At 42.5% G+C, this 72,089-nt stretch overlaps 1 protein-coding gene and 1 non-coding gene across 2 annotated transcripts; both read left to right on the top strand.

The window, feature by feature from the left end:
* The first annotated feature begins 25,321 nt into the window (after nucleotides 1–25,321).
* Nucleotides 25,322–44,382, top strand: LOC118627203 (myosin regulatory light chain interacting protein). The gene is made up of 7 exons (XM_036257444.1): nucleotides 25,322–25,636; nucleotides 26,770–26,960; nucleotides 38,903–39,088; nucleotides 40,291–40,488; nucleotides 40,977–41,141; nucleotides 42,422–42,842; nucleotides 44,177–44,382. Exons 1-7 carry the CDS (start codon nucleotides 25,550–25,552, stop codon nucleotides 44,264–44,266), a joined length of 1,338 nt encoding a protein of 445 aa, XP_036113337.1. The 5' UTR covers nucleotides 25,322–25,549; the 3' UTR covers nucleotides 44,267–44,382.
* A 5,640-nt stretch (nucleotides 44,383–50,022) lies between these two features.
* LOC118627343 lies at nucleotides 50,023–50,125 on the top strand. The gene has a single exon (XR_004959101.1). It is a non-coding gene; the product is annotated as a U6 spliceosomal RNA (small nuclear RNA).
* The last annotated feature ends 21,964 nt before the right edge of the window (nucleotides 50,126–72,089 follow it).

Raw genomic sequence — 72,089 nt, 5'->3', positions numbered from 1 at the left:
TTGACTCTTTATTCATATGCCTGTGAAACCGAACCATTTTTAAAATTTATAGTTGTATCATTTACACACGATACACACATTCCTGCAGCTCTTCGTGTATGCCAGGTACTTCGCTGAGTACTGAGGACTTAAAAAGGAAAAGCCAAAAAATAAAGATATTATACTAACGGCTCTCAGGAGAAGCCCTCTCAGAGATACATTTCATCTAGATTTTGCTTCTTTGCAGTCCCTTCAGAAACAGATTCCAAAAATGTATAGAATCCAAGCAATGTGTGAGGTTCTAACTATATTTTCTTTTCATGCCAGGCTACTTTAAAAATATGCAAACTATGTTGATATGTGGAAACAAGGTTAACATTTTTGCAGCAGGATTCCAATATGCAAAAAAACACACTTTATTTTTCTTTAATTGATCTGATCTTGCTCTTGAGCTCTTAAGTGATTCAGTTTGTCATGAAAAGGTGCAGAAAAGCCCTGGCCAGTTTGGCTCAGCAGTTGGAGCATCAGCCCACGGACTGAAGGGTCTTGGGTTTGATTCCTGGTCAAGGGCGTGTTCCGCGGTTGCAGGCTCGATCCCGCCCTGGTGGGGGTCCTTCGGGGGGCAACCAATCGTTGTGCCTCTCTCACAGCAGTGTTTTTTTCTCTTTCTCTCTTCCTCCCTCCCTCCCAGTCTATCTAAAATTCAATGGAAAATATCCTCAGATGAGGATTTAAAAAAAAAAAAGTGCAGAGAAGAGTGTAGCAGGCCTAGAACTAGTGTCTTTAGAAAGGCCTGCTTGTAGCATTGGCCCTTGGCTGGCATCTGGGAACTGGGATTTGGGGAGTGTTCCTACCATTCCCAGACTGATAAGAATAAATCGTGTGCCTAAACTGTTTATGCAAACAATATGGTTTATGCGGGGCACCTGCTTCCTTTTGAGGAGTCTGGAATGTTGGTGCCTGCTAGACATAGGTACCTATGTGACCAACCTACAATAAAAACCCTGGGCACCGATCTGATGAAGTTTGCTGGCAGACGATGTTGCACCTGGACTGTCACAGCTCACGGCTGGATCCCTAAATGGTGTCCTATGTGACAGCCCAGGGCAAGGACCCTGGGAGCCTGTGTCTGATTTCCTAGACTTGACCCCATGCCCCTTCTCCCTTCGCTGATGGAGCCAGGCAGCCCTCCCTGTGAGCAGCTGAGGTTGTGGGTACGATGATACCCTGAGCTTCAAGAATCCTCCTAGTGAATCCCCAAACCTGGGAGTGGCCTTGGGGGCTCCAACACACACACACACACACATATATACACACACACACACACACACACACAAAGTATTATCTCCTATGCAGTAAGCACTTTTATAGCAGCTGAGGATATAATAGTGAGGAAAACAAAAGTACCTTCCCTAAGGAACTTATGTTTGCTTTAAAGAGAGTGGAGGGAAGACGGGAAGATGAGAAGGAGTCAGGCAATAAAATATAAACAAGGACATTGTACAATGTGCTGTGGAGAATAATAAGGCAGGAAAAAGGGTATTAAATGTTGGGTTTAGAACTTGCCATTTTAAACAGAAAGTCATGAAAGGCATTGAGTTCACTGCTGAAGGGGGTAAGAAAGTGAGTCATGGGAATAAGCAGCAGGTGCAAAGGCCCTGAGGCATAAGAGTGTTCAGTTCAGGAACAGCAAGGGGCCAGTATGGCTCCGCGTATTGAGCAACAAGGAAGAGGGATAGGAAATGGGTCAGAGCATGCAGTGGGGCAGACCTTGTATAGCCATTACCAACCTTCTGGCTTTTATTCTGAGACTGGAAGTCATTAGATGGCTATGTGAAGAGAAATGACTTTAAAAGATTTGTTTTTAAAAGCATAGTGTGGCTGTTTATGGAGAATACACTGTGGTGCAGCAGAAGCAGAAGCAGGAAGGACGATGATGGCCCTAGCCCAGGACTCGGGGATGGAAGAGACATGGGTGTGGGAAAGAGGGCTCAGTGATGCCAGGGCTCTCAGCCTGGGCAGCTGGTGGAGTTGCCATTTGCCGAGGTGGGGAAATGGGGGCAGGCAGTTGTCAGGAGAGTGGGAGTCGGTGGGAATCAGGAATTTTGTTTTTGGTGTGTTATGTTTGAGATGCCTAATAGTCTAATAAAAATATAAAATTATCATTTCCATTTTGCAGACGAGGAAACTAAGGCACAGAGAGGTTAAGTGACTTACTCAAAGTCACACTTGCAAATATAAAAATTAAAATGACTGTTTCGCCCTGGCCGGTTTGGCTCAGCGGTTAGAGCGTCGGCCTGCGGTCCTGAGAGACCCGGGTTCGGTTCCCGCTAAGGGCACGTACCTCGGTTGCAGTTTGTCCCCGGCCCTGGTCGGTTGTGCGGGTGGCAACCGCTCGATGTGTCCCTTCACATCGATATTTCTCTCTCTCTGTTCCTCTCTCTCCCTCCTACTCTACCTGAACAAAAAATGGAAAAATGTCCTCGGGTGAGGATTAAAAAAATAAATAAATAAATAAATAAATAAATAAATAAAATAAAATGACTGTTTCTTGGTGTAATAATAAACACATTTTTTATTTAATTAATTTATTTTTGTTACAGATGTTTCTCCTTTTCCCCCCACTGATATCCCCTCCCCCTCTTCCCCTCCCTGTCCCCAGTTTGTTGTCCATGTCCATTGTTCATGCACACATGCATATAAGTTCTGTGGTTTATCTCTCCCCCACCCCCTCTTCTGGGGATTGTCAGTCTGTACCCCACTTCCCCATCTCTGGGATACCCCATTCCTCAGACTGTTATGCTCATTATATTCCACAAGTAATTACAGTTTAATAATAAATATATTAAAATATTTAAATAATAGTAATATAAAAACAAATATTGTATCATTAATATGCTACAGTTTATCTGCATATGGTTGATGGCTAAGCATTCTCCAAACATTTAATTTTCCCCAGAGAATTATCTCTTGGAAACAGAAGTTCCAAGACTATGCATTGCTACTTGAGACTGTTGTCCAGCCTAGGATTAATAAATGATAACCTAATAATAGCCCTGGCCAGTTTGGCTTAGTGGTTGGAGCACTGGCCCTTGGATCAAAGAGTTGTGAGTTCGATTCTGGTCATGGGCATGTACCTTGGTTACGGTTTGTCCCCAGCCCTGGTCAGGTTGTGCAGGAGGCAACCAGTCGATGTGTCTCTCTCATATAGATGTTTCTCTCTCTCCCTCCCTCCCTCCCTCCTACTCTAGCTTATGATAGATGAAAAAATATCCTAGAGTGAGGATTTTTTAAAAAAGGATAGTACAATAAAGAGAACAGAAGGGGATGTAAAGAGAAGAAAATAGTTCAATATTTTAGGAGGCTCTCACACTATGAGGGTACATATGCACAGGATTATTTATTGCAGCCTTGTTCGTAATTGCAAAATATTAGTGACATCCAAATGCCCTTACAGGGAAGTGGTGAAATAAACTATGGTATGTCCTCACAACAGAAAATTAGGTAGCTGTAAAAATAATAATAAAGATTTTTAGGAGCTGATAAAGTGATTTCCAGGATATATTATTCAGTGAAAAAAAAGCAAAGTGCAGAAAATGATATTCTACAGTATGGTACTTTTGTGATAAAGGAAATATATATATACACACACACGCATGTATACATACGTGCACACACACACATATATGAATCTATTTTTGCAAAAATAAATATCAGAAAGACATGTGGAATGAATAATATTGGTTACTACTGGAATTGGATGGAGGGGATGAGAGAGTAGTATCACTTTTCTGAGTATGTCTTTTCATACAGTTTAGATATTTGAGCCATTAAATGTGTAACATGCGTCCCAAAATAATAACAGTAAAATCAACACGAATAGGGAAAAGCCCTAAGGAGGAAAGCATACAGAAACAAATAAACTGAATGTATTTAAAATTAATAACAAACCACTCTGGGGGGCAAAAGGGGAGGGAGAACCCATCTAAGTGACTGAACACAGTATTTCAATTCTATACTCTCAGATTAAAGACAAAAAGAACTCTAAACACATACAGATTTCTACTTAGTAGGTTTGTTTTTGCAATGGAATTGCTAAACAATTCTGAAACTACTTCAGTGAATTCTAGGATTGAGCCTAGATTGACAGTGAGTGCCAGGTTTCTCACTACCTGAAATGTGGAAAGGAGAAATTAGAGCATGAACCTGTGGTGATGAATTGGAATTGGAGGTATCACTATAAACTCCTGGTTTTCAAAATAGGTAGGTATATAGACATATGGATGCATGGGTGGGTGGGTGGATGGGTGGATGTATGGTTGAATGGATAGATGGATGATGGATTAATAGATGACAGATTTATAGACAGAGATAAGCATGTGTGTGGGTTTGCCATGAATATTCTATGTTGCCTAAACTCTTTTAAGAACAGGAGGATTTATTACCAAAATGCTGGAAAGTAATTGACTAACAGCTCTCAGCTATCAGCTCTCTGTGGAATTTTCTCAGCTGAAGACACTCATCTTGCCCAACTTCATGACCCGTTCTCTGAGTGGCCCATGTTCAATGAGTGATTGATGCTGGGGTATAAAGGCCTGAATCTCTCACCCCAGCTCAGAACCATCCAGCATCAGAGCTCCCATGGGATCAGCTTAGGCCTTTGTGGAGACCACAGTAGAGTCATCTTCTCCCTTTGCCCAGTTCTTCTTCCTTCCCTTGCATTCTACAGGAGTTAAACCCTACATCTTCCTAATAAACTTTCTGCTCACAAACGTCTTTCTGAGGGTTTTATTCTCAGGGAACCCAACCTGCAAAACACACATACACACACACACACACACCCTAGCTCTGTCTGCTAAAAGAGCATAGAAATAGTGGCATGCCAGGAGCAATGAGCATACCTAATGCCCTAATATTAATTTTGAGACATTATTCTCCACTAAAACAAGCAAGGGCTCCTTGGAGGAGTGGCTGATTCCAGGGTTGGAAAACAGAAAATAAAAGAGGAGCCTGTAACATCTTCCATCAGAAAGAGGTGTTTGTTCAGTGAAGGATGGGGCCATGTCAAAAGGATACAGGAAACAGTTCGAAGGGTTCTCACTGGCCAAATCTGGGACAGTTTTAGCATCAAATACATAGTGATAGTAATAAATTCTGTACGATTGAATGAAGTAAGAATCCACTCATCTACACTGTTTTAAGTAAATCAATGAAAAAAATAAACAAATGAATGAATGAGAAGGAAAATCTATTCCCTAAAGTAAGATACCAACAAATAAGTGTGGAAAGAATGATGGAATGAGAAAAAATCAGTATTTGATAAACACTGGCAATGACTGATTCATGCAGAAACCATCAGTGGATGTTAAGAACTATTGGGTGATAGTTTGATGAGGAACAGACTACATAATCTCCTAATATTTATCTACAAGGTACTTATTGATCACAAAGGGGGAAACAATAGCTTTACAGAGGGAATCTGGGTAGACACCATCTTCACCAAGTGACCAATGTTAGCATCACTCATAATGGAACAAATTGGCATCCCGCCTCTAGATACAATGCACTAAGGACACAGCATCATTTTAGTGGTATTCCTGCCCAAATGCATAATCTCAATCTAATCAGAGAAAACATCAGACACACCAAATTGAGACACATTCAAGAAAATAACTAGCCTGTACTTGTCAAAAACATCAAAGTTATAAAAAACAAAGACAGACTAAGGAAATATTCCAGACTGAGGGAGACTAAAGAAATTTGGCAATGTGTGATTCCAGAGTAGACCCTGAATCAGATACTTTTCTTCCTCTAGTTTATCTTATTTTTTGCTATAAAGCACATTATCAGGACAATTGGCAAAGTTTGAATAAGGTCTGTTGATTATATAATAGTATTTATCAATGTTCATTTCCTGATTTTAACAAATTCTGCTGTGGTTATTTAAGAGAATGCCCTTATTCTCATGAAATACACACGGAAATGTTTAAGGATAAGGGGCAATTACATCTGCAATTTACTGTCAAATTGTGTAGAAAAATATTAGACACAGAGAGAGAACAATAAAGAGAGAATAATAAATTATAAAATGTTAACACTTGAAAAATTTGGACGAAGGGATACAGAATAATTTCTGTACATGGATCTCTTTGTACTATTCCTGCAACTTTCTGCATTTCTGATATTTAAAAATAAATAAATAAAAAGCACTGGGGGCAACTTTCAAATATTCTACTTAATTGCCTAAAAAATTGAGAATGTTGGCTATGGAGAAAGCAAGTGTAAGACAAAATGTTTAAAAGTTTGAGGCTGTATATTCACACATTTAAGCAAGCTGAATCAGAAAATAAAATTACCATGCTGGACTAAACTTTCAGTGTTCCATTGCTATACACAGATGCCATTTCAGAATGAATGCCTCATAGGTTATGGTGCAATATCAAAAATATTTTTAGCCCTGGCCAGTTGTCTCAGCGGTTGGAGCATTGGCCTGCGGACCAGAGAGTCCTGGGTTCAGTTCCCACTAGGGGCATGTACCATAAAATATATATATATATATGCTATAATTAGAAAAGTAGAAGATAATTATATACACCCAAATGATTATAATTAAAGTGACTTGCTATAGTTCTGGGATTGTTGATATGTTTCTTCAACATTATTATAAAGATGATTTAATATCTTTACTTGTATATAGTTTGTGTTTAAAGTTTTTTACTTTAATATGACTAAGAAAGTACAGAAATAATTTTAATATACATTCCCACAAAGGCACTGCCCAAATGTGTTAAGATTAGTAATACATTTAATAATTCATTTAAAGAAGAGAAGGAAATACTATTGGGATAAGTATATAGTCATTATTTGAATGTCTCATGGAATTGTTGTAATTAAAACTCAATAGTTTCTTTGTATCAGGTTTATGTTTGTAAATATCTAACTTAGCTATATCTGGAGGCTGCATTAATAGTTTTATTTTTTTAATTAAAAATTACATTGTGCTCTGGCTGGTTTGGCTCAGCAGTTAGAGCACTGGCCTGTGGTCCAGAGAGACCCGGGGTTCAGTTTCCGCTAAGGGCACATACCTCGGTTGCAGTTTGTCCCCGGCCCTGGTTGGGGTCGTGTGAGTGGCAGCCAGTCGATGTGTCTCTCTCACATCAATGTTTCTCTCTCTTCCTCCCTCTTGCTCTATCTGAAGATGAATGCAAAAATGTCCTCGGGTGAGGATAAAATAACAATAATAATAATAATTACATTGACCTGGTATATATGCATTACCTTAAGCAAGGGATTAAGGCTGGCAATAGTCATGTTGACTGATATCTTGTTTCCCCTGATACGATGCAATAAGAATGACATTCACCTCTCTGCATCAGACAAACTCAAATTGAGTACATTCAACAAAATTGTCAAGGTCATGAAAAATGAGGAGAATCTGCAAAACTGTCACAGACTGGGAAGACTAAGTATACATGACAACTAAATGTAATGTGTTATCCTTGAGGGGATCCTGGAAGAGAAAAAGAACATTAGTAAAATTTAAAAAACTAAAAATTTTAAAATGTGTATAGTTTCATTAATAGTAATGCGCCATTGTCAGTTTCTTAGTTTTGACAGATGTACATACCATGGTCACGTAAGATGTTAACATTAGGAGAAACTAGGTGAAGGATATATGGCAATTCCATATGCTTTGTAAATTATTCTAAAATGAAAGGTTTATTTTTAACATGATTCCATTGATATGACTCTATTCAGAAGGTTGCTAAAATATAACTTGCTTTGAAAGTTGAACATTTATTAACTCAAAAGTATTTAAGGTACCACTGCTATTTGTCAAACAGTCCAGAAAGGACTAATTTAACCTACTGAATACATTTTTAAAGAAGGGGAACTCCGCCCTGGCCGGTTTGGCTCAGCGGTTAGAGCGTCAGCCTGCGGTCCTGAGAGACCCGGGTTCGGTTCCCGCTACGGGCACGTACCTCGGTTGCAGTTTGTCCCTGGCCCTGGTCAGTTGTGCGGGTGGCAGCCACTCGATGTGTTCCTTTCGCATCGATGTTTCTCTCTCTCTCTCTGTTCCTCTCTCTCCCTCCCACTCTACCTGAACAAAAAATGGAAAAATGTCCTCGGGTGAGGATAAAAAAAAAAAAAGAAGGGGAACTCGGATTATATTAGCTCAGATGACATCCCATTTTATACTTTTAAGACCAGAGGAGAAAAATCTTTGAAAGCTTTGGTTGAAAGTGGAAAAAACCAGATCATGAGACTACAGGCATAAAAGAACAATCAGTGATGATTCTATTCAAATGAAGAATTTTGAAGAATATTAGCTATTGAAAAGTTGGATTCATGACCTGGAAAATAACCTCTGATTGAGGAGAAAAGGTCATGCTATTAGATTTTTTTTTTAATGCAAAAAGGGAAAAGTAAAAATCACAAAGATAAAATGCTTTGCTTCCTCAAATCTGTATAACTTTAGATTATATGTCCGTTCACCCTTTAGAAAACTTGTATAATGTACAATTTAAGTCACAATCAAGAATGGGAAGACTGAAAAAGGAATTACATCCTTTTATTGAAATGTAAGAAAATAGGAGAAAATTGCGGGGCCTGCATAATTTTGAAGAATTATATAATTTTAAAACTCTGCATTTACTTTTCTTTTTTTCCCCACCAGAGAAAGCCGTTTTTATTGATGAGTTATCTCCAGAAACCAAAAAGACTACGTACCCACTTTCCATCACCCCCTGTCCCTCCAGCACCTCTCATTGCTTTACCTGGGGAAAGAGATGTAAGTGGCATTTGGGTTTTCCAAAGCCCCAGGCTTTCCCCTCCCTGTGTAGCCTTAGAAAATTCAGTAGCAATACTGTTTTGTTTTGTTTTTTCAGCCATGCCTGCTGTGGCTACTTAGTAACAATTGTGGGTGAAGGAGCATGAGGGAAGCAGTTAGATGAATTAGGGATGCACAGGAAACCAGAGATGCAGCCTATCAAAGGTCCCTCTGTCCAGCCTCAGTGGCTTGATCCTTCAGTTGCATTTTTCTTTATGCTGAATAACGCCTTTCTGAGTCAGATCAGGGATTTCCACTGCCAGCCCTGGACCCAGCCCCAGAGCCCTGAGATGAGCTAATCCAAACTTGGGCACGTTCCTGGCCCACAAAGGCTTCAAGTGATCAGTCAGACATATTTTGCCACCAATGTACATCTTGTTTCCCCATACAGTTCAGGGACTCCAATTTCTGGAGCAGTAGTAGGAGATGTGATAGGAATGTCAAACGTATTTGAGATCTTGGATGTACCACCATTTTCCAAACCACCCAGTCCCTTCCTTGTTGGACTCCAGTCGGAACCAATCTGTGTCTGCATTTTTGTTGCTCTCCACATACCGGCATGACTCCTCAGCTCATGCCCAGCGGTGGTCCTGGCGCCAGCCGGCCAGCCCAGCCGCGGGCCAGGTTCCGGAGCTGCTGGGACACACGCAGCCTCTCCCCACATGTCTGCCTCGCCCTCTGCTCTGCATCTCCTCTAAAATCAGCACTGCTAGCTCAAAGAAACCACTTGGCATAAGCCTGTTTGGCTCATAGGTCTTTTGTTGTTGCTGTTTTTTTTAAGTTAAAAGTCTATCTAAACCCAATAATAATGAAACTGTCAACATAATAGGTTAGTGATATTTTAGTAGGTATATAATAATACAAAGTGGCAGATAGAAATAACCTGATATAGAACTACAGTCCAACTTGATCATCTCCACTTATCTAGATTGAGTTATAAGGTCTATTTGTGATTGAAAAGTGCTTTTCAGCTGTTCAGCTACCCCCACGACTATGCTGAATAAATGGCTGTCACCATGGAGGATGGTGTTGCCAGACCGACTTTCCAAGAGCCCAAGGCAGAGGTTATTTAGGACGATGGACCCAGTTTTGTTTTGTTTTTTTAAAAGATAAATCAAGTTCAACAAAATGTAGCCCAGGTTAAATATTTTGTCATACATTCAAAAACATAAAATAAAAAATATAAATTTGAGAACAGTAGAATTAAACTCAAAATGAACTATAATTAGTAATTAGAATTTTGATAACAAAAATGATTTTAATCATTTACCAAGTAAGTTCCGCTAAAGATGAACAAAATAGAGGCCAGTTCCATAGGCAGCAGTAGAAAGTTTTGAAAATGATTTTGCACATAATCCAATTTGATTGCCTCCTTTTGCAATTTGAGGAAAATGAGGCCCAAAGAGTTGTAATAATAGCCAATAATTACTGAAGGCTTGCTGGGTGCCAAGGACCTTGCATAAATTTGTTTACTCCTCACCAAAATCAAACAAGCAAGCACACCCCTCAAAGATTTGGCAATTCAGGCTAAGGGACGCAAGTAATTTCCACCTAATCACATAGAAAGCGGCAGAGTGGGGGATGGGGGGACTCAGGTCCTGACCTACAGGAAAACTGTACATGATCCATGCTTTTATTAAAATGTCATACATTTTTAGTTTAACTAGAATCATTTTAATAATCTAAATTCTATTTATTCAAAACTCCATTTTCTCCGAACTCCAATTTAGGAGGGAAGAGAACAGAGTGAGATGAAAGACGGTTTAATTGCTCACCATTAAAAAGAGGGGCAGGGAGATCCGTGATGCCTAGAGAGAATTGCTCTGCCCTGGAGTAGCCCTTTCTCAAAAAGAAGTAGGTGCTGTCTGCTCACCCCGTCTGGGGTCAGGCTGGTTGCCATGAAACAGTGGGAAGACTTGGGATTTTGGCCTTCACTAGGGAAGAAATTATAGCTTCACTGGTAAATCCTACCAAACATTTAGGGAAGAATTACCAGCAGTTCTGCAGAAACTCTTCCAGAACACACAGGGGAAGGGAACACTTCCCAGCTCATCTTTGAGTCCAGCATTTACTCTGATACCAAATGAACAAAGATATTACAAGAGAACTATAGTCAATATCCTCATGAGCATTGATGCAAAAATCTATTACATAGTATTTTTAAATGAAGTCCAGCAATATCAAAAAGGAAATTCAGTTTGTTTATATATGCTTTAAATTTTTTTTTTAATTTGGTAATTTACTTCAAACATCAAAACAAGTCCTATTCATATCGTGTACAGTGTCATGTAAATTTTTCCTTTGCTGGCCAATGAGGGAGACAGCAGAGCTTCCTTTAACGGCCACTATGATAGTCTCATGGAGAACTGGCAGAAAGGATCCCACATTCTATATGACTCTGAAAAGGGCACACACATGGATTATATCATTGCATAGCATGTTGTCTTTATAATTTTTTTTTTTTTATCCTAACCAGAGGACATTTTTGCAATTTTTGTACAGATAGAGTGGGAGGGAGAGAGAGAGAGAGAGAGAGAGAAACATCGACGTGAAAGGGACACATCGAGTGGCTGCCACCCACACTACCGACCAGGGCCGGGGACAAACTGCAACTGAAGTACGTGCCCTTAGCGGGAACCGAACCTGGGTCTCTCCAGACCGCAGGCCAACACTCTAACCGCTGAGCCAAACCAGCCAGGGCTATAATTTTATACTATTTTATTTCCATTATGTTATGTACTTTAATCCTCCAAATTTTAAGAAACAGAAAATTAAGTATATCACCCATTGTACATTAAGGAAAATATATCTGCTTTATATTTTAATAGTACTTTAATTTATTCATTTAAACCTTATAACAACCCTGTGAGTACAGAAGACAGGTGTTAATCCATTTTACAACAATGAAAATTGAGCCTCAGGTAGGAACTTCGATATGACTTGCAATGTCAGCATTAAAATCCACATGAGAGCACTTTTCTAACCTATCAAGCTGAAGGTTGGTGAAAATCACCAACCACATTTCCATTCTGCCTGTGTGGATGTTACATAAAAGACTTTGAATAAGAACTTACGGCAGAAGGATCTTATAGCCGAGGAGGAATAGGAAATGTTGGTAACAAATGATTAATCTTATAAGCTTTTAGAGAAAGCAACATTTTATTTTTCTCTGGAAATATCTAAGACATTGTTATATTAAATATATATACTTGGTATGTGTGTGTGTGTATATAAAGACACATCTTTGTATATGAAAATTTCTTTGGCGTGATACAGCTTGTTGCTCAAGCTAAACGTGTTTCTTTCTTGTATCTGAAACTACATGTTAGTGTTTTTTTCAAGGTTCTGCTTTAATGTTTGCTCCACCTGTATTAACAAGAGTCAAAGGATTTGCAGGTAATTAGACTGCATGGTGTTTTAAAAAATAAGAACATGGGTTTAATAGAATTTAAAGACTACCAGACCTGCCTACTACTTTCCAGTAACCTACTTAAGTATAAATACTTGCTTAATATTATTTGGGGAAATAACCTGAATAGTTAATTAGTACTTTGAATTGACTGAGTGGGTAGAATAATATTAACATTTATACTTTGGAATACAACTAATGCAGTTTCAGTACTTTCATAGTGAGGGTCATAGCAAAGTCTTATTTCTTTGGTTAGTTTAAAATTTCTCATTAATATTTTAAGGAACTACAACACTTGACTATTTTTGAGGTATTAGTTTTAGATAATGAAAGCAATCGTTAGTCATTAAAGTCAAGTTCTGAAATAAGGAAAATTGTCTCTTTTTTAATATTTCTTTTTGTTTTTTACTCATTAATTTATTTTAGTTACAGATGTTTCTCCTTTTTCCCCCCATTGATACCCTTCTCCCAGTCCCCCCCCCCCCCCGCATTTTTATCTATGTCCACTGGTTATACATACATGCATATAAATTATTTGGTTTATCTCTTCCCTCTCCCCACCACCCTCCTCTGAGGTTTGTCAGTCTGAACCCTACTTCAGACAAGACCCTATGTCTCTGGGTCTATTTGGTTCATCAGCTTATTTTGTTCTTATATTCCACAAATAAGTGAGATCATGTGGTATTTGTCTTTCTCTGGTTGGCTTGTTTCACTTAGCATAATACTCTCCAGGTCCCTCCATGTCATCTCAAATGAAAAGAGATCTTTTCTTCTTATATAGCTGCATAGTATTCCATTGTGTATATGCACCACAGCTTTTTTATCCACTCATCTATTGATAGACACTTGGGCTGTTTCCAGATCTTAGCAATTGTAAATAGTGCTGCTATGAACATAGGGGTACATATATTCTTTCTGATTGGTGTTTCAGGTTTCTTAGGTTGTATATTCCTAAAAGTGGGATCACGGGGTCAAATGGCAGATCAATTTTTAATTTTTTGAGGAAATACCATAGTGTTTTCCACAGTGGCTGCACCAGTCTGCATTCCCACCAGCAGTGTACTAGAGTCCCCTTTTCTCCACACCCTCGCCAACACTTGTTGTTTGATTTGTTGATGGCAGCCATTCTGACAGGTATGAGGTGATACCTCATAGTCATTTTAATTTGCATCTCTCTGATGGTTAGTGATGTTGAGCATTTTTTCATGTTTCCTGACCATTTGTATGTCCTGTTTGGAGATGTGTCTGCCCATTTTTTAATTAGATTCTTTGTCTTCCTTTTGTTGAGTTGTATGACTACTCTTTGTATTTTGGAAATTAACCCCTTATTTGACGTAACTTTGGCAATTATGCTCTCCCATACAGTGGGTTCCTTTTTCATTTTGATGGTTGTTTCTTTTGCTGTGCAGAAGCTTTTGAGTTTGATGTAGTCCCATTTATTCATTTTCTCCTTTGTTTCTGTTGCCTTAGGTGATGTATCAATGAAAATTCTGCTGCGAATGATGTCTGAAATTTTGTTGCCTACATTTTCTTCTAGGATTTTCGTGGATTCACGAGTCACACTTAAGTCTTTTATCCATTTTGAGTTTATTCTTGTGTATGGTGTAAGTTGGTGGTCCAGTTTCATATTTTTACATGTAGCTGTCCAATTTTCCCAACACCATTTATTAAAGAGGTTTTCTTTACTCCATTGAATGCTTTTGCCACCTTTGTCAACTATTAATGGAACATAATGTCTTGGGTCAATTTCTGGGTTCTCTGTTCTGTTCCATTGATCTGTATGCCTATTCCTGTGCCAGTACCAGGTTGTTTTGATTACAGTGGCTTTATGGTATAACCTGATATCTGATATTGTGATCCCACCTACTTTTTTTTTTTTTTTTCCAAGATTGTTGTGGCTATTCGGGGTCTTTTTTGGTTCCATATAAACTTTTGGAGTATTTGTTCTAGTTCTGTGAAATATGTCATTTGGTATTTTAATGGGGATTGCATTGACTCTATAGATTGCTTTGGGTCATATGGACATTTTAATGATTTTTTAAATAAATTCCTGCCTACCAAAACAATCACAGCCAATGCTCTTGTGTATTTCCTTCCAGGTATTTTCATGCATAGATCTGGTATGTATTTTACATTCTAGTAGTATGTTCTTCTGCTTCTTGAGCTTTATTTGGCGGTGAAGTTAAGAGGGAAAGGAGGACCCCAAAGGCACTGCTGGCTCCATCAGCAGCTCTGTCAGCTCTCTATTCTCTTATGTTATTTTTGCTGACTATGGCAGATGCTAAACCCTCGGGAGCTGCTCCTTCTCAGGGGCCTGCAGGAGAATCTTTCTTTCCTCTTGAATAAAATATGGAGACAAAAGCTAGGAGCACCTTAAAAGTAAGAATTAAGGGTTAGAGTGGGCCGAGGTATTAAAACCACCTACACAGGACTTGCCTACTATGTGCCACTTGGTGCTGACATACTTTTGCTACTTAGGTCAATGTGACACTGCATCTTCCATCAACACAACACAGGGAAGGGGAGTGCAAAACAGGAGCAGGAGCAGGAGAGCTGAGAAGCAGCGAAGTGGTATCAGCTGACCAGAGTCTCGTTGTTAGGGAAGGTAGGAAGGCTTTGGAAACCAGTAAACAGGCCAGAGGAAGGAGTAGTCCCAGCAGATGAGGAAAGGTGAGCAGTGAACTCTTTTCACAATTGGATTTTGTTTGATGACACCATCCAGTGAGGGTGTGCGTAGCTTTGAAAAATTTGCAGCATGAAGGTTAGGCCAGTGAGGCATGGCTTACCCCTAACAAAGCTGATTTTCAACTCATCTAATTGGAATTTGATAGGGGGAGAAGAATGTCACAGCGACTAAAGGCACAGGTCTTCGCCTGTCCTCCTTATGACTTCCACGTAAGATTCCAGGTCTGAAGGCCTCTTATATGACAATTGGATTAGAAATCAGCAAAAGTGTGTGAGGGATGTCATGGTGAAGGGCTGGCCTTTTATTTTTATTATTTTTTATTTTTTTATTCTCACCCAAGGACATTTTCCCATTTTTTGTTCAGATAGAGCGGGAGAAAGAAGAGAGAGAGAGAGAGAGAGAGAGAGAGAGAGAGAGAAACATAGACGTGAAAGGGACACATCGAGTGGCCACCACCTGAACCACCCAACCAGGGCTAGGTACATGCCCTTAGCGGGAACTGAACCCAGGTCTCTTGGGACTGCAGGCCAACTCTCTAACCACTGAGCCAAACGTCTGGCTTTTAATAAAACTTCTATACTTCTTTGGAATGTGTGTATTGCTTTGTGCTGTCTTTGCTTTTACTTTTAAAACGATTATTCTCAAATTGAGGGATATTCTACAAGACCTATACTCTTCAAAATATCAATGTCATAAAAGACAAAGAAAGATTGAGGAAGCATTTCAGATCAAAGGAGGGTAAAGAGTGGTAACTGAATGCAACACATAATCCAGACGTTTTCTTTTGCTATAAAAGACATTAATGGAACAGTTGGTGGAATATGAATGAGGTCTGGATATTAGATAATTTCCTGATTATGATCATTGTATATGTAAGGTAATGATACAGAAGAGAAAGAGTTCACCCACCTGGCGCTAACGGAACCAACACAGGTACCAATAATTGCAGTGGGGAAATATTGCCTGTTTCATTATTAATGGGGCCATCTAGGAGAACGGGAAGCTAATGCTCAAAAGCCTGAATTCCTTGATGCTGTGTAGAATACAGATCATATGGAGCAACATCACAAGACAGCATGGGTTAGGAGTTTGAGGTTGTGTGGAGTTGATTGGTTGGAGGTGAGGTAATAAAGCATTTCTTCAGGTCTTGAGGACAGCTCTGAGGTCTGTTTCAGTGTCCCTCTGTCCAGTTTCGTGAGAAAGTAGTCAGGGGGTTGTTCTACCCTAGAGCTCAAGAATTGAAACATAATTTAGGTCATGATGTTGTCCTTAGCCTGTCAGAGGTCCAGAGCTTATGATCATTAGTTAGATCCAGGCCACTGTCTTCTGCTGCCTCGGCGGTTCCCAGGGGAAAGGCTAGATCTCTGAGGAGTGTATATAGAGAGATGATGTCCAGAGCTAGGATTTAAAGCGAAATTTATTCAGATTCTACTAAGGACCTTTGGTTTTGATAACACCCTTATTTTGGGATATTTGTATATTTACTTGGATTCACACTTATCTTGAAGTATTTGGGGTTAAAGGTAGCATCGTTTTTGCAATTTACCCTCAAACAGTTCTGGAGAAGATTATATACATAAAGAGAGAGATCAAGTGTAATCAAATGTTAATATTTGAAGATTTTGGTGTGGAACTGTATAAAAATTCTTTGTCCTATTCTTTCCTGTAAGTCTACAATTATGTTAATTAAAATTTAAATAACAAAAGAGAGCTTTTAAACCTTACAAAGTGTTTAATCTGGTGTTACTAACATTACATAAATATTTCCAGGCACCACTATTCTATACTTAGGAGAGTTTCAGTTACTGATAATATGCATTTTTTTCATGGCACACACTAAAATTGTAATAGCAAAACACAATTTTATATTTTATAATCTAACTTATCTAACTATAAAAATATCACCAGAAGCGACAAATCCCATCGTCATCCACCAGAATTGTCCCCAAAGAGTACTGATTTACACAGCAGGACATCAAATGTGTAAAAAAGGCACAGAACATACGTGAGTGATTTAAAGGAATAACATGATTTTACCACTGTGTATTTAAATATTACTTTTTCTTTTCTAAGTATTTTTGCCTATGAAATAATATTTTGTACCTTGCATTCAAGTACTATCTTCAACTTCCTGTTTTATAAGCAAACTTTTATTTGTTTGTTTGTTTGTTTGTTTGGTAGGTGCCCCTAGTGGGAACCGAACCTGGGACTCTCTGGTCCACAGGCCACCACTCCAAACCGGCCACACCGCTCCACCACTCCACACCGTTGAGCCAAACTGGCCAAGGCACGTTTTCACCACTGGATTGGATTGTTTAAAAATATATATTTGAAGCGTGTTAAAAACAACTACATTCTGAAAGAGTCATTGACTAAGTCAGAGCTAGAAAAGGGAGAGGGAGGACTGTACTGTTCTCAAAGCACCTGTCACAGTCCTGAAATCTAACCCTGTCTCAGGCAATCTGTCTATGAGAAATCAAACTATCTTTTAGTCATGACAAGAACAGTGATATAAACCAAATGTACTTTTATTTTCATGAGTAGATATTTGCCCTAATCTATGGCAATGAAGCTAATTAGCACTTTGTATTATGAGCCTTTCCATCTAAATTAGTTAGACCCCAAGATAAAGGGACTTAGTGTTTGAACATTGTCTTCCTTGCATTTACCATTGGTGGCCAAATTCTGAGCAAAGATTTTAAAACTTTTTTAGTGTGATGGGAGGGGGGAATGAATTTTAACTTTTAGTATTTTGAAGGAAAGTCAGTTCAGATGTAAGTACTTCTAAGAGACAATTTGTCAATTATTCACGTATAAAAGGAGAAACATCTGTAACAAAAATGAATTAACTAAATAAATAAAGAAATGTAAAAAAATGGTCGAAAGTAAACACAGTAATTTCTAAAGTGGATAAAATTCAGGTTCTGATGTCAGTCCTCTGCCTAACCCCCCTACCTTGAAGCTCATCCCCCCCCCCCCCCCCCCCCCCCGCAGCAGCCGCAAGACAACTTCCAGGGCTTGGTCCATGGCACTTTCCTTTTCCAAGACGCTTTCCACACAGCTATTCATTCCCAGCATGCCGTCTGTCTGTCCCTTGTATCTTGCTTCTCTAACTTTTGCCATGAGCCTTCCATGGCCAGTTATCCAAAATCGCCAATGACACGCACCCTTAATCCTCGTACTCCCTGTGCCCCTTCCTTGCTTTATTTTTATGTTTATTTATCTATTTTTTTACTTAGCAGTTATAATTTACTGGCTTATCGTGTTTATGGTCAGTTTCCCTTTCCAAAATGTAAGTTTCATGAGGCAGTTTTGCTCCTTGCTCTATGATAAGTGCCTACTACGTGCCTGGCATGGCATTCACCAGTAAATGAATGAGTAAATGCTAAAGACCAAATAAAGGCTCATAGCAATGAGGAATAATAATAATAGCAATGGCAAATGTATGAACTGTGCACTGACAAAGCAATTAGTTACAACTTTTTGGTTTTCTGGTTTATCTTTACTGTTTTACTCTTGAAGTATGGACAAATGAAAGATTATGTTCAAATTTCACAATAGTGAATGCCACTATGGAAAACAGTATGGAGAATTCTAAAAAAGTTAAAAATAGAACTACCTTATGATCCAGCTACTCCACTTTAGTGTATTTATCCCAAGAACACCAAAATACAAATTTAAAAAGATATATGCACCCCTATGTTTATTGAAGAATTATTTACACTAGCCAAGATATGGAAACAACCCAGGTGTCCATTGATGGATAAATGGATATAGAAGATGTGGTATATATATGAAATGAAATATTACTCAGCCATAAAAAAAAGAATAAAATCCTGCCATTTGTTACAACATGGATGGACCTTGAGGGTATAATGCTAAGTGAAATAAGTCAGAAGGATAAAGACAATACCATATCGTTTTGCTTATATGTGAAATCTAAAAAAAAAAGAAAGAAAGAGAGAAAAATCACAACAGTGAATTCTAAAGCAGACCCTCATCTGACTTGACATTTGCATAATCTGTAAGCATGTGCTAGAGGAGCAGCATGTGCTGCAGAGTTTGACTTTGGCTAATAAGTTGCTCATGGAAAAAATATGAACTAAGCCTCAATTGATGAGTTATTAATAGTTCCTTCCCAAGATCAACAATAGATATATATTTGAACTTATCCGTTATATAGAAAATATATCAGGATGTGAAATGTGAGTTGGAGTATATGAAAACACTGCCCTGGCTGGTTTGGCTCGGCGGTAGAGCATCGGCCTGCGGTCCAGAGAGACCCGGGTTCGGTTCCCGCTAAGGGCGCGTGCCTCGGTTGCTGTTTGTCCCTAGCCTTGGTTGGGTTGTGCGGGTGGCGGCCACTCGATGTGTCCCTTTCGCGTCGATGTTTCTATCTCTCTCTCCCTCCCCACTCTATCTGAACAAAAAAAAGAAAAAGAAAACACTGCCTTCCTGAATGCTGTGGACTGAATTGTGTCCTCCAGAATTCATGTCAAAGCCCTAACCCTCAATGTGATGGTATTTGGACGTGGGACCTTTGGAGGCAATTAGGTTTAGATGAGGTCATGAGGGTGGGGCCCTCATGATGGAATTAGTGCCCTTGCAGAAGAGACCCAGAGAGCTTGCTTCTTTTCTCCCTCATTTTTCTTTAATCCTCACCCAGGGATATTTTTTCATTTATTCTCAGATAGAGTGGGAGGGAGGGGTAGAGAGAGAGAGAAACACCAATGTGAGAGATGTGAGAGAGACACACCGATGGTTGCCTCCCACACAACCCTGACCAGGGCTGGGGACAAACTGCAACCGAGGTACATGCCCTTGACTGGAATCAAACTCACGACTCTTTGGTCTACGGGCTGACTCTCTAACTGCTGAGCCAAACCGGCCAGGGCTCTTTCCTCCCTCTTACCACGTGAGGACACAGGAAGGAAATGACCATCTGCAAGCCAGGAGGAGAGACCTTTCCAGAAACTGACCACGCTGACACCTTGCTCTTGGGCTCGCCAGCTTCCAGAACTGTGAGAGAAAAGATTTCTGTCATGTAAGCCACCCAGCATTTTGTTGCCATAGCTTGAGCAAGCTAAGACACTGAATAAAATTAAAAACCAGATATTCCAAGATGAGAAATAAGAAGTAAACATTCTGTGTAGTGTAGGCAGCTGAACTTCTCAGCTTGTTCCAGAATCATTCCTTGTACTTACTATTATTGTCTCCACACTGGCCCTGGGGCTGGGGGTGGGGTAGGATTGTTTACCTTAAAACTCAGACCCAAGCGGGTCCTGAGGCCATTCCCACCAAAATCTGTACCAAGTTAAGACAGGGCTGGGTAATTTGGACAAGTGTTTGCAAATGACTAAGGGTGAACCAAGGGAAACTACACAAACACTAGGTAGATCAGTGCAAGACCTGGTTTGCTCTCTGGCTTCACAGGACCCGTGTGGGCCTGACTCTCGGTGGACACCAGATTCACACCAGCCACTGAGGACCACGTGCTCAGGCTCCTCTTCTCCTGGAAGTCTGGACCCAGGGAAGGGTAGGATCTCCTGCTTGTGTCAGACTGGGAAATGCCCACAACCCCCAGCTAATCACTGCGGTCTTCCCGCGCTGTGGGAGTTGAAAGGTCTGTTGGACATTTTGGCATGGAAGGAAATATAGGGCTAGGGTCCGAGGTCCAGATCCATCATGGCAAGCAGGGAGAGACCAGGCCGCCCCCTCCCACTGGGCTTCCTCACCAGCTTCTCCCCGGAATTCTGAACCAGGAGACGGAGGAGAAAGCAAACGATAGAGTGCTGGGTACTTACAGCCAGAGAGATAACCAGGAAGAAAGTAGACCTTTGCTGTCAAGTCATTTTCAAATAATCAAAATCTCTGAGAAAACAGCAAGGACAACATATGGAATAACTGAAGGAGAGGTAAGATTTTTCATATCGGGTGACATAAATCTACAATGACAGCGACAATAAATGAGCCGGGCAGAGACTGTGTAAGTGAAGTTTAGTGAGAAGGTGCCTCATTCCAAAGCACTCAGTTTTATCTTCTTCTATCTTGTTTATTAAAAGCTTGTGGTTTTTCCAACATATGTAGCTGATTTCATGTACTTTTGGTATTTCTCTAGCATTTCTAGCAGTTGTTCACTTTCTCCCTGGAAAGCTGGTACTCTTGGCGACTTGAAAAATGCTCACCCCACCACCACCAAGTTCTGTGTGACACCATCCACGCAATACATCACGTCGGCCCCCCTTTCTGTACAGAAGACATGCTCAGACAGTGTGAGGGCCAGGGGCCAGGTGTCCTTACACATCAGCTGGTTAGAACACCGACCAGTTCGGACAGGTTCGTGAGTTTGAGCTTGGAGCAGACTGGATCTGTCTTCTCTTCCATGGCTCCCAATTGCATCCCCAGCATCCACCCCCCCTCATTCAAGATCAGAATGATAGCAGACCCTATTGTGGATGGATCAGCACCTACATATCACCGGATTAGAGAAGCAACCGTAACAACACAGGCCTAATTATTGACCATCTCTGCAAGTAAAAGACAGGTATCAAAGTATTAAACAAAATATTTTTGTTGTTAAACAAAATGTGCCTAGTTGGAAATGATTTCCTAGGTCTGAGCATCTCTCAAGTGAATGATATGTGGCAAGGAAGTAAGCATATCACAAAATCTGATGTTTCGGGGCACATGGGTAGTGAGAAGAAAAACAGAGGAAAGTGCAGTATTTCAGAAAAGAAAAAGAAAAAAAAGACTGCTGAGAAACAGTACTAGTTGGATTTTTTTGTGGTGATCATTCTTTCTGTTTATAATTTTCCTAATATTCATAATACTAGGTATAGATTTAGAACTCACTACCCCGAGTCTCTTGCTGTCTTGATTATGTCTCCAGAAGTGTGTGTGCTGTATTTGTTTATACCATTGTCAAAATTTAGAGCACACTGCATGCAAAGTACAAAAGTAAAACATCAATATGAACTGGAAATGTCTCATAAAATCACAGGTCCGTTTTTCCCTTGTATTTTTCAGTCTTTTCCAAGTAGTCTACCATGAACATGAACTACCCTCACAGATAGAAAATAATCATTTACACTGTCTGCTAATGAAGACAATGCCGTTTTGTATGTTCCAAAGTTCGTAATATGGGTGTTGTCTATTCTTTCTCCATCCCTTCTTTCGCTCTTCAAACAGCCAGTTTTGGAAATGAGACTCCGCTTTGATGGTATGCCAGGGTCCAATTAAACTACTTCTGAATTTCACAAGTCCAGTATTTCAACTGAGAGATTTCAGCTCACTCGACACATTCTAACACACTTGTGCAAAATGAAACATTGCCTATGTGAATAATTAGCTGGAATAATGTATGAAAGCAAACAGACAGTTTTGGGGGCAGTCACTAAGTGTTCTTATAAAGAACCTGAGAGGTAGGTGAAGAGAAGGGCCTTTCCTTTGACCCAGCACAGGGTCTACCGTAGTGGGTGCGGTATTGAGAGAGGAATGAGAGAGGTTAGGTATCCAGCCGGCCAGATCAGACCTAGTGCTCAACCAGAAGAAAAATGTCTCAGCCAGATAACCATCGCATCACCGTCTACGAAAATCATCCAGTGCTCAGTCTGTAGCTCTAGCATTTGAGACAGAGAGAACAGCGGTGGTGCTTGGGTGTGTTTGAGCGGCCAGCACTGCTCTGGCTCAGCCCACTCTACGGCTTAGTTATAATTTCTATTTTTAAAAGTCTCCCTTCATGTAGCTGACCTTTGTACTTTGCTGGTTAATTGTAATGGTATCTGCAAAAGGTGGTAGCTAACCGAGAGGAAAAGAAAGCAGGCACAAGTGAAATGTAGCACCTCTCTGGCTAATTCAGAACTGCTTCTTCAGTCACTCCAGATGCAGTGTAGTTACCACCCCCAGGCTGGGGTGTTCAGAGTCTCTTATTTTGGAGTTTGGCCCAGCTGGGGCTTGAAACTGGCTCCAGACGGTTTAGTAGCATTACCAGATGGTAGGATTCTCTGGGGAGGAATTCTACTTGGGCTTTCTAGTTCCTAACCAGGTCTTGGAGCACACTGCTTTCTTGCCCAGTCATCAGCGAACTCAGCTTTCTCATTCCTTACCTACCCTGTCTCTCCCTATCTCAGAGAGAGAGAGAGATTGTTCTCTATTTCCCATATACGCTAGTAGAAGCAGTATTCTTTTTTCCCCTCTATTATCAGGATTTCTCTCCCCCAAAAGCCATTTTCCTTTTTAATTATTGTTTGTTTGTTTCTCTTTGCTTTGTTTTAAGAAATCCTTCTCAGTCTCATCTGACAATTCTGAATTTCAAAAACAACTAAAATCTTTACCAACCATCCTATACCAGGAGCATAATCTGGGCTTGGATTAGAAAGATGCCTGCGAAAACCAAAAATATAATTTATCTTTAAAGTAGTTTCTTCACAAAAGGAGTATTTGGTTTTGGTTTTGACTGTTTTATTTTTGTTTGTTTGCTTATTTTTGTTCTGGGCTAAACAAATAAGTCTCCCTTTCAATTCATTTTCGTGTTTAATTTCCACTTGTTCTGTGGCCACCCCAAACTTGTGCACTAAATTCCTTTCTGCTTCAATTAGCCAGCTTTTGGTTAGCTTAGTCTCTCAAATAAACAAAAATATTAACCAATGTACGTTGCCTCACATCTTCTCCCTGTTCTAAAATTTCTAGCGATTAAGCATAGATTAGATAACAGCCATCCAAATGTTATCTCCCAGATAAATTTCCCAGATCAGCAAACTGAAATTAAAGGAATGGGGAACAAGAGTTGATACAGGAAGGGGCTACTTCAGCAGCACAATATTGTGAAGTGTATCCCTATCTGACACAAAGAAAGGTGAGAGGGCACATGTCCATCTACAACACAGGAGGTCAGGACTTTGACTATTGGCAGTTTGTCCCATAGTCGGCTTTGGTTCAAGACTGTGGTAGGATTCTTCCTACTACTTCAGAAATAAATGCTTTGGGACAGAAATCACTGGGACTAGGGAAAAGGGGTAAGGACAGATACCAGTGGCAGGCAGTGACAGAGTTGAGGTTACACATCTCCTTACATATACTGGGTCATTCATATGCTTTTACGAACATTATCGCTGCTGCTCTTCACAGCAATGGGGAAGAAAGGAGAGCAGATATCATGGTCTCCATTTTATTGTTAAAAACTCTGAGCTTTCAGAGAGATGAATTAAGTTTTCAAAGGGTCCAAGGCTGAATCCCACATCTGCTCTCTTTTCCTTTAAAGAAACCAACGAGCCCTGGCCAGTTTGGCTCAGTGGTTAGAGAATCAGCCTGTGGACTGAAGGGCACTTACCTGGGTTACAGGTTAGATCCCCTGCGCCCTGGTCAGAGTTACACAGGAGGTGGCCAATCAATGTGTCTCTCTCACAGAAATGTCTCTCTCTCCCTCTCTCTCTCTCTCCCTTCCTTCCTTCCATTCTATCTAAAATTCAATGGAAAAATATCCTCTGGTGAGGACTAACAAAAAAGAAAAGAAACCAATGAGCCAGGCTAAGCAATATGTTGGCAGAGAGGAACAAATAGTAAATGAGTGAAGAGTTGTAGACCTTTAATTATTAATAGTTACTACATAGGTTATACCACCTGTTAGGTTCTGAGTTGAGCCCCTTACCTTTAAGATGAGGATAACATACGGTTGCCCCAGAGAAGGGCCTGGCAGCACAGCAGGTGCTCAATTAATGTTTAATGAATGAATGAGATAAGACATGAGATAGAATGGGCAACCTGAGAGAGGGCCTTAGTGCCCTACAAGGTGTTCTGATTCAACACAACAGGCAAATAGAAGACGCCGAGAGGATTCACGTAGAAGCACCGGATCAAGCTCCGTGGCTCATTGGTCAACTGCAAAAACTTTTATACTCAGCTTTGTTTTTCAATGACAAAGTCTGAAATGAGGAACAACCATGCCGCCTTCCAACAACCTACCTACCTATCTACCGCGGCAACTCCCAGGAGAAAACAGTTTTCCTTAGGCGTTGCAGTTGTTCCCTTTCCCTTTTGCTTTCACCTCCCGGAATGTGTGTTTGGACAGACCTCAGGTTTCTGAAGAACCGCGGCAGCTTGGAGGCGTTCGATCACTGTAAATTCAAGCCCAACCGAAAGGCGTCCCCGCTCCGTGCAGCGTCGCCCAGCGGGCAGAGGCGGCGGGTGTTTTCGGGGCCTCCCTCCCCCCGCAGTACTCGGCGCCTGCAAGCTGCCACCTCCCCAGGCGGCCCGGGGAACTCAGCCGGCGCTGGGAGGTGAGGCCTAGGCTGAGCGGGCGCCACTATTGGCTGGCGGGGCGGCGGAGGCGGGGCGGCGCCGTCGTGATTGGCGGGGGCCCCAGCAGGAGGGGGCGGGGCCGCTATATCAGAGGAGTCCCTGTCGCGGCGCAGGCAGTCGGGCTGCTGGAGTGTGGCGCCGCCGCGGGGACCTGGAGAGTCGGCAGGCAGGCGGGCGGGCGAGCTGGCGAGGGGGTGGCGGCCGCAGGGCGCAGGGCAGGGATCTACAGAGAGGCAGCCTCCCGACGGCCAGCCTCGCCGAGCCCGGGACTGGGTCTGATTGCTGGCGAGGCGGCAGCCCCGCGCGCACCAAAGAGGAGGCGGCTGCAGCGGCGGCGGCGGCCCCAGCCATGCTGTGCTATGTGACGAGGCCGGACGCGGTGCTGATGGAGGTGGAGGTGGAAGCGAAAGCCAACGGCGAGGACTGCCTCAACCAGGTGAGGATGAGGGGCCAAGCGAGGACCCGATGGTCCTCCAAGGCGGAGGAGCCTCGCGGCGGCGCCCGAGCGCATCGCTTGCCCGGGGCCGGGCGGAGCTGCGGCGGCGGCCAGGGGGAGCGCGGCCCCGGGCAGAGCGCCCCGGGCACACGGCTCGTGCTCCCTCCTTACCGTGGGTGTGGGGCTCGCGGCCTTCAACCCAGTGCCCTGTGAGCGCGTGGTGGGGGGCGTGGAGAACGCGTGCGGCGTCTGGCCCCCAACCCCCCAGCCCGGCACTTTCCCAGAAGAAGGCAGCCCAGCACACCTGCCGCAGGTGTGTGCATGATGCCGCCTGTCTGGTCCCCGCGGGGCCTGGCAATGACACCTGCGTCTCAAGATGAGGTGTTTGGAGGCGGTCGCAGGTCCCGGGTTGCTTTAGCAGACAAGCCTGGCCCTTGTCTCTTGCTGCTTTTCAAATGGACCATTCACCTGCATCTGCGGATTTGCGGGGAATGAGAGAGGACAGTAGGCTTTGGTCATCTCCTCTTGTCTTGGAGCACGCGGTGTTTCCCCAAGAGTGAGGAGTGGTTACAAACAGTGGACACTGGAAAGCAGACAGCAGATTTGATCTCAAGTGAAATGCTGTGTCCTGAAACCCCCTAGACCTGAGATGTTTGGAAAACCTCTTGTAAAGCTTAGCTGACACTTGTGGAGTGTTTCCTCAATTTTTCTTCTTTCCTTTTCTTTTTTTTCCCTTTGCGCCCAGATGGTTAAAATTGCCCAGATACTAAGCTGCCAAATCAGCTGTGTCGACTTTGCTGGCGGAGGGAATTCTAGTGATTGGAATAAGAAGGAAAATACCCTGAGATTACCTTCCTCCACTTTTCTGGAAGGCTGCTCTTGAGGACTCCTTTTTCTTTACTGCCATTGGCAATGTTATAGATATTAAAGGAAGGACAAGCCTCTATACTTCACCTAGTGGTTTAGCATCTCTGGAGCCTTAGAACTTTGCTCTTCCAGTTTACAGCAGAAATTGTAACACTGTTGAACTTTGTAAAAAGTAGGCAGGAATCTTAGACTCACATGGAGACCTTGGGTTTGCTTTGACTGGGTGGACCATATGCTCATCCATGCTGCATTCATTTTCGTTTTAGGTGTGCAGGCGATTGGGAATTATAGAAGTTGATTATTTTGGACTGCAGTTTACGGGTAGCAAAGGTGAAAGTTTATGGCTAAATCTGAGAAACCGGATCTCCCAGCAGATGGATGGACTAGCCCCTTACCGGCTTAAACTGAGAGTAAAGTTCTTCGTGGAGCCTCATCTCATCTTACAGGAGCAGACTAGGTAAAGTGATGCTAAAATAAACCAATGTCAAATAAACCTTTGGTTCCATTTAGAAAGGGTCATTGCACCTTCCCAGAGGTGTTCATTCACAGGCAACTTTTTTTGATAGAGAGTGAGTTGGATCATAACTTAGAAGTTTTTTCTGGCATAGCCCTTTTAATGAAATGAAGAAGGAGCTGTATAGCTGGCCTAAGGTATATTTCCAACTCTTCTTGTAATTTTTCTTATCTTTATACACAACGAGAGAGCAGGGCTGAATTCTTACAAACACTGGAGATTAGTGCCACAACTGAGAGACAGACAGACAGACAGACAGGGATGGGGGGGGGGGGAGGGACAAACCCTATTGACTTCCTGATAGCTGCATCTAATGCCCGAAAGTAACCTCTGCCTCAGCAGTGTTACTATAGGTCTTTGTAGACTGTTCTAACAGAAAGCAGGAAACAGTTCCTCTTGGATTCCTTAAACCTTGGTCAACTTCTTCAACCCAGTGTCAGATTACAATTTGTAGCAAAGAGCTCTGTCCGATGTAATGCAGAATTTTTAAAGTTTTGAAATTTCTTGAAAACTTAGTAAGGCAATTCTTTTAAGGCCAGTGTAACCCAACTCCAACCCACAGATATGGTACACATGGTTGTTGAGTTTAGATTCTTTACTTTTAGAAAACTACCAGTAGTGGTAGACACCCGGAGCATGTGTTTCCTCTTTCAAACTGCAAATGTTTTCTCCCCTGGATTGACTGGAATACTTTTGTGAAGGATGAGCCAAAATAGGAACCAGTGTTTCATATTTATTGCTGAAGTGCAAGAGACCTAAATCTTATAATAGCATGTCAAAAATAAAAAGGAAAACAACTAATTCTAAATATGGCATACTTTGGATCTAAGTTCTAATGTTTTTCATAAGAACTTTTTTGGAAATTTACCATGCACATGAAAAATGTGAGTGTGAAAATTTTGAGGAATGATGAATAACCAATATACTTTAAGAGTTTTTAACATGTTATTTTTTTGTTTGTTTACCGAGGTACACTGATAGAAACATATTTTGAAATACTATTCATTTGAATTGGAAATCTTTGTTTTGCCTTGTTATGGAGCTTTAAAGAGTGAGATAAATGTTCAGTTTTGTTTCTGAAGGAACTGGTATATTGAATTCTTAGTGCTCCTAAAATGGTCTCGCAAAATATTCAGGTGGTTGCTTATTTAAGGATGTTTTAGCTGTCTAGGTGAATTAGAATGGTTTGGTTTATTGTTTTGTTTGTTTTTTACTTAAAGCTGATTTGTGAAAACTTCCACTTTTTACTTCAGTGTGATAACTGGCTGTCAAGTAAGACAACAATATGTATAACACACAACATATTGGTATTTTTATTGTGTACTTTTAGCATGATTTTGTAATCATTTCAGGGCCTCCAGATGTAAATCTATTTTGATGACACAAATTTATTTTTTAAATCCTCAGAAATTCAGAGTGAAGACATCATTTAAACACTGGCTGAGGTCATAATAGTATATAAAACATTTGTATAATGAATACCTACAGACTTTAAATTTTACTATAAGATGGTCTTTACCTGTGCTTTCTTATACTTGAGTTAATAACTATTATCAAATTATCTTATTCATGCAAGAAGTAGAGACAGTTTGTGAATTAGAATTGGAATAAGATTTCCTACTTTATTGGCTCAATTGACTTTGACTCTTGAGATTCAGACCTAATAGCATCCAAAGAATCTACCCATCTAGTTAGACTAGGTAATTTTAATTGATTGTAGATACTTTTGAAATCTTATGGAAAAATTAGTGTGATCTAAGTTTTTGACTTACTTTTAAAATGTTGAGACCCCTGGCCAGAGTGGCTGTGTTGTTTGGGCATCATCCCATGCACTGAAGGGTTGCTGGTTTGATTCCCTATGGGACATGTGCCCAGGTTTCAGGCTTGATCCCTGGAGTTGTGGGGGAGGGGTATGCAGGAGGCAGACGATCAGTGTTTTGCTCTCACATCAGTGTTTCTCCCTCTCCCTTCCTCTCTCTCTCAAAATCAATTAAAAAGTCATTTTAAAAAATGTTGGTGAATCTTAGTTGTTTTTGTGGGGTTGTCTAAAACACAGGCTTTTAAGAAAATGCCACCTAAAGGTTATATTGCATTATGCCTTGATAACTAGATAAAGTGGTGTGTTATTAGCATTTGTACCTTTTAATTAGGGTCAGAAGTTATACTAGGTCCAGTTTAGTTACTATTAGCATTGTTTTTATGTGCATTATACTATAGAACAAAAATACTTATCTCCCCTAATGTTATGTTAGCAAGATAAAGCTGGTTGATAAACTTTTTGATGTTTAATTATTCATTATAAAATACTTATACAAAATGACACAGACATAAAATAGATGTGTTTATGTAGTGAGTAAACAGCTTTACCAGTCCAGTTATGAGAGGTGAGTGTTTACTGTCTCTAAGTCAAGTCATAAGGGTACATTTAATGTACTGAAAGTGTCTGGACTGTTTATTAAGTGGTGCTGAAATACCCTGGCTGAGCTGTCCTCTGTGGACAATTAAAGCAGCCTGCTCACAGTACAGTTGGTCTAACTGGGGGCTGGCTAATATATTTGCATTAGATTAGGAGGGTACTGTGAGAATGACAGGCAGGAAAGCCTGTTTGTAAAAGGAGGGTGCTGGGGTCCAGGTAGAAGGCTGCATTCTAGGTCCAACTCTGCCACCCAACTAACTACCAGTGTATGTAGATGTCCAAGACTGAGCCAGCTCAGCCAATTGAGATAACAATTGAAAGCCTGGGACAAGATTGTCTCTAAAATCTCTTCTAGCAGATTTTTTTTCCCCCTTGCTTCTGCTGCCTCCCTATATGATTTTCCTCAATACATTTCTCTGAATACAGAGAAAAACCCATCAAGTGTCTGCTTAGATTGGTACGTAAAGTTAATTAGTCTCTTATTTGGCCTAATTTCAGATTTGGTTCTTTACCCAGATTATTATGTTTGCTCTTGAATGGAGGCGTGGAAAGTAACCAGAGAGTCTTGTTTAGATGCAGCTGGCACATTTCAGAGATAGAGACAGCAGGTATTTTCAGCAGGTGTTTGCCGTGCTATGGATTCAAAGTAAAAGTGAAACTAATGTATTCTGGAAGTAGGTCTGAAATAAGAATCTTTGAAATTCTTGCCTTTCAAAGGCCCTTGAGTACTCACAGCAATTCAGACTAGATTTTGTCAACATGTTGAAAACCAGAGATTAAGGAATTAAATGCTTCATCTTCAGAGATAGTAATTATACCATCCACTGCCAGTAAAATCTATTTCTCCTGAGGTTGCCACATTTAGAAGGTCTTCGTTAGGGACCCTCCTGCTTAGGTTAAGACTGACCCACACCAGAATTCTCTTTCTCAAGGAGCAACCCCAATATCCTGAACTAAATGTTCATGGAAATGCTGTGCTCCCGAATTTTGAATTTCATCAAGATTTCAATGATGAGCCCTGGCTGGTTTGGCTCAGCGGTTAGAGCATCGGCCTGCGGTCCCGAGAGACCCGGATTCGGTTTCCGCTAAGGGCATGTACCTTGGTTGCAGTTTGTCCCCGGCCCTGGTTGGGTTGTGTGGGTGGCAACCACTCGATGTGTCCCTTTCACATCGATGTTTCTCTCTCTCTCTCTCTCTCTCTCTCTCCCTCCCTCCCACTCTATCTGAACAAAATATCAAAAAATGTCCTCGGGTGAGGATAAAAAAAAAAAAAAAAAATTTCAATGATGAGCAACTTGGTTAAATCCTGCCTGCCCTCAAACCTCAGCTCAGTCGCCACTCTTCACTAAGGCCATCTCTAGGCCCATGCAGGAGACTAACCTCTCCCAGGACATCCTGTGACTTTCCTTTATAGTATTTCATGAGTGTACAATACTGCATTTACTGATGTGACAATTTGTTTATTGTCAGCCACTCTAATAATCCAAGTTCCTTGAAACAGAGAACTGATCCACATTGTAGCCCCAGAGTCTAGGAAGTGCCTGGTGCATAATAGTCATTGAATCAATGGGTTAAGAACTTGGAAGTAAATAAAAATCAGATTAACTGATACTGATGATACTCATTATCTTACAGAAATTGAACTGTTTTGCCAGTTTGCGTCTATAAACTGAAAAGTTTGAGACTAAGAGGAATCGCACCATTAAAACATTTTGTAGTTATTATTCTCTGTTAAGAATTTGCTCAATGCTTAGCATTCTTTTGCTTCCTTCACCCCCTTCACTTCACTCTTGAAGCCATTTGTTTATGGTGTGTGTGTGTGTGTGTGTGTCTGCCCAAACACAAAATAGGTTCCAGGAACGTAAAAATGGTAAAAAACAGACTTGTATAATATTGCCAAAGAAAGTATTAATTCAGTTTCTGAATTCTAACTTATTTATTTTTCTTTTTGCTCATAATACAGGATGTTTGTGTTATTACATGTTTATTTTAGCCACGCATCTGCCATCTGGGCACCTTCAGTCTCTTTATGAATCTCCAATACTTAGATATTTGTATGAAATCTCCAAAAGACATTGAGGAATCGATTTTTTTATGCAATCAAAATGAACTTTTAATCTTGACCATATAATTTTTAAATAAAATGTAAAGGTTTGGTTGGCACTTAGCATCAGACTCTGGGTGACCAGTGGTGCGTAGTTCCAGGGACACCAAGTGTATTTATCGTTAGTTGTGTCCCACTGCACCTGGTGCCACACTTCTCCCCACTAATCTAGATTGTTAAGAAAGAGATTGTAGTTCACACTGATAAACTATAGGAGTGCCTCAGTTGTTGTTTGCCAAGCACAGGTATCTGTGGTGAATAATCATTCTTTAGAAGAGCAGATTTTATGCTCCCAAGGAATAGTCTTCTTCTGGTGTGGGTTGTAATCACTTATGGGGTTGGAAATGTCCTCCATCACCACCACCGCTCCACTTCCATATCCTTTACCTTCTTGGAGCTCAAGGAGGAGCAAATTTATTAGTGATTCCATTTTGCCTTTTGGGCTTTGAGAAGGATTTCCTTAAGTCTGAATGGAGACCTGACTTGGTCATTATTTGGCTGGGACTGGTTTCTCAATCGTAAGCCTTCCATGAAGTGTAGGTTTGGTGGTTCATTACGGCTAGCTGTTCACTTGAATTCTGAACCTAGACCCTAAGGGATTTTTCACTAGTATGTTCTTTTTTCTCAATCTTTTATTATGAAAATGTTCAAGCATACAGATAAATAGAAGATTTTTAGAGTGAACACTCAATCCTCCCACCTAAATTCTAGTATCAATAGTTTACTTGCCTTATTGGATTTTTATCCATTTATTGATTCCCCTCCCTTCTATCAGTCTTTTTGATGCTTTTCATTTTTTTAAATTTTTTTCTTTATTGATTTTAGAGAGAGAGGAAAGGAGAGGGAGGGAGAAATAGAAGAGAGAGAACATCGACTGGCCGCCTCTTGCATGCCCCTCACTGGGGATTTGGCCCACAACCTGGGCAGGCGCCCTGACTGGGAACCAAACCGGCTGCTTCTTGGTGCATGGGTCAACGCTCAACCACTGAGTCACACCGGCTGGGTTTTATGATGCTTTTCAAAATAAATTGAGTATAAGTACACTTTTTCCTAAATATTTCAGTATGAATATCATTAATTAGACCTCAGTATTTGCCTACAGTTTTTTTTTACTTTTGATACAGAACTTACATATGATGAAATGCATAAATGCTAATCATACCATTTAATGGGTTTTTGACAAATGGATGTGCCTGTTTAAACAAAACCCTTATCAAGATTGAGTATTATCATCACTCCAGAAAGTTTCCTCAAGCCCTTCTGCAGTCCATCCCCATCCTCCTCCCCCACCCACCCCACTGCACAACCAGGGTTGTCTGTTTTTCCAGCATAGATTAGTTATGCCTGGTCTGCCTCACGTAGATGGAACCATGCAGTGTGCCCACTTTGGTGTGTGCCTTCTTTTGTTCATGGTAAATTTTTTGCCATCCGTCCTTGTGTATGTATCCGTGGCTTGTTCCTGTTTATTGCTGGATAGTATTCCATGGCATGAATGTACTCCTGTTTGTTTCTCCATCCTCCTCTTGATGAAGACCTGTTTTCCAGCTACTATGAGTCAGGCTGCTATGAACATTCAAGTACCAGTCTTTTGGATAGACATGTGTTTTCATTTGAGTAAATGCCAAAGCCTGGAACAGCTGTGTCATGGAGGCGGCAGTTGCTTCCAGATCCAAAGCCCTGTGAGGACCATTCTGCACAGCACAGGGGAGGGACGCGTGAGTCCAGTCCCTCCACGTCCCTGTCAGCCTTCAGTTTTCATTCGTATGTCTCTCTCGATTAGTAATGTAGACACTTTCACGTGCGAATTGGCCTTTTGTACATCTTCTTTTGTGAAGTATCCATTCAAGTCATTTACCCATTTTTATTGCATTGTTGCCTTTATTTTTGAGCTTTATAAATTCTTTATATATACCAGCTGTTTGTCAGATATGTGTTTTGTAAATACTACATTTTCTTTGGTAGCTTACCTGTTCTCTTTTGATGGAGAGAAGTTTTTAATTTTGGTAAAGTCTAAGTTACCCATTGTTTTTCTTTTAGAATTTTTGCTGACTATGTCCTGCAACACCTTTGCCTACCCCCATGTCATGAAGATGCTCTCCTCTGTTTCATTTTTAAAGCATTGTGGTTATAACTTTCGTGGTTAGGACTATGATCCATCTTGAAATGATTTTTGTTTTCCTGGAATTGAAGATAAAAACAAAAACTTCTTACAGCAATTCTGTTTTGAATGATGGTTCTTAAAATATAACTTGTCAGTCTTTGGTTTAAAACAAACGGATGGTGGTTAAGTGACTCAGTGGACTGAAGCAGGCATACTGGTGATGTCAGTGGGGGTCTAACTAGGTGAGGGACAAACCAGCTATTACTAACAGATGGCCAGGTTCAGTCATGTCTTTGGGGGGAGACATAGAGTTCAATTATTGGGACTAGAGAGTTTTTAAAAATAACTCTTTAGCCATTTTAAAGATGTTTTAGGTTAGATACTTAAATTTTGAGTTTAATAGTGCATGTAATATAGTTATCTTACATTTGTGTCATAAAAAGCTCTTTAAAGTGAGGTAACTGGAAAGATACCCGGAGGGCAGTAATGGAAAGGAACCATCTGTGATGAGCAGATAGACAACTCCCGATTGGTTTGCAGAAAGTTCTGCTTTGGTTTTTAAGTGATTTCTTATGGAGTCAAGCCAGTGTTGAGAGGAAAGTTCTCTGATTATAATTCATAAAAGATAAATGACTTAATTCCTTAAAGCTATGGAAAGGAATTGTTTTTTTAGAATAGAGGAAATTTGAAGTACTTTGAAACAAAAATATATTAAGAATATGTGACTCTTATTTAATTAAAATTTGGGCTATCCTTATATATTCACTTCTTTTTTTTTTCCTCACCCGAGGATATTTTTCCATTTTTTGTACAGAGAATGGGAGGAAGAGAGAGGAAGGGAGAGAGAGAGAAACATCGACGTGAAGGGACACATCGAGTGGCTGCCACCCACACGACCAACCAGGGCCAGGGACAAACTGCAACCGAAGTACGTGCCCTTAGCGGGACCGAACCCGGGTCTCTCCGGACCGCAGGCCGATGCTCTAACCGCTGAGCCAAACTGGCCAGGGCTCATTTTTTAAATCTTCCATAATGTTACAGTAAATATGAATTCATTTGTACCCATGATACAAAGATATGAGTTATCCAGAATGTTTCTCTTTGGCCCCCAAAAATGTGATCCATCTATTGAAAATATCTATTTTCTTAGTAACTGGGTAAAACTTGAAAAATCATGAATTTTAAGGTGTGACCAGGAGAATGTTTAGAAAATACACTTTGAGCCTATGTCTATGGGATATATTCACAGACATTTGCTTAAGACAAAGAAAATAGTGATTCTAGCACGTAGCTTAAATTGAATGAGGTATATCAACCACTTTTGATCTTTTGCAAAAAAATAAAAACAATTCACTGCAGGCATGGCTTCTTTGACCAAATCTGCTTGTTATTGATATTATTAGTAACCTTTCACCCACTTTCCAAAAAAGGGAGGGGGGGGGGAATTCATGAGCCAGACAGTTACAGGCCAGATGGTTCAAGATAAAATAATAGGAGAAAATACTTGATTCAAAACCATCCCTAACTATTGAGCCATCACGGGGTTCCTTGTTGGAAACGTGTCTCCGTGCTCTGCTCTCCTTCCTCTTGGAGAGAGCATATTAAATAGAGTCTACTGCTGGCTCGTCACAGCTGATGACCTTTGCCGTCACTGCTCCATTGTGCCATCTTCCTGGAGAGCATCAAGTGGTCAGCCAAAGCCAGTCTGTGGCCGGAGCCGTTCTGGTAGGATGAGTTCCTTCACACTGAAAGGCTGTAAGTTTCATCTAAAGAGGAGCAATCAGATTTGTTCACCCTGTAACCCCAGCATCGGGCTTGGCACCAGGAAAGCACGGCAAATATTTGTTGACTTGAAATGGAAAGGTTGCTTTGTAGCCGTGAAGCTGAAAAATGCAGGAAGGGCCCTGTCAGAAAGTTCATGTCAACAGTAAGGAGGAGAGCTCTGCTCACAGGGTAGTGGTTGCAGCGCAGCCTAGAATGTGGGGTGTGTAGAAGAGGCCAGCGCCCCTCGCCCCCTTTGCTTTAACCCTGACCCACGTGCTGGGAAAGGACCACGTTCCTCTCGGGCTGCTGGCCACCGGTTAATATTTTGTTCCTGCTGCTTCGCCTTTGGTTTTGGCAGCGGCCTCTTTAGAAGTAGCCACGGACAGTTTGGAAAAAGAAATTGGATCGACGCTTAAACCTTTGTGCAAGCTATACTTACTTTTTTTTTTTTTCAATCCTCATCCGAGGACATTTTTCCATTTTTAGTTCAGATAGAGTGGGAGGGAGGGAGACAGAGAGAGAGAGAAGGAGAGAGAAAAACATCGACATGAAAGGGACACATCAAGTGGTTGCCACCCGCACAACCCAACCAGGGCCGGGGACAAACTGCAACGGAGGTACGTGCCCTTAGCGGGAACCGAACCCGGGTCTCTCCGGACCACAGGCCAACGCTCCAACCGCGAGCCAAACCGGCCAGGGCTATACTTACTTTTTAATAAACCAGAAACTAGCCTCTAACTTGATACTTGGTAAATAGCTTAAAAGTCACTTTCACGTAAGCAGTAATTAAGTTGATAAGAGTTAGCTTGTGGTGATACCCTTACGGTCTTTCAGCACATTTCTTCTTTAATGTAAGTGTATAATCAGATATCATTTCCTATGAACATACCCCCTGATGAATACAGGGACAGAAGTTCATCAACCAAGGTGATTCACTGAATGGCCATCTACAAGGCCTTTAGACGGCCGGGGCAGTGTTGTGACACAGCATTTGATGGGAATGCGAGGCCCCAGTCCTCCCATAGCTGTTTTAAAGCAAGTTGTTTTTGTGCTTCTTTCTTTGCCCCAGGAGGGACCCCCTCTGCCATTTAGCAGTATATCAGAAACACTTTAAAGACTAGCAGATGTTTGGGTTAATAAAAACCGTGCTTATCTTCTTTCATAACTAGTATGCATTATTACTATGATTTCTTCATAGGGACTTTGAATAAAGAAAAAAAAAAAAAACCTGGACTATTTGGCACAGTCTGATCGTTTTTAACATTTCTCTATCATTATAGAAGGCATGAACATTCAATTTAAACAGTTCTTAGAGGGAGAGGAATGGCTCTTGTCAGCCTGACAAGACTCTCACCAGACCCCCTCCTTGTGTTTCTAGCCTCACTTTTTTCTTCCTTTTCTTACGTGGCTCATGCTGTGCCCTCTGCCTGGAACATCACACACGGACTAGCATGTGGATAACAGCACGGTGAGGACTGGAACGGGGTGCCTGGCTGGAGATGTGAGCTCTCTTCCAAAGAGTGTTCAGAGCTTTCCCGGTGGTCGTAACTCTTTCGTTACTGGAGGGATGCTGTTGCATTTAAGTCTGTTTGAGGGGCTAGAACAAGTCAAAGGAAGTTTATACCTATACATTTGCCAGAGACAAACATGACAACCAAGGCCAGTCTGTCTGTGGACGTTTATATGCTCTCTTGAGACTCTTGGGCAATACAGATTGGCAGGCAACAATCCCTGAAGTGTCCCAGGAGTTTCTGAGTGCGGTGTACCTTTTAGTAAATGTAGAATATGCTGTTGTATATGGTCAGCACAGGTCAGATGGAACGAAAGGTGGGAATGAATACAAACTAATTGCAGACAGTATGCAGTTTTACTTCCGCTCATAGAGCTCTGATATTAGAGGCACGTAAGAAGTTAGAATATGTCAAGCACCATAATAGAGGAATAAGTAGTTTGCATGTGATACAGATGAAAGGGTAGCTAAACGAGGGGACAGAAAGAAGGGCCTTCAGGACACAAGGAGCAATGAGACCAGCCACCGGGGCATGAACATGCTCGGCTTTTTCCAGGGAGAGGAATTGTCCCTTTCCCCGGCCTCGCGGCTGCAGGGAATGACAGGAGATGTGGCCGGAAGTCAGGGCCAGAGGGTGGAGAAGCCTGGGTTTATGCTGAAAGTGTGCCCTTTCGGAAACAGTGGGATCCCTTGAAAGATTCTGAGCCGAGAAATGGCAAGAACCAGAAGCAGGCAGCGCGGAAATGGTCAGCTCAGAGTCTGAAAGAGAGAGGGGCTTAGAGGATATCGGAAATTCTCTGACGGTGTAGAGATGCAACAGGGCAGGGAGGTGAAAGTGGGGAGAATGGAGCTGGATTTAAAGAGTTTTCAGAAATAGAAAGTAGGTGGAAATAAGATTGATAGTCAACAATGAGTTTATTGGAAAAAATAGCAGATCAGACTGTGGTTTCCACTGGGGGAAAAGCAGGTTTGGGAAGGCAGACAGTGGGTTTGGTTTTGAGTGAGCTAAAATTAGGGTACAGAAAACATCCCGGTGGAGAAGTCTCCAGGCAATTGGACGTTTGAATGTGATTCTTAGGAGAGAGGTGTGGGTTAAAAGTAGAGATTTGAAGGTTATTTGAATAAAGATGGGGGTCTGAAGGTACCAATTTCTTGTCAAGATAAAGATTTTTCTGATCACAGTCATTTCTCTTAAAAATTATAATGCAGCCCTGGCTGGTTTGGCTCAGCAGTTGGAGCGTTGGCCTGCGGTACAAAGAGACCCGGGTTCGGTTCCCGCTAAGGGCATGTACCTCGATTGCAGTTTGTCCCCGGCCCTGGTTGGTCGTGCGGGTGGCAGCCACTCGATGTGTCCCTTCACATCGACGTTTCTCTCTCTCTCTCTCCCTCTCTCTCCCTCCCGCTCTATCTGAACAAAAAATGGAAAAATGTCCTCGGGTGAGGATTAAAAAAAAAAAAAATTATAATGCAGAAACTTGGGTGTAATTATTTCACATTTTGTAACCAGTGTTACTGAACTGTCTTAGATTTGTCTTTGGGTTAGACTTTTTATTCCAGAAAATTTTGGTCCTTAGACTTATTTTGCATGAATATTCATGATAAAATAGTTTCTTTAACTTAAGCATTTTAAGGGTGGCTTTTTAAACTGCCCTTTTCCTGCCCAGCTGGTGTGGCTCAGTGGTTGAGCATTGACCCATGCACCAAGAGGTTGCCAGTTCGATTCCTGGTCAGGGCACATGCCCAGGTTGTGAGCCAAATCCCTAGTGCTGGTCATGTGGGAGGCGGCCAAACGATGTTCTCTCTCTTCAGTGTTTCTGTCTCTCTCTCCTTCTCCCTTCCTCTCTCTCTAAAATCAATAAAGAAAAAAAAAATTATAAAAAAATAAATAAATAATAAACTGCCCTTTTCCTTACTTAAAAGGGACTGTGCAAATGCTAACTCGATATCAAGTCAGCTCCCAGCATAACCTCACTCTTGCATTGCTTTGTAGGCATATCTTTTTCTTGCATATCAAGGAGGCGCTCCTGGCCGGCCACCTCCAGTGTTCCCCAGAGCAGGCGGTGGAACTCAGCGCCCTCCTGGCCCAGACCAAGTTTGGAGACTACAATCAGAACACTGCCAAGTACAGCTACGAGGAGCTGTGTGCAAAGGAGCTCTCCAGTGCAGCCCTGAGCAGGTGAGACTGCAGTGACGGCCGCTGCTTGTACCCACAGACCGAGCACGTTTGTCCGAATTTCCAGAGGAAAATGAATCTCTGGTCTATAGAGATAATTTGTGAGGTTAAGACTAGGCCATTGCCCAGTTATTTTCAAAAGATTCCTAGCCTTTGAGAAACCTATAAACACAACACATAATCCACACAAATAAATGCCCTTATATGAAATGCTGTATGACAACACTTTTTAAAATCTGACCGTTTGAGATTGCACATCTCCTAAAATCCAGGGTTGCTCATAGATGTCTTAGATCTGTTCTTCAGTAACAAATTACCTCGAGACTTAGTGGCTTAAAACAGCAAACATTACCTCACTGTTCTGTGTGTCGGGGATCTGGTCCTGGCTTGCTGGTTCTCAGGCCCAAGCTGTTGGTGGAGTTCGGTCTCAATGCAGGCTCATCGGAGGGAGGGATCTGCTTCCAGGCTGACTCGTGTGGCTTGTTGGCAGGCCTTGTCCCCTCACCACGTGGGCCTCTCCATGGGGCTTCTTCACCAGGGGGTAGCTGGCCTCAGCCAGGGCAAGCAATCCAAGTCACAGCAAGAGAGACACCAAGATGGAAGTTAAAGTCTTTTTATGACTTAATTTCAGAAGCAAGTGACATTCCATCATTTCTGCCATAGTCTGTCCATTCGAAGCAAGTCACTAATCCAGCCCACACTCACGTGAAGGACATTTCCAAGGGCGAGAGCGCCAGGAGGTAGGGACCTTTAAGGACTAGAGGAGAGGGTGTCTGCCACAATAGATAAATAAATCCTGCATTTTTTTCAGTTGCAAGTGATCTAATCAATCCCTTATAATGCAATATTTTAATGAAACTTACAAAGTGAAAGTAGACAAATACATGAGATGCTCTTACATATAAATTTCTTACGTGTATTTTTAGAGATTTTCATAATTCTTTCAATTCAACCTCATCCAGCATCCCCAGTAGTCTTTCTACTGAATAGTTAGTAATTGTCGAGATCTTGAAAAGCGTCTCTGAAGTATTTTACAGTAAGTTTGCTAAATAAATGAAACATCAATAATATATAGCTTTAAGGTATTGTGATTTATAAATGACAATGTCAGTAGAATTCACTAGTGAAAATGATACAGAGTTATCTCTAAAGGCTGCTGCAGTTAATCTCTCTGTGTACATCTCTGCCTCTTTGGTGTCCCACAGCATTGTTGCAAAGCATAAGGAGCTGGAGGGGATCAGCCAGGCTTCGGCTGAATACCAAGTCTTGCAGATTGTGTCGGCAATGGAACACTATGGCATAGAATGGCATTCTGTGAGGGACAGCGAAGGGCAGAAACTCTTCATCGGGGTTGGACCTGAAGGAATCTCCATTTGTAAAGATGACTTTAGCCCAATTAATAGGTAACCCAAGTCTTTATTTTTAGACCTATGCATGTGAATACTTTCGTAGCTCTGATTATGAAAATGAAAGTAGAAAATGGAGCAAGTGTGCTGATCAGTCATCCTTTGGGACTACAGTGTTTCATTTTGGTGCATTCATTCATTTCATTCAGGCTTTGATAACTATTTAATTTTTTTTTTTTTAATATGAACTCAAGTGTATTGATGTGGCAGGCTTAATATTTTTTCAAATAAGTCGTTCACTGCTATAAAAATCTCATTTTCACCTACACACACACACACACACACACCCACCCACCCCCAAAACTTGCTCCACCACTTCTCTCCACTGACCCACAACCGCTGTTCCGTGTACCTTCATAACCAGGAGACAAAGTGCTTAAACGAGCACCTGATGTTATTGCTGGGTCATGAGAATCCTATGAAGGTATGAACGATGACAGATCTCTCCGTCTGGCCTTGCTCACTTTTCTCTTCCCGTCTTTCAGGATCGCGTACCCGGTAGTGCAGATGGCTACCCAGTCAGGAAAGAATGTGTACCTGACCGTCACCAAAGAGTCTGGGAACAGCATCGTGCTCTTGTTTAAGATGATCAGCACCAGGGCGGCCAGCGGGCTCTACCGAGCAATCACGGAGACACACGCTTTCTACAGGCACGTCCCGCTCTTTGCCTCTGCGTCTGTCCACAGCTCCGGGGTTTTCAGGGGACAGTGAGGCTCCCGCAGCTTCTGGTGTTGTAGTCTCAGTAAACTGTGCACCGGATTTGAGGAATCAGCCACTTTGGAACACTTCATTTCTCCTGTAGCCATGTTGTCCTGCTTTTAAAAGCCACAGAAAGCGCGTGCGTGAGCACCGCACAGACCCCAGCTCGCCTATCCCTGCCTCCTCCCAGACCCCCTGCCCCTTCCCAGCAGGTGGCCGAGGTCCTCTTCCTCCTGCGTCCTCACCACATCCTAAGGGCTTTATAATAACAACTCTGATACTCTCATTTCAGAGGGTGATTTAAAGTAGAGTTGTGGTTTCACGCAAATATTTGGGAAATTAAAGCTAAGAAATTTAATTGGCAGGCAACCTGAACCTTTTCTGTGCTAAAATAGATACACAAATTGTGGAACAGACTGAAAATATCTAGAAACTTACAACATGCCCGGTCAGTGTGGCTCACTGGTTGAGCATGGACCCATGCACCAAGAGGTCACTGGTTCGATTCCCGGTCAGGGCACATGCCCAGGTTGTGGGCCAGATCCCCAGTGGGGGGCATGCAGGAGGCGGCCAATCAATGTTCTCATCGATGTTTCTATCTCTCTCTCTGTCTCCTTTCCTCTCTCTAAAATTAATAAAGAAAAAAATTATTAAAAAAAAGAAAGAAATTTATGCCCTGGCTGGTTTGGCTCAGCAGTTAGAGCATTGGCCTGCGGTCTGGAGAGACCCGGGTTCGGTTCCCGCTAAGGACACATACCTCAGTTGCAGTTTGTCCCCGGCCCTGGTTGGGTTGTGTGGCAGGCGACCACTCAATGTGTCCCTTTCACATCCATGTTTCTCTCTCTCTCTATCTCACTCTATCTGAACAAAATATCGAAAAATGTCCTCGGGTGAGGATAAAAAAAAAAGAAATTTATAATATAAAACCAAGACATCAAAGAAAAATGTCCTTTGTCTTGCCACAAGCCACTTTGGACTGTCGCTTACATCCCTGCAGGTGGAGGGGCACAGTCACTGTCCCTGACCTTTACGGCTGCTTTGTCAGAGACTCGCTGACACCTTCACACACATGAACCTGGAAGGACACACTCACAAGCATGCCAATAAAAATATTAAATGTGTGCTGACACAAATGGTCTTGTGTCAGCAGCGTTTGACGGTCTGAATCTCAGGACTTGTGAGATTGGCGGGCTTGTGAGTACTAAGGTGGCTGTTCAATCTCCCCACACAGGTGTGACACGGTGACCAGTGCCGTCATGATGCAGTACAGTCGAGACTTGAAGGGCCACCTGGCATCTCTGTTTCTGAATGAGAACATTAACCTCGGCAAGAAGTACGTCTTCGATATTAAGAGAACGTCGAAGGAGGTGTACGACCATGCCAGGCGGGCTCTGTACAACGCCGGCGTGGTGGACCTGGTCTCGAGGAGCGTGCACAGCCCCCCGAGCTCTCCTCTGAAGTCCTCGGACAGCGGCGTGAACTGCAGCAGCTGCGAGGGCCTCCGCTGCCAGCAGACCCGGGCGCTGCAGGAGAAGCTGCGCAAGCTGAAGGAGGCCATGCTGTGCATGCTGTGCTGCGAGGAGGAGATCAACTCGGCCTTCTGCCCCTGCGGCCACACCGTGTGCTGTGAGAGCTGCGCCGCCCAGCTCCAGGTGAGGGGCCGCCGGCCTGCTTCCCCCGCAGCCTCCCGTCCCCTCCCGTCCCCTCCCGTCCACAGTGAGCAGCTGCTCCCTCCAGGGCTGGCTCGCTAACGCGCAAGCCGAACGTCCACCCGCACCTGGAAGGGGTCCTTGTAGTCGGTGACTTGAAAGGTGTTGCCCTTTGGAAACATTTTGCACGAGGGTAGTGTTTGCAACAATGTCATCAGTCTAAACCCTAGAGCCTTTGAGTGCTGGAAGCAGGACTGGGGCCCACAAGGTAACGCATCTAGTTAGTGCTGAGCCGAGGACTGGACTCCCGGCCTCATGGGGGCTGGGCCAGGACTTCCTCTTCCATGTCTTGTTGAGAAGGTGGTCTTTACTTAAAATAACTGGGAAATAATACTTAGAGTTTTGGGTTATAGGTAACTCTCAGTTATCCATAGGTAGGTTGTTTGCTCTGTGATTATTTGTAATTGATTTCCTTTTATTGCTACATTTGCCTGTAGGGGCCCCTTGGAGTAGCTCTTACTTAGCAAGTCAAACTAATTTTAATATTAATACAACAAAATAAAAGCAACTCACATGTAGTATTTTTTTTTTCTTGCACATTGCATTTCCTTTCACAATAATTTTTTCAATTTGTTTTCATTTTTCAGAACTGTTTGCTAAATTTCACTATGGTTTTTATGTAAAACTAGCCCTAAATAACATCTAGATCTTCAGAAAGTGCAAGTTTCAGAGCTGTTTTTAAAACTACATAACGAGCCACCAGAAAGCCTGTGTCCTTCCTACAAGTAGCACATGCTACTATGACAAGTTATTTCCCCAGGAGTGGTCCTGGATTTGTCTTTTCTGTCTTTGTGCCCAAGGCTCCCTTTGTGGCTGAGGAAGGGCCGTGCTTCCTGACAACCTGTGACTAGGAGCAGAGCCACACTTGCTGGCCACCTAGCCTCAAGCCAGTGGCACTGGCCTAAGTCAGCCAGCCCAGCCAGCACACAGTCTCTGGAAGGACTCAGGCATCACTGCGGGGGCACAGTCTGCCCAGGTGGGGACTGCACCTCATTGCACAGCAAGAAGTCTTTGGGAATCTTTGGGCCTTGTTTGGAGTTTGAGGAAAAACCTAACTGGTTTCCTTCAGTTTATCCTTTTTCATAATCTTTGTTTTTAATCCCTTGTAAAGTATAAACTTTCAAACTGCTTAGAAAGCCAATATATTTACCAATTTAAAGCTAGAAATAATTGTGACCACAGCTTCTTTAGAAAACAGAATGCAACAGGCGCTACAGGTGCACACTGGAGACGCAGACCGAAGGCGTCCTAACGGGCTGTCGGCTTCTCTTTTGCAGTCGTGTCCCGTCTGCAGGTCGCGGGTAGAACACGTGCAGCATGTCTATCTTCCGACCCACACCAGTCTCCTCAACCTGACCATCATCTGACCTGCTGGGCATTCATCGGACAGCCCACGCTCCATGAACTACACTGTCACAAACTATGAAAATGATAAGATTGTGGAGAAAATAAATACTCCAACAACCATCTGCCATGCAATGTTTAAAAAAAAAAACCCAAGAAAGAATACCACACTCCACACCACCAGAACATGCCATCAGCACCTCCAGGGGTGGGCACCAAGGAGAGCTCGGGACATGGACACAGTCCTCGGACTTTCGTTCTTTTTATGATTAAGTAAAGGAATAAGTAAAGTCTCTGATGTCATTAGGTGGCAACATAGCCAAAAAGTGGGTACCTTTTAGGAAGTGATGTTGGAAGTCTCTTAATGTATCCCAAGGTAAGTTTCCTAACTATAGCCAATTTTGTAAGAATTTGTTTAAAGAATTTACTTGGTTGTTTTTTTTTTGTTGGTTTTTGTTTGGTTGGTTTTTTGTGTTTTTTGTTTTTGTTATGGTCACAGAGCTCTGAACATTTTTAATAGGAACATTTTAAGAAACAGTCATCATTTTAAGTCATTTCTGTTTTATAACTTGTTCAAGAATGGTTGGAAGGCAGGCAGATTTAAAAATCAATTCTGTGACTTTTTGAAAGTTGACAACCAAGTTGTCAGATTTAAAAACCAGTCTGGCTAGTGGAAAATAGGTAACTCAGTGTGGGTGGCTTCCTGTCCCCTTCCCCACCCCTCTCCTCACCCCCAAGCCTCTCAGTTATAAAATGCTACCAATTTGGTTAGAAGATTTCGGTGGAATACTCTTGAGTTGGTGGAATATTTTATTTTAAGATTGAAAAGGGAGCACGTTCCTTGGGAAGGGAGAGTGTTTCTGAGAGGAAGCTTTGGTGTACAAACAAGGCCGGCTCTGCGTTCTCCCAAGCACTCTATCCCAGCTCACCCAGGGGGCGCTTTGGCTTGAGCCATCAAGCCTTCCACAGCCTTATTATAGGTACCTAGATATTGTATCTTTTTTTGGTAAATGCTTAAGTATTAACTTTTGGTTGTCCCCTCTCTGTGTCCTGGAGGGGTTCCAGGTTTTTGTTTCTATAGTCTTCATCATGTTTTCCACTCCCACGTGGGCATTTTGGACGTTGGTCAGCTTGTAGGTTTTCTAGGACGTCAGGGAACCTAGATGACCGTGTTGGGTGCAATACTAGCTAAGTTGATGCTAGAAAGCTACACTGTCACTTTACTGAGATTCCTGAGTATACTTTTCATATTGCCTTAATGTAGCAGTAATGTGTTTATGCATTTGTTTCTTTGCACAGACATTTTGTCAGATATTAAAACTCTACTTTTTTATGGCACATATTAGCATATAAGCCTTTATTCCAAAAGGTATTTATTTTTTCACTTGTAAAAAAAATAATGTTTCCACATAAAGAACTCTGTTATATCCTAAGAGGACTTCTGTCTTTTATATTCAGGATAATAAAGACTTTAAAGCAAATGTTAGTGTTCGTATCATCACAGTTATTATTATTTACACCAGTTTAATTTATTTAAGAGAAAAGAGCATTGATAATATCATTCTTGGTATCAAATTTGGTCCTCTATGGAAAATTTGAAAATGTTTTAGGTATTGGCCCTAATCAAGTAGAACATCCAGTTATTCCCTCTTCTATGTTTTCTGATTATCGGATTGGAATGTTAAGTGAAAATGGGATAATATATAAAAGCAGATAAAAAATAAAATTGGGGAAAAGACTGGGAAGTTTTGGAGAAGGAAGGAGATGGTGACGTTGGAAGTTAACACTTTAAACCCAGATGCTGCTGCTGCTTCATTGCCGGGTCAGGACAGGTAAGTCTAGGTCCCACAGTAAGAGTCTCAGGACACTGCAGAATCTGTTCTCTACAGGCTGCTAGGACAACGAGCCTGCTGCTGCTTGGACCTAACTGCTCTACGCACGCCAGTGTGTGCTCATTTGTGCTGCTCAGGAAACGCTGTGTGGAGTAGAGAACACTGCATGTAATATATGTAACTAATAATTATCTGTGGCAGTTGAAGGAAGTAATTTCAATTGCTACAAAAGTTCAGTTCAGTACAATTATTTCAAGGAAAGAATTTTTTTTTTAATTGAAAGACAGGGATTTGTTCTCTACTGTTTCTATACCTAAGTCAGTCTTTCATCAGTTTCTAGGAGTTAACTCATTTGTGCACTCAACACATTTATTGAGCACCTACTAAGTTATTCTTGCACATTAGAAATTGAACAATAGTCCAGACATGAAGGATACACAATACCAGTATCATGTCCTTAGCCTGTAACACATTACTTTCTCTATATGGAGAAGTTAAATAATATTCAACATCAAAGAATATTAGCTCTAAGGATATCTAGAGTGTGTAAGTTTCAAAATGCTAGCCAGATTGATGGCTAGCCAACAAATGGGTAAGATATTATTCACCCTACTAGACCCTGGACTCCTTAAGCTCAGTGAGTACCATGGGTACCACCGTATTACAAGGTGGTGTAATAGAACCATAAGGAAAGAGCTGTGGAGGTACAGAAGACCGTGATTAATTCTGCTTACAGACCAAGGATAAGTGTGCTTTACAATAGAGCTTTGAGCTAAGCCCTGACACTCCAGTTGGATTTTTACCAGGTGGAAAAAGGAAGGGTATGGCATATGCTGGGCTAGATTGCAGTTTGGTGGGGCCGGACCATCCCCTGCTGTCAATGAAGTGGTAAGAAACTAGACTCCGAAGACCAAGGTTAGAGTTACAGTCATGGAGGACTTTGAATGTCAGGTTTAATTTGCACTTGGTTCTCCACTGTCTTCAGAACAAGGCACTTTGGGGACAGAGGAGTGGCCATCAGATCTGGTTCTTGTACAAAGAATTCCTACCGCAGAGGAAAGGATACACAAGAGCAGGAAGAAAACAGAACACTCAATTTTTATCACCTATGGACATGAAAAAAATGAGACAGATCAAAAAACTTCAGAAGTACCATCAGCATTAAGTGAGACAAGTTATGTAAAAATTCTCTTTCTAGCATAGGATAGATAGTCTTTAGTAGAGAGACAAACAGAGAGGAGCAAGCCATGGGAGTCAGAAGGAAATTGAAATTGGTTTTGGTCATGATGCATTTGAGATGCTTGGTTACCAGCACTCCTGGAGTCAGTTCAAAACATGGGTGAGAACTTCCAGAGGATGACGGTAAAGCGAAGCATTTGGTGGCTGTTATGTTTAATTGATATTTGAAAACATGACAATATAAGAAACCCTCTATAGGAGAGCATTAAAGGGGGGTGGAAATAAAGTTGAAGATGGAACCCTGAAATGACCTATATCTAAAGTGGACAGTAAAATCATCAAGGAGTCTGAAAAAAACAAAGGGGTAAGAAAAGTCAAGAGACTGAAAGCTCTGCCAGGAGACAACTCCAGGCGGGCAGGTCAGCTACCTGGAAGACTGCGCACTCGGAGTTGGAGTGCCGTGGAAGCGCTGTAAGACGTGGCATCACTAGGATGTCACAGGTTCTGACCGCTGAAGGAGAAACACATCGAGTGGCTGCCACCCACACGATCTCAGCTGGGGCCGGGGACAAACTGCAACCGAGGTACGTGCCCTTGGCGGGAACTGAACCCGGGACTCTGGTCTGCGGGCCGACGCTCTAACCGCTGAGCCAAACCGGCCAGGGCAGGATGTCATAGGTTCTGAGAAAGAGCGAGTACATTATGCGGCGTGAGGAGATCGCAGTGAGCAGAATACAGGGTGGGCTGGGGTTGTAGGAGTGATGAACGGGGGCCAACATGGGCTTGGTGACAGGGTGGAGTAAATCAGGTTGTACATTGGAGGAGGCAGGGTCAAGAGAAGTGCTTTGGTGTTGTGTTCTTAGTGGGAGGGCACGGGTGGGCATCGAGGGAGAGCCACGGGGAGGGTGAGTCTGAGCACAGCAAAGAGGAGACGGAGAGCCTGGAGCCTCAAGAGGCTGTTCTACCAAAAGGCACCATTTTTGAGACTTGGAAAAACACACTTTCATCTTTTTTTTTTTTTTAAGGGTTAAAAAAATGAGTGCCGAAGCCAGGAATGTTTCCCCCACCCTAGCCCACCCCAGTGTGTGCTCGATCCCATCACAGATGGGAGCTCAGGAGCGATGCTGAAAAACTGGGCTTGTCCCTTAGCCCTGCCTTTGAGCACCGTGGATCACGAACCCCGCAGGCGACTACTCTCATGTAAAATCCGAACTTTTCCAAGAAAAACTTGAGAAATACGCTGCCGAATAGAAGTTTGGGCAAATTTCCAAACACAAGCGCGGGGAAACTGCATGTATGGGTCACTGCAAGTGACCTGGGGGGGCTGCAGAGGAGGCTCGGGTCTTGAGAGGGCTCAGAGTCCACCAGGCAGGCCAACGTTAATATAGTCCACCAAGCAACGGCGAAAGAGGCCTAGGTGGAGTTGGATCACAGTCAGAATTTAAGACAAAACGCAGCCATTTTTGTCTTTCTCGTTGCTGATCATGTTTAGTGCCTTCTCACAGAAATCCTAAAACATGGCCAATTACTTTTATTCATATTAGCAGAATCTCCTTGAAATGAGTTTGTTTAAAAACTGCAAGAATTAAAGAGTTAGCCCCGTGTCTTTAAAAACAAAACTATGTCAGGACCACACAAATTACACATATTTAACACACCTGTCTGTCGCTTAAAGAAAAAATTCACTTCTAGCAAAAGCTCAACATCTGTTGTTCATAAAGCTTGTGCGGATGCTAAAGGGAAGAAAACTCAAAGGCCGAGTAAGCCTCCATCAAAGACTGATTCTTCTAGTTGAGAAGAAAATTCCTAGACAAGGTTGTGAAACAAAAATGTAAATAGTTCTAAGACCAAAAACAACACATGTATATGTTTATATATACACATGTATGTATATGTGTACATATATGTGCATATATAGACATGCACTACATATACATTGCACATAATACATATGTAGTAGGTATGCATATGTGTATTCTTGTAATTTTCCATTATAGACCCTGTTCGTAAATATTTAGAGAATGGAAGTAAGGCGATCACCGGGTTGGGTGAATTGGGGAAGGCTTTCAGAACAGATGAAATATTCTGTCTTGAAGTAAGTACAGAATTTGGGGTGAGAAGAAATCAAAGCATGATCATGAGGAAGAGCCCACAGGCGAGGAGCAAAGTGTATGAGAGAAAAGAGGGAACTAGAGCCAGTTCAGAAAGAGACCCGACGGTTGGCATAAGGTTTTACATTTGATTTGATGAGTGTGTAAAAGCCACACTAAGGTCTTTTCTCATGTGTTAACAGTTTTTTATTCATTAACTGGGCATGTATTTATTAAGCAGCAACTATTTATTGAGCACCTAATGTATACCAGGGTCTGTGTTAGGACTACGGCAGTGGTTCTCCACCCCAGGAGGCCTTGGGCAAAGTCTGAAAATGGTTTTGAACTGTCACACTGTGGGTGAAGGCCAGGGATGATGTTCAACATCCTACAATGCACAGGACAGACCCAACCACAACACTTTTCAGTCAAATGTCAACATTGCTGCTATGGAGAAACCCTGGGCTAGAGGGTGCAGATACGCAGGCTTGAGTCCCTGCCCCAACTGTATTACCAGGCAGAGTTGACCCTGTAAACCAACATTGCAGTCGACTACATCTCATAAGGAAGTAGGGACTGGCCACTACAGGAAAACAGGGAAAGACGCCACTAACTTTGCTTGGGGTTGGAAAAGACTCCGGAACACAGTCACATTGAAGATACTCTCACAAGATGAGCGTGCTCACTTCAGCACCGACAGTAAAACTGGAACGATGCCGAGAAGACGAGCATGGCCTCCGGCAAGGAGGACACTCAAGTTCAGGAAACGGTCCATATTTTTATATCTAACTTTAGGTAGAATAAATGTATACGGAACCATAGGGATATCTGTATGTTGGATGACTTTAATGCTACATTTTATAAAAAATAGAAAGTGTCCGGCCGGTGTGGCTCACTGGTTGAACGTCGACCCATGCGTCAAGAGGTTGCCAGTTAGATTCCCGGTCAGGGCACATGTCCAGGTTGTGGGCCTGATCCCCAGTGGGGGGCATGCGGGAGGTGGCCAATCTATGTTCTTTCTCATCGATGTTTCTATCTCTCTTCCTCTCTCTCAAAAATCAATAAAGGGGAGGGAAGGAATAGAAAGTAATAATATGAAAGAAAAAGAAAAAGGTGAGTCAAAGCTTACCCAGATAGGAAAGGTGGGTGGAAGGAGAGTTTTCAAAATGTGACATATTTGGGACCAGTGGGCAGTTTGGCATAACCGGAGTGTAGGGTTTGCAGTGAGGTGGGTTGGGTGGAATGGGGAGAGATGGAGACAGGACGCAGGTTGGGACCATATCCAGGAGGGCGCTCTGGGACCTGCCAGTCTCTACCCCAGCCCCACTGGATAAGAAGGTCAATGTCCACACAGGTTGGAAAAGGGAATCCAGAGGTAGCTGTCATGGTATTCTGTTCAAGGCATTCTTGTCTGTAGATTTTCCTTCTTCCTCTGGGCTCTGGTAAGCCTGTGTCCTCTGAGTTCTGAGTAAAGTTAATAGCCAAATAAAACCCTTGCTGATAATTTGTCCTAGAGATGGGAGCTGTCAGATAATCATTCAGAATTTAAAATCTCATTTCAGTATTTCTTCAGATGAGGAAAATAGCAGGATGAAAATATAGCACAACTTATTTGTAACATCTTACCCATTTTCTCCCTAAATGGTCCAAACAAGCCTCTTCTCTCTACTCTTCACACCAGCGATCCTGTCATTAAAGCATCTACTCTCCAGTGCTAAACCCTAGGAGGATTTTCCCCATGAATTTAACATGACTGAGGAGACTTGCTCCAGCATAAAACTTAGCTGCAATTTATCTGACTGAGACCGGGCTTCTTAATAAAGAGAGAAAAATTGAATCACGGCCTTTTTGTAGCTTAAAATGTGGGTACATTCACCCCCTCAATTTCATGATTATCTATAATGGAAATAAGCCAGCTTAATAAAATGATTGCATACAACAAATGTCCTTGTGTTTAAAACGAGAGGCTGCCGATGTTAGGGGCTGGGAGAGGGGTACATGTGAGAAAGTGAGGGGGTAGAGGAGAGGGAGAGACGAAGCTACCGGATCTAACCTTCTCCAAAGACCACCCTACAGTGCGGTTCATTGCTCATAGGTGGGGGCTGTGTGTGACACCCCTACAGTCAGGCAGTGCCTTCTGAAATGGCACTCAGGATATCCGTTCCAGCCCAAGTCCCTACAAATGTACAACCATGACTTTGCAGGGTTTGAGTTACATAAGCTCTGCAGAAAGCAACTGTAACTTACACAAATGAACCAATTATTGTGGAAAAGGAGAAAGCGCAAGGTATACCCCCACACTCTAGTCTGTGGGAGCCCTGAGCCTCACCCCCATGTCAGTCATTAATTCTAGAAAGCTTTTTCCCTCCTCACATCACCCTATGTTTGAAATCTCTTTTTCCTTTTGAGAAGAAGCCATGCTTCCCTTTCCCCTCTGTTATTTAACCTGCAGTCACACACACTACTGGTAAAAAAGTAACACCTGGCCCAAAAGGAGTCACCAGTGCTAAGCCCCACGTCAGCAAACCAAGACCTGATTGGAGTCCTCTGGGGATGTGATCTTTCCACAGTCCGTCTGGAATCACCTGCTCAGTGCTGGTGAGATCTGCCTGACAGACCCCCGCCCTTTCCCAAAGGCACGCGATGCCTAAAGGAATCCACTGGTCTAGAAACTTTCTCTTTGCCTCCACTCCTGCGCGTGCACAACCCTTCCATTCTGTACAGCTCCTCAGAGCTCCTTTCTGTTTGCTAGATGGGACGCCGCCCAATATATGAGTCACGGAATAAAGCCAATTAAATCTTCAGATGTGCGCAGCTGAATTGTGTTTTATAACCATTCACAGGAATCTTTGTCAGGGTCCCCGAACACCGGTGCGAACAAATGTTCAGCCACTCTCAGGGCTTTACAGGAATTAACTCATTTTATCCTCGCCGCTTGCCCGTAAGGAAGGTGCTCCCGTTGGCCTCGTTTGTCGCCGAGGACCTGAAGCACAGAGAGATGAAGTGACTGCCAAGGTCACAGAGCGAGAGAGAGGGAGAGCCAGGAGTCCAGCTGTGACACTGTGATTTATTATAAGAAATATAGATTTGCTCTTCGTCCCTGTTTCTGGCGCAGGCCTCCTAAAACCCTTGGAATTTTCTAAGTGAGGAGAGTAATAAAGGTGCCTTTTGTTATTTTAATGAGTGATTTAGGACAGACCCTAAGGATGGGGGCTGGTGCCTGGAGAACCAACCCTGTGATTAAAGGGTCCCATCCCCCAACCTCCAGGGAAGGGAGAAGGGCTCCAGGTTGAATTAATCACTAATAGTTAATCCATCATGCCTATGTAATGAAGCTCCTATAAAACCCAAAAAGGAGGGGGTTCAGAGAGCTTCCCGGTTGGGGAGCACGAGGAGGTGCTGGGAGTGCACCCGCAGAACCAGGAAGCTCCACGCCCTTCCCCACACCTCGCCCTGCCCATCTCTCCCACTTGGCTGTCCCTGAGTGATTTCCTTTTGCAATACACTGGTAGTCCAGTGTGTAAGATGTTCCTCAGAGTTCTGTGAGCCGCCCTGGCAAATTAATTGAACCTGAGGACGGGGTTAGGGGAACCTTTGGTTTTTAGCCAGGCAGAAGCATAAGTAACAGCCTGGGCTGGGACTGGTATCCGAAGCTGGGAGTGCGGCAGTCCTACGGAACTGAACCCTTGAGCTGTGGAATCTGCCGCGCTCTGGGTAGATGGTGTCAGAATCACCCAGTGCCGTCCGGGAACCACCCCCAACACCCACACTGGAACTGGTACCAGAACCAACTTACAGAGGCAAGCCGTTGGAATGCTGAATCTGCTTCCAGACCACACGTGGCCTGGGGTGGTTTCACCAGAACACCTGAAGGGGCAGAACAACAAAGAAACGGTTTTGTTTGTGTTTTTAAGGAATGTGACTGACAGCTCAGATTCTTTCCACCAGTGCCCCTGAGTCCGAGAGTAAACCTTTGACGGCAATAATCCTCAGTTTGTGGTTCTCACAGGCCCCTTTTGAAGCAGCGCTGCCACCCCACGAAGCCATTTTACATATTTTTTGTAACCACCGCGTGTTTTTCAGGGAAAAAAAGCAAAAGAAGCCTTAAACAGAGATTGAGAAGGTATACAGGTAGAGCCAAATGGGACTCGAATTCTGGGATTTCCAGCGCTGTGTTTGACTAAAATGATCCTCAAAAACAACTGAAGGACTTAAGTCTTGGCACGTCTTTGTACTTTCAAAGTATCAATGTTAATACCCATTTCTTTGCCAGCCCTCCTCAAGTTTCCACTACTAACCCCCGGGAGAGAACAGCAGCATTGGGGCCAGGCCTTCCAGTTGGAGGGAGAAGGTGTGTGCCTTGCAACCTCTGCCTGTGACCAGAGCCCTGGACCCCCAAGGGCAGCCCTGTTCCAGGTCCACGCCCACCAGGAAACAGGCCAACATACTACAGCCAACCCACACAGCATTTCTGAGAAATGGATACTTCACTCAAGACTTGGAGGAAAGACAGGGAGTCACGTTATACTATTTGACAAAAATGTCTAAAAACTCCCCATGCAAGCGTCTCCGTTACACACCAACCAAGAGAGGAGCTGGATACGAGCCTAATAAGTGTAGAGAAGGAAAATGTGGAAGGAGAGAAAGAACAAGGGAATGGAAAATGTTTTCCTTTTTTTCTTTAAATTCCAGTGAACCAAATATCTTTGTTGTCTGAGTTAGCAAAAGGGATTCAACTGGAGAAGGATAGTGAAATAAACTGGTGAAACTGAAATATGTGATTCTTTTCTTCTCGTTAGGGCTGTGATACTTATGAACCAAGAGGGCAAATCGCAGTACCAGGAGACTGAAGATGTGGAATTCATTCCTTTCCGAAACTTATCTGGTTATCCATATGCAATCTGTCAAGAGAAGACACAAGTCCCACCTCTTTATATAGGCATACCTCATTTTATTGCACTTTACAGATGTTGCTCTTTTTTTTTTTTTTTTTTTGCAAATTAAAGGTGAGACACTCCACTAACAAAATGATTGTGACTTGCTTTATTGTGCTATTCGTTCTACTGAAGTGGTCTGGAGCGGACCCCACGGTATCTCCGTGGTATGCTATGGAAGTCTTTACTGAAGTTTGGTGCAAAGACTCACTCAGAGTTACTGGTAAAGCTCGAGTTTTTCAGCATAAATGTTGCTCAACTACAGCTGTAGAAGGATGAAGCTGTGAACCTGTCAGAGCCTCAATCTACTGCCCTTGAACTTGAATGTCAGTGGCTTGGGAAAGATCACATTTTTGTTGTCCTGAAATCATCCCAATAATAGAACAGTGCCACCTGTTTTTTAAGGGAAACCAAAGACTCTTCTTGCCTCAATCCCACTAGGTGCCAGTCACCAGGACCAGCACCACCCCAAGTATCTCCGTTCACCTGGGCAAAGCATCCAGCTGACACATTGTCATCTACAAACACATCTGCTCAGAGCACTTCCCACATAAAACACTCAGTAACTGTTCGTTGGATGCAAAGCTCAACTCATACTCCTTAGTCAACATCCTTCATCACTTGGTCTCTACATACCTTTCCAGACCAGGTCCCTGTTCCACCTGTCATCCCACCCACTGCTGAGGCTGGAGGAAGCTATTAGCTCCTCTACATGTGCTTCCATCTCTTCTCGTTACTGCTAGACCTTTGCTGACATGTTTCGTAACGGGGAGTCTTTCTTTCTTCCCTCCCAGCACTGTGGCTATATTCATCTAGCCTAAATTTTCTTCCAGGCCCTGCTTAAATCTCACCACTTGTATAAATTCTCCCACAAATCTCCGCTCCTCTACCAAAATGAATTTCTTCCTCCATTATAATCCCAGAGCACTTTGCACCAACACGTGGTATCAGAGGGTGTTCGTTTATTTGTTTGTTTGCTTTTAATACATAATCCTAGATTACAATAATTCCTGCATAGCACTTATCATCATCTAGCATACTATGCATTGACTTAATTTATTTCTTTGTTGTCTGTCTCCCCAACCAGAAAGTACAGGGATTTTTGTCCGTTTTGTTTATTGCTGTATCTCCATGCCTAGAACAGTGCCTACCTAGCCAAGAGTAGGTACTCAATAAATATTTGTGGAATGACTCATGGGAGTCTAGAGATCCCTCCAAGACTGCCCTGCGCATCTTCCCATCACCCAAGAGTAGCTGGCAAAGTGCTTTGCACATACTTCTTGAATCCAACTGGCTTGAGAAGCCGGCCACCGTACCTGGCTGTGTATATCTCCTCTGCTTTGCAAAGGTGTGATTTTCACTTCAAGGATACGGCTGTGGCGCTGTGAGGTGGACAGACAGGATGGAGGGTGAGGCTCTCCTAGGAAAACTCTAGGTTAAACTCTTACAGGCAACTCCAATTACTAAATCTAGTTAGAAAGAGGAAACCAGTTAAATTAAGAATCCTTCATGTAAGAGAACCAAATAAGCTGTTGGGTAAAATTTTTCATTCCTCATTCACTTCATTCAGCTTCCTTGGAGAAGGCAGCAAGATGGCAGGACTCAGCAAGGGTTTTATTGGGCCGAATGCTATGCTCCCCTGACTACAGAAACCAAAAAGAAAGAAAAACCTGGTCTTTGGCCACTGAGTTTCTCTTTGGCGTGTGTTTGAGAGGAAGCCGCCCGGTTGTCTCTTCTGAGACCTTAAGGATTATTGCTGCAAAGGATCCGCCTCCAGGCTTGAATCTTTGCCAACATGCTTCCAGTTTGGAGGGCTGATCCCCCTAATTGAGAAAAGCACACCCCTCCCCCACCGAAGCAAGCCACACAGAACACTGCTCAGTTCACCTCTACTGGCAAAGCAGTTACTGGTATTGTCTTCAGTCATTTAGTCTACAAAGAGAGATTTTTTTTCCCCTTGATATTTGCAATTTTTGATGTGCTTACATCATTATTTTCGGTAGCACCTTAAGTATCACAGGGCTCACTTATTCTGAGAAACCCCCCAAAATTTATTTTTAAAAAAGAAATATAATAATATGAATATCCATTAGAATTACCCAGATAAATTCCAACAGAAGTGTTATATGAAAAAGAAAAACAAGACAGCTTACATACATGCGCACACGTGTGCACGCTTATTCAGAAGCAGAGAGGTGACTTCAGTGTCAACCCGATCAAGACTCTAGGTAAGCTCTGTCGCGCGCTAACCATGTGAATTAGGGCATTGATGTAAACTCTCTAAACTTTGATTTCCTTTTCTGTAGGGATAAAAATAATACCTGTCCACACTTATTGTGTGGACATTAAATGAACTAATGCTTATATAGCACTTAGACTACACCTACAATATCGTAACCACTCCAAAGTGACAAACGAATAAATCCGGACACCTTCAGACACCTTCAAACTTCTGGTCCAGACCTGCTACATTTCTGAGACAACAGGACTCTTGTCATCCCCCAAACAACTGTGTCCTGAGACTACTGTTTACAGCAGTTCTGGCTGCAACCTAAAGGGCATTGTTCAAAGTTCGTGACCCAGGGATCTGTATGTTGACTGTATAATTGTACTGCACAGAACAATGGTTTTCTAATAGATGGAAATAAGGATCAGGAGGCAGGGAAGACTTTTTCTACTTTGCACAAAGGCACTGTCCGGGCGAGTGCTGGCCCTGGGCAATTAAAGACAGCACTGGCGCCAGCTCCCTGGAAGAAAGCAACCGAGTTAGATGACTGTGGTTTCAGCCACAGCCAGGCTCATTCATGGGGCTCTAAACACTGTGAGTATTGTTGAACTGGACTCAGAAGCTGCTCTCGCCAGACAGTCTTGGGGTTTGTAAATGTTAGCTACTGTGTTTGCTGTTCTTCTTATACTCATTACTTAATTTTACTGTTTATTTATTGTGTTCAACCTCATTCCAGAGGCCACGCCTGTCTCCTACAGGAGCCCATCGGTGGTATGTACCTGCCGTAATGAAAATCAAACGGCAAACCCAAGTTAGCACCACACCATCTGGAAGCGCTCCGGTTCTCCCAGAACAAGGAAGGCCCTCTGCAGACTCAGCCTCTCTCTTCAGGCTGAAAACAGGTCCCGGGTCTGGACAGGACCTGCATTACCTCGGCCAGTTAGCTGAGAGGTGACAAGAAGCATAGGCAAATGAAGCCAGGGAGTGAGTCCTGGGGAACAGGGAGCAGTCAGCTCCATTTACAGAGCAACAAGCAGAGGGGGCCTTTTGCATGGCTTACCTGCAAATCTTAAACAGTCACCAGGTCAAGACTGGTCATAGCTCCAGAGTAGGAGTTTCTTCCTTCTTCAAGCCCCTAACATGCTGTTTGTATCTCCCTACAATTGGACTTAGACATTACCTGGTTGTCCTCTTGGGCAAAGGGTACAAGATGTAAGAACCATGATTCTCTATCTCTTGCTTGTTTATACCACAATGTAAGCCCATGTTGGTGGATCATAAATCCACCCACCCCCTTTCCTAATACAATTTTCTATATCTTGATTGTGTTACACAATTTTATGCACTTTTCAAAACCCTTAGAACTGTACACCACAAAAAGTAAATATTTTTGTGTATAACTTAAAAATGAAAGGTTATAGCAGACACCACTGTTGCTTACACAACACCCTTTCTCCCAAACCCTGCTTCCTTACCAGCAAAACCCTGATTCTATGCAGGCATCTATCTGGCTTAGGGAGGGCTGGAGTTCCTAGCTTCTTTGAGATACCTCTTGATTAAGCTAAGCCATTTGGGAACCAGATTTCTCTTGTCACTGATTGGTTTAAGAATGACGTCTGATGAAATTCTTGCCAATCTAAGATGTGAGAATCTGGCAGCTTCAGCTCAGGTTCTGTTTTCTCTTTAAAAAGGGGCCTCAGTCCCTGGCCGGTTTGGCTCAGTGGTTAGAACATCGGCCTGTAGACCGATGAGTCACAGGTTCAATTCCGGTCAAGGGAATAGTCACGGGTTCGATTCTGGTCAAGGGCACGTAGGTCGGTTGCGATTTGTCCCCGGCCCTGGTCGGGTCGTGCAGGAGACAACCTGTCGATGTGTCTCTCTCACATCGATGTTTATCTCTCTTTCTCCTTCCCTTCTACTCTATCTGATGATAAACATAAGAATGAAAATAAAAAGGGGCCTCGGGACAGTCTTGTGCCCTCTTCTAGTTTTTGTTGCGGTGTGAGGGTGTGACGCCTGGAGCTGGTACCCCAGTCTTGTGAGTAAGGGGAGCTAGCTAGCGCATGCGCAGAGAGAGCAGGTCAGTCAGGCAAAAAGAATCCAGGTCAGACTGCCAGCACTGAGCAGCTGAGTTCACGATCTGGGAGACCCGATCCACCCCTACCACCTCCCAACTTTCTGCTGTGGGAGGTGACACATTTCTTTCTTATTATTGAAGCTAGTTTATGTGGTTTTCCTATTACCTACAACCAAAAGCATCATGACTATTACGCCGGTCCCATGCTCTCAGAAATGGGTCAGGCATCAACAACAAACACACAACAGGTGTCTGTTATACGAAGGCCAAGATACCTTGCGTTTGTTTTGTTGCAGAAATTGTCTCTTGATTGTAGGTGGATCACCTATGGAGCCACCTAATTCAACCAATAAAAAATGCTAGAAACTTAAGCGAACAATGCCTTTTAAGCTGTCAAAGCTTGTCTTGTTTTCTATTTTATTGTTCCAATTTTATGATACATGTCTGTTCTCTCCTCTTTTTCTAGGTTCTATCCTGCTGGATGCTGGCATCTCCTTTTCAGCTCCTCAGACGTGTAGTCTCTTGCTGAGTCTGCTCTCAGTGGGTGACTTTGGCTGTCTTGGTCTGTCTAAAGCTTCATCTTTCTTTGGCATTTATGATCATCTAAAAACTCTATATTCTTCCTTCCCTCTTTCTCGATCTGACATAAAATCAAGCTTGTCCACTGAGAGTTATGTTTAAGAATCAATGTTAAAAAAAAAAAAAAATGTCTGTACCTTTTAAAAAAACACTTTTTCATCACCTTATTGTTTTTATTTTTCATGTTTTTCTCTTGATTGAAATGCTTATCATCCAGGTCATTAGATGTCTCTTTATTCTTATTGAACTCTTTTTCAGATTGAACATCTTGGTCCTTCATTAACTCAAGTTTGATTATCTCCTTATTAATCCAACAGAAAGGGCTCCTCCCTTATCCTTCTAGCCCCACAATTGTAAGATAAAAAATGATCTGCCACTGGCCTCTTGCAGGCAATGTGTCAAACAGGCAATACATCAAGCAGCCAACATTTATCAGAACTCAACCTTTTTCATATATCTCTCCCTAAAATGCCTCGTGTAATAATTCAAGTAGACATTCAATAACTTAAATTGTTTTGAATTAAATCAAATTGAATTTTTATAGGTACTACTAGGTGACAAGCAACATACATTCATTTGGCTGGTTTGAAAAACACAGGAAAGGTCATTAATGCTAGCAGCATCTTGCAATTCCAATACCTAGACAACTCAAGACAGTCAAGAGCTGAATATTTATTGTGTGGATTATCTGGTTCTAGTCCACTGATTCATCTTCTACCTGCTGAAACCTCTGACATCTTTCATTCTAATTTCTAAAATACTGTTGTAAAACATCTAGCACATATAAATTGATTAATTAGTTAAATGCCAGGAGTTTACCCTAAGGAGTAAAGGTCTGGGAATGTTAAGGAGATTGCAACATCCAGGATCTTCTTAACCTTGGTGAAGCAGGTGGGAGGATGGAATTTGTATGAAGAGTCTCAAAATGTCCACTCAGTTTACGTTTCTAAATTGCAGTATGACAACATGCAGCCTTTTTATATCTAACTTTTGTTTTTTTCTATCATTAGTCCTCAGTTCTCACCTCTTGTGGCAGCCAGATTTCATTTCATTCATTTGCTCATTCATTCATTTATTCATTCAACAGTCACATATTGATCATCACCTGGGGACCAGCCCTGTTATGGGTGTTCAGTGTGTATCAGTGAACAAAACAGAGAGGACTTCCGCATTCCTGGAGTTTACATTTCAGTGCAGAAGACATTAGAATGTAAACAATCCATCAACTCAGGAAGAGCTTTTTTTTTTAGGTAAATTAGGCTGAGTAAGAAACTGCTGAGGCATGGCCTCTCTAAAGAGGTGCCATTTCAACTAAGGCTTTATTTTATTTTATTTTATTTTATTTATTATTTACTTATTTAGAGAGAGAGAAAGAAAGAAGCATCAATGTGAGAGAAACAATGATTGGTTGCCTCCTGTGCATGTCTTGACTAGGGATGAAATCCGAAACCTAGCTACATGCCTGACCAAGAATTGAACCCGCCACCCTTTGGGGTATGAGTTGAGGCTCCGACCAACTGAGCCACACTGGCCAGGGCAAACTAAGGCTTTATTTTATTTTTTAAATCCTTACCTGAGGATATTATTTTTATTGATTTTCTAGATGGAGTAGAAGGGAGGGAGGGACGGAGGGAAGGAGGGAGGGAGGAAGAGAGAGAAACATCGATATGAGAGAAACACATTGATTGATTGCCTTCCACATGACCCCGGTCGGGGCTGAAGATCACACCTGCAACCCAGGTACATACCCTTGACCAGGAATCAAACCCAAGACCCTTCGGTCCTGAGGCTGACGCTCTAACCACTAAGCAAAACAGGCTAGGGTTTAAGGCTTTATTTTAAAAAAAGACTTCTTATTTTTAGACATTCTTTAGATATTTCCTTCTTTTGTTTTCTAATAGAAGTATCTCGCAGCAAGGAATAGAAAGACTGGAGTCTAGGGATTTGATATTAGGAAAGTCTCTTTACTTCTCTGGTCCTTAGTTTTCATGATAGCAAAATAGGAAGCTGGATAATCAATGAGATTCTTTGTAGCTCTGAAATTATAATGCTTTGTGAAAGTTATTAGAGCTTTATAATATTATTTTATGATAAGAACTTATATGCATGTATGTGTAACCAATGGACATAGATGACAAAGCTTGGCAGGGGGTGGGATAGGGAGGAGCGTGTCTGTGGGGGGTGGGAGGAGAAACATCTGTAACAAAAATAAATTAATAAAAAAAGTTAATCATAAAATATTATTAGAACTTTACAATGTTTAATGATGATAACATTAGAAAATTTTATTAGAACTTGTGTTGTAGAGAACACAAGTAAGAAATCCCTCTAGATACTATTTGACTTTCCAACAGTTAACATCTTTTTTTTAATGTCAGAAATATAAGGTGGTCAATACTCTCTATTTTAATACATTGTCTATCAGATCATTTTGTTTTGTAAGTTCTTTAAAGAGCAATTGATGCAATCCTAGCATTTTCATGAATTAGAGACCATGATTCAGACCTGTAGATAAGATAGACTATAATTATGGACATAAACATGACTGGGTTTAGACTGTCAATAAATTAAACCAGATGAAACTGAAGGTCCTTAGGACTTTGCTTACATTTTTTGTTTTTTTTTCTTTATTGATTTTAGAGAGAGAGAGGAAGGGAGAGGGAGAAAGAGCTAGAAATATTGATGAGAGAGAACATCAATTGGCTGTCTCCTACATGCCCCCCACCGGGGATTTGGCCCACAACCTGGGCATGTGCCCTGACCAGAAATCGAACCGGTGACCTCTTGGTGCATGGGTCAACACTCAGCCACTGAAATACACTGGCTGGGCTGCTTACATTTAGTTTTAAATCCTAGCTCTAGAAATCATGTCTCTCTCTCTCTCTCTCTCTCTCCCTTCTCGTGCCCCCCACCCTCCGCCTCTTCTTTCTTCTGGATAATCAGCCACCTTCAAGCAGCAGGAGACAGTAGCCCAGACCTGACTGGACCTGACTAAGGGTCAGTCTGGGACCCCTGGCAGGCTAAAGATAACCTCTTGACCTAAGTTACGCTTCAGTTCCTGAGCCCTGAGATGGAACAACCCCGTGGCTACTTTCCCATGAGATCAGGCAGAGGGACTCTGGAAAAGACCTCAGCGCTGCCTTCAAGACCTAAAGAATGATTCACTGTCCTTACCTTGCCTCTGACCAATCAGCTCCAGCACAATCCCCGACCCCTAACCCACTGTTTCTTGTGATTTTGCCCTACGGAATCTGAAACCTACATGCCATCAAGGAGTTTGGGCTTTTGAGCGTTACCTCCTGGGGGGCCTCATTCATAATCAAACAGCCTCAATTTCCCCAGCGCTCTGTGTCTAGTGTTGGACTCTGCCAGCACGAGTTCGAGTAACTCTGTTTCATCAGAAGACTGGTGACTATGAAGGGGCTCAGCTCTGAGTGGGCTTTCTGCCCACAGTTCAGGGGCTGCTGGTGGTCTCTCCAGTTTCCTGGACTCGTTGTTCCAGGGACGGACCTGCAGTGCTCACTGCTGACCAGGTGTGGCTGATCTGCCACGCTTTCGTTTTGCTGTGAGAAAAATTGACTTGGTTCAGGGGATGTCTGCTGATGAGTAACCTCATGAGTGACAACCCTAGGGACACCTGCTTTCCCCCTCTTACTTTTGGTTGGGTCCTTGAAGGACTCATGTAACTTGATTTAGAGCTTCCCTACTGGTTGCACTAGGAGAGGACCCTGAGAGGGTAGCAGCTCGGATTGGCTACTACAACTGTATGTTATTTGTTCAATTTGTGTCTCGTCTCATGGGAAGGGGAGCCAATGCCGGCCACATCTCAGCAGACCTAGCGTGGGCGGTGGACGCTTGACCCAGCCTAACTCAAGGCAGCTGTTCACCTCCTCTTGACCATGCTGGGTGGACCTCATGTTTGCCACCCCCTAAGGGCATTATATTCTGGGTCCAAGACATAGTGGGAAGTTGCGCCCCCAGCCCTACTATCTTATTTATAGTGTCTGACGTGTTCAGGCCAGGCTTTGAAAGGATATTAGATGTGAAAATACAGTGTTTGAAAAGAATCAAGGATGGTAATTTTGTCCTAAAAAAAAAAAAAATGTTGGTAATCTTTGAATGGACAGCAAGGAGTAAAACTGAGAGACTTGGGAAGTGGTAGAAGGTCTGTGGAAAGGAACTGTGAGAAGAGATATTGCCATGAGGAACCCTGTGTCTAACTCGGTCTCCCCGTGCAGCCCCGGGTGCATCTCACGGAGCGGGGCCATGTCCAGCCATGAGCCAATGGAGGGAGAGAATGCTCTTCCTCCACCATGTGGCCTGGCCACAGTACAATTTAGGATCAGGCAACATTGTCCTGGAAATGGGTCCTTAAAGTTACTACCATCACGCAACTTGAGTTATTTTATAAAAGAGAAAAAATGAAGTGAAATCCCCCACACAGAAGCATTTATGCTTTTATATCAGAATAGGTGTGTTCAAAGCAAATGCAAAGTTGTGAGACAAACAGATGAACCAGTTAGGCCAGTTCTGCTGGAGTTACTGAGAATGAGGAGTCACTGAGAATGAGGAGGACTCCTTCCTGCTCCAGCAGAACACCGGAGGCTTCTCCACTCCACCACCTGGTGGCGAAGCTCCTCCCCTCACCCTCCACTTAAGAGGGGGTTCTAGCTGGGAGTGGCTCTTCCTCCACACCCAAAGGGGAACTAGATTTAGCCAAGAGTTTCCTCCAATCCAGGCAGGACAATTCCCAGTGAGACAAGTGCCAATAGGAAGACTTAATGTCCACGGATTACTGCCCGGGATGGTCTGGAAGTACACGCCCTTTATGATATTGGGTCATTTTAATTGGAAGAATAATATGCCTGAATGACCAGTGCCACTTTTAGGACTGGACTTATGAACTAAACTGAATGCCAAAATAACCTTTGTCTCTTGCCGTTTGGACACTGAGGTGCCTCTGGATAAAGCTTGTGCCAAGCAGGCAGCTTTACTGACCTTAGCCGAGAAATTCTGGCCGTGATCCCTATCACGATTCTGAAAGTAACTCCGAAGTGTGGGCAAAGGGCAAACCTGAAAAAGCAAAAACCACGGCCCCAATCCAAATGCAATTGCGGGCAGGAGCAACCATCCCCACCTAAAACACTGTCCTCTAAAGCAGTGGTTCTCCACCTGTGCATCGCGACCGTTTTGAGGGTTGAACGACCCTTTCACAGGGGTCGCCTAAGACCATCGGAAAACACATATTTCCGATGGTCTTAGGAACCGAGACATCGCTCCTCTACCCGTCTCCATGCAGATACGCCCACGTACAACAGGAGGAACTGTACTAAAGGGTCGGGCAATAGGAAGGTTTTGAACCACTGCAAAGGAACAAGCTAGGAGTGGACTCACAGCACAGGTGGCAGCATTCTTAGCACCGGCTTATCTGGCCTTCTCATTCACTGTACAATACTCTCATCTGTGCAGAAACCAAGCTCTAGTGAATACCGGTTTGCCCAGGACTTCAGGGGGCCAGTAACCAGAGAGTAAAAGACATCCACCGGGTGGTCTCTAATCCATAGACCTTGTTGATCACCTTGTCTAGGGAATTCTGTTGGTTGACTGTGCTGGATTTTTTTTTTTTTATCCTCACCTGAGGACATTTTTCCATTTTTTGTTCAAATAGAATGAGAGGGAGAGAGAGAGAGAGGAACATCAACATGAAAGAGACACATCAAGTGGCTGCCTCCCGCACGACCCAACCAGGGCCGGGGACAAACTGCAACCGAGGTAGTGCCCTTAGCGAGAACCGAACCCAGGGTCTCTCAGGACCACAAGCCGACATTCTAACCGCTGAGCCAAACCGGCCAGGGCTACTGTACTGAATTTAAAGATGCCTTCCTTTGATTCCTCTCAGCCCTGAGTCTCAGGAACTGTTTGCATTTGAATGGGAGGACCCAGGCACTACAGTTAAACAGTAATGTTACCAGACTGTTCTCCCCCAGGGGTTCAAAAACTCTCCACCCTGTTTGGAGAGGCTTTAACCAGAGATTTGAGGGAACTTCGACTAGATAATGGAGCACTGATGCAATATGTTGATGACATTCTCATCACCAGTCTCAGCAAAGAGGCTTCTGACAAAAATACCATTCTAACCTTGAACTTCCTGGCTGAGTGGGGATATAAAGTTACCCAAACAAAAGAAAGCCCAAATATGCAAGTCCTCTGAGAAATATCTAGGATTTGAATTATCTCAAGGACAAGGAAACTTTCTCCCAGACAGGAGGGAATCCCTGGCTAGGGTGTAATGCCCCCTACCTGCCAACAGCTACGGGGATTCCTAGCAATGGCTGGCTTGTGTAGGAGCTGGATGCCAAACTGGCTTTACTGCGAAACTGTTCTATGGGGCCCTGAAAGGCACAGGTCAGGAGCCGTGGATTGGGTTCGGGGATGCCAAAAGGCCTTCCAGACTGTTAAGGAAAAGTTGTAATGGCCCCAGCACTAGGCCTCTCAGACTTGGGAAAGCCATTTGACTTGTTTGCACACGAAAGACAAGAGATAGGACTGGGGATCTTGAGCCAAAATCTAGGAAATATTAAAAGGCCAGTGGCCAACTTCTCAAAACAGCTGGACACAGTGTTCAGGGACAGCCAGTTTGTCTGAGGACCATGGCTGCTGCCTGTGGCCTTCTACAAGAAGCTGAGACATGCCCAGCTGGCTCAGTGGTTGAGCGTTGACCCTTGCACCAGGAGGTCACTGGTTCGATTCCTGTTCAGGGCATATGCCCAGGTTATGGGCCCGATCCCCAGTGGGGGACATGCAGGAGGCAGCCAATCGATGTTCTCTCTCATCGGTGTTTCTATCTCTCTCTCCCTCTTTCTTCCTCTCTCTCTAAAATCAATAAAGAGCCCTGGCCGGTTTGGCTCAGCGGTTAGAGCATCGGCCTGCGGTCTGGAGAGACCTGGGTTCGGTTCCCGCTAAGGGCACGTACCTCGGTTGCAGTTTGTCCCCGGCCCTGGTTGGGTCGTGTGGGTGGCGACCACTCGATGTGTCCCTTTCACATCGATGTTTCTCTCTCTCTCTCTCTCTCTCTCTCTCCCTCCCTCCCTCCCACACTCTATCTGAATAAAAAATGGAAAAATGTCCTTGGGTGAGGGTAAAAAATAAAAAATAAAATAAAATCAGTAAAGAAAAAAAAATTAAAAGAAGAGGCTGAGACATTCACCCTGGGACCACCCACCAGAGTATGTACTCCACACTGTGTGTTACTAGAACAAGAAAGAGGATACTGGCTGACCTCCAGTCAACTGGGAAACTACCAGGCCATTCTTTTATTTATTTATTTATTTATTTATTTATTTATTATTTGTGTTAATCCTCACCTGAGGATATTTTTCCATTGATTCCCCCCCCCCCCCTTAGATAGAGTAGAAGGAAGGGAGGCAGGAAGACAGAGAGAAACATTGAGGTGAGAGAGAAATATGGATCGTTTGCCTCCTACATGGGGGTTGACGCTCTAACCACTTAGCGACCAGCCAGGGCCACCAGGCCATTCCTTTAGACGATCCTAATGTCATTCTTAAGACTATTTTCACTCAGAGCCAGAGAGACTGAAACATGGTTGTATCAAATAGTTGAACCAGTCTCTCCAGCCAACCAGACCCGACTGACTTGCGGCGAAGAAAGCGGACGCTGAGATGTTCACGGTGGAAGCAGCTTCCTGGCCACGGGACACTGGACAGCAGGATGTCCTGTGGTGTCGCTGCAGGAAACCTTGGAAGCTGAGGCCCTACCCACAGGCCCTTCAGTCCAGAAGCCAGAATTACTGGCCCTGACGCAAGCCCTCCACCCGGGAAAAGGGAAGAGAGTCGACATCTACATGGATTCCAAATATGCATTTGCGGTAGTGCGTGCCCACTGAGCTATCTGGAAAGAAAGAGGACTTTTCACATCAAGAGGAAAACATTCAACATTCTCAGGAGATACTGGCAGTTATGGACCCAGGAGGCTGCCATCCTCGCTGCTGCCTCACATCCCCCCAGCCGCTGGGCGTGCCGTTAGGGTTGCTTCTTTGTGACGGGATCCTAATGGGGTGTTGCTGCCTTCGCAACTGTGCCTGAGGGCAGCTAAAACTAGCAACCTGACGGTGATTCAAACAGAACCCTCGGCCTGGGGCCCACAACTATTTCCAATGTATACAGTTTGATTCCTCTAACCCCCCAAACGGTCTCTTCTCAACTACAGCTGTCACCGACCCTTCTTCCTCAAGAAAGAGAAATGATCAGAAGAAAGGGAGGAATTGAAAGTGAGGTCCTGCCCTGGCCAGTTTGGCTCAGCGGTACAGCATCAGCCCGCAAACCAAAGAGTCGCGTGTTTGATTCCAGCCAAAGGCACATACCTCAGTTGCAGTTTGTCCCCGGCCCTGGTCAAGGTCTTGCAAGAGGCAACTAGTCGATGTGTCCCTCTCACATTGACGTTTCTCTCTCTCTCTTTCTCCCCGCCTCACACTCTATCTGAAAAGAATTGAGAAAATATCTTCAGGTGAGGATTAAAAAAACAATAATAATGAAAGTGAGGGTCCTTAGAACTTTGATTAAATTTAATTTTAAATTTTAGCTCTAAAAATTCTCTCTCTATATATGTATATATATGCAAAAAGATTTATAATTTTTCATATGGAACATAATGCAGTGATTAATAAATAATAATATAAGAATAAACTGTTTTGTGTGCTCATAGCTATAAACCAAATATATATATATATGATTTACATGCATATATATATGGAGAACGCTATCAAAAGTGAGAGCTCTTATAATATATGGCACCGTTCTCCTGGATGGTGCCATTCATAATAAAATAGCCACTATTTCTCCAGTGAAATTCTGGGAGTTCAGTGTTTTGCTCTGCTAGCATGGGGTAAACAAACTCTCTTCTATAACACAGAGAGGCGTCTAAAGGGTTCTGATTTAGTCTGTTTCTCTCTCTTTTTCTTTTAAGGAGTGAAAAGTCCAGGAAACTCAGGAGAGAAACAAGTAAAGAAATAAATATCAAAATCTCTTGAGGTAGCTGGATCTGACAAGAAAAAACAACCACTGAAATGTATGTCAGTGGAAGGAAAGGAGAGAGCAGTCTTGATATTTACAGACCTCTGCTGTTCATTTTTCCCCTGGGGAACTTACGGACAAAAGTTGCCAGTTCTCACAACAGTGAGGGCTGCCTGGTTAAGAGTCTCCTCTTCTGGTTAACAATTCACCTTTTAAAATGGAAGACCCAGGCTCAGATACAATCCTGTTTTCAGGCTTGATGAGAGGTAAATGGTATTTTAATCTAATACCTAAGTAAAGGCAGAAAAATCCTCTCCAAGAGTGGAAGGTGTTCATGGCTTTGTTGTACTTCCTGACTATAAATGTATGAAAGAAACTTTCAGGGGAAACTGTTCCCCAGAGCAGCCTTTTAAAATGTTAAACTACTGCACTTTGGAAACCAAGATAAAGAGCTTTGTACCCGGAGCTATTTCTCCTGAGCTAAACCTCCTGTGTAACAGTTTCTTTGGCGAGCTTTGTTCTGAGATGTTTCATGTTGCCGGGCCAGCTGCCTTGTTCCTGTAATCAAAGGCGCACTGAGTCAAATTTGGCCTTTGGAAAACAACCCAGATAATGACTGCCTGTAATTATATAAATGTTTAAATAACAACTAGTTTTTAATTTAATTAAATTTAATTTAATAGAAGGGCACCCTTACCCAGTGCCTCTCCTTATAAGTGGCCATGGTGCTCTCTGGGTATCCTCAGAACCTAGCAGCACTATTAGGAACACAGTAGGTGCCATAAACATATTTAATAGATGAATGAATGAATGAATGAATGAATGAATGAATGAATGAAAGCATGTATGCAAGCTTAGTAAATATACTTTGGTTCTAAGACAACTTTATTTTCTGTTTAGAAATTCAACCTTTTGATCGGTCTCTTTTTGAAAATGTTTATTTCAAAAGCATTATTAATATTAAAGAGTATGTACAACAGAAGGTAGTCAACAATATGCCTTCTTTAATGCTGCCTCTCTTTCCCAAATACATTCGTGGTGGATGGCCCTCCAGAGAGAAACAGAACAAAGCCAGCTGAGATGACAGTATCTGATGGGTTCCCCCCCAGCCTGCCTTGGACTCAGAGCAATGCCACAATTTGAATGGCCTCAGGGCCCACACTCCAGTATCCATGCAGAATCTTCTCTACTGACCAGCCTTGGAAGGCTTAGTGTTCCGGAGAAGCTGCAGATCATGGGAAGGTGTGCAGTGGAATGGGGGTGTGGGAGAGCCCTCTTCTCTCCAGCCAGCTGTCCTTTCCACCCACTCACACAAAATCTCCAGGTGCAAAATCTATTTGCAGCCTCTGTGACTGGGCACAAGCAGCTTACCCAGAGGGCAAATTTGACCTTGACACTACACAGACACTTTAAAATAAATAAATAAATAAATAAATAAATAAATAAATAAATAAATAAATACTGTTATTCAAATTATGGAAAATTTTAATAAACAAAAGGCACAGAAAATGATAAGCAGACACCCCTATGCCCACCACCAGGTTCACATTTTAATGTTTGCTTATTCACCTTACGTCTTTCATCTTTTTCTGTAAGGAATAAGATTTTATAGAGCTAGAGCCCCCTCCCCCCAACTTAAGTATCCCCACAGCTATTTGATTGTAATTTCTTTTACAAATGGTTTTGTTTTCAATTATGAACATATTTTTAAAAGAATAGAAAATAATACAATAAATATCTATATACCCACCATCAAGATTATATATTTGCCCTGGCCGATGTACTCAGTGGTTAGAGTATCCGCCCACACACAGAAGGGGCATGGGTTTGATTCCCCATCGAGGGCACATATCCGAGTTGCAGGTTCCATCCCTGGCCCCAGTTAGGGTGAGTGCAGGAGGCATAAAAATACCCTCGGGTGAGGATTAACAACAAAGAGATTATTTTTTCTTATTTGCTTTAAATCTTGTTCTCCTTTTTTATTGTGGAAAATTTCAGATGTATACAAAAGTAGGAAGAATAATATAATAAGCTCATGTATCCATCAACCAGCTTCAACAATGATTAACTCAAGGCCCATCTTGTTTTATCTGATATAGTGACAGGTGATATAGCATCTATACTCCCATTCTCTTACTCCATCATATTATTTATGTATAAATGTTTCCTATATCTTCTTAAAATGAGAACTTTAAAAAACATAGCTGCAATACCATTATAGTACTTAAATATATTCATTATATATTAATATTAGCCAATATCCAGTGTTTAAATTTCCAAACATCTTATTATCAAAATAATTTTTTACAGTTTTCATGTTTGAATCAGGATTCATATAAGGTCTATTGATTTGATACGCCTTTTAAATATCTTTTAATCTTCAAGTGTCCTTTTTGTCTCCAATCCCTGTCTCTCGTAATTTATTTGCTGAAGAATCTAAGTCATTTTTCCTGTAGAATTTCTCACAATGTGGAGTTTTCCACGCATCCCAGTTGTGTTGTTTAATATATTCTTGTGTCTTCTGTATCTCTTATAAATTGGTGGTTGGATCTAGAGGCTAATTCAAATTCTGATTATTACCATAGGGCAAGACTACTTCATGGGTGGAAGGGAGGGTGCTCTCCCATCAGGAGGCAGATAATGTCTGGTTGTCTCTTTCTGTGATGTTAGCATCCTTGTTACTCAATGCCTAGATCTACTCATTCATTAGGTGTTACAAAATTATTATAACACAGTTCCACTGTTCCTTCACATTTATAGCTAGACTATTTCCATGAAAAAAAAATGTCTCATGTCTACTATTTGGATATCAGTTGTACAGCTCCTTAGAAATAGCAGGATAAATGCTTAACCAGTTTACAAAACAGTGTTTCCTACTATCTTCCAATGGTGACTAATTAGGTTTGTTTGTTTGTTATCATTATAAACTTACAGATTTAACATAATTTATGTGTTTCAACCCATTACAGTTATTCCTTTTGATGGTTAAGTTGTCCCATCTTTGGCCAGGGGAAGCCTCCCTCCTTTCGTTGGCTCCTGAATCAGTTGATATGACTCTTTGATACCTTCCTTGATGTCTGGTATGACCAGATTTTCCAGTCCCTCACACATTCCCTGCACTATTCTGAGAATCAGCCATTTTTCCAAAGTGCCCTCTAAGTAGGAATGGTGTTGGAAACCTTAATCTGTAAGTTGAGGGTGTTCATTGCTACTGGTTGGTCATTATTTCTAGGTTATTTTGGTGAACAACGTTAGAATACACACACACACACACACACAAATATATGTATATAAGTGTATATATATAAATTTGTATTAAGGTGAAATATATCACAAGAATGACGTTTCCCATTCAGATTGTAACCTCTTTGATCTTCATCTGGGCCTCTAGACTTTCACATGGAGAATCTTGGGTCTCAAAACAGCAGGAATGCTGGAATCCAAATATAATATAACTATTTATTTGCTTTATCTTAGAAAACATGCACAACAGCTTCAGAATAATCATACCAACACTATCCCCAACAATATGATTATTGAAAACAGTTTAAGATATTTTGTTTGTTTGCATGTTTTGAAAGATCTTATTTTCCTTAGAGTGTGTTCTATTAGGGACATATTGTGTGTAAAATCACTAGAAATGATTTTCACTGTGTGATTTTGCCACCATTTGAATATGCATTCAGGTTTATTGTTCTCCTTTTATTTTCAAACCTTAGGCTTTGTTACTTTCAATCTAAAAGTATTCAATAATTTTAAGTTTTGTAATAATGCAAAATACATGATTCCAAAGAAATAGGACAATGTTTACTCAGAGAAATCTAGCTTCTGGCCCTCCACCCTTCCCTAATAAAATGGCCATTTTTAATGTTTAGCCTTCCATTTCTTGTTTGTTTTTA

This window comes from Molossus molossus, unplaced genomic scaffold (assembly GCF_014108415.1).
Source record: "Molossus molossus isolate mMolMol1 unplaced genomic scaffold, mMolMol1.p scaffold_m16_p_12, whole genome shotgun sequence".
Taxonomy (NCBI): domain Eukaryota; kingdom Metazoa; phylum Chordata; class Mammalia; order Chiroptera; family Molossidae; genus Molossus; species Molossus molossus.
Note: the sequence above shows the minus strand (reverse complement) of the source record. Positions and strands in the feature narration are given on the sequence as shown.

Coding starts and splice junctions, on each gene's coding strand:
- LOC118627203 (XM_036257444.1), top strand. CDS start 25,550: ATGCTGTGCTATGTGACGAGGCCGGACGCGGTGCTGATGGAGGTGGAG. Junction 39,089..40,290: donor TCCAGTGCAGCCCTGAGCAG/GTGAGACTGCAG, acceptor GGTGTCCCACAG/CATTGTTGCAAAGCATAAGG. Junction 41,142..42,421: donor GAGACACACGCTTTCTACAG/GCACGTCCCGCT, acceptor CTCCCCACACAG/GTGTGACACGGTGACCAGTG.